At 44.9% G+C, this 72,089-nt stretch overlaps 2 protein-coding genes and 1 pseudogene across 3 annotated transcripts; 2 read left to right on the top strand and 1 right to left on the bottom strand.

Moving 5' to 3' along the window:
* Positions 1 to 26,536: 26,536 nt before the first annotated feature.
* LOC123099675 (histone deacetylase 2) lies at positions 26,537 to 28,383 on the top strand. Its single transcript, XM_044521787.1, has 2 exons — positions 26,537 to 27,605; positions 27,731 to 28,383. Exons 1-2 carry the CDS (start codon positions 26,589 to 26,591, stop codon positions 28,127 to 28,129), a joined length of 1,416 nt encoding a protein of 471 aa, XP_044377722.1. The 5' UTR covers positions 26,537 to 26,588; the 3' UTR covers positions 28,130 to 28,383.
* Positions 28,384 to 30,015: 1,632 nt separating this feature from the next.
* LOC123096321 (MEIOTIC F-BOX protein MOF) lies at positions 30,016 to 32,994 on the top strand. Of its 2 annotated transcripts, XM_044518021.1 has the most exons (5): positions 30,016 to 30,172; positions 30,249 to 31,218; positions 31,334 to 31,489; positions 31,581 to 31,763; positions 32,477 to 32,994. In XM_044518021.1, exons 2-4 carry the CDS (start codon positions 30,307 to 30,309, stop codon positions 31,758 to 31,760), a joined length of 1,248 nt encoding a protein of 415 aa, XP_044373956.1. In that variant the 5' UTR covers positions 30,016 to 30,172; positions 30,249 to 30,306; the 3' UTR covers positions 31,761 to 31,763; positions 32,477 to 32,994. The 2 variants fall into 2 exon arrangements, with proteins under 2 accessions (XP_044373956.1, XP_044373955.1); XM_044518020.1 differs by having other exon boundaries at positions 30,019 to 31,218.
* Positions 32,995 to 33,114: 120 nt separating this feature from the next.
* Positions 33,115 to 35,815, bottom strand: LOC123099676 (aspartic proteinase Asp1-like; annotated as a pseudogene).
* Positions 35,816 to 72,089: the final 36,274 nt, after the last annotated feature.

A 72,089-nucleotide genomic window follows, 5' to 3' on the forward strand; every position in this document is an offset into this window, starting at 1 on the left:
CCTCCGGTGGCCTCATAGAACATTGAACTTCCCCAACGTGCCGACGCGGGAGCGGGCGCAGGAGCTCGCGCCTCTGCCGCGGCTTAGGGCGCTATGGCGCCAACACTTCCCGCGGGACATCATCAACGAGCGCGAGTTCTATGCGCAAAGGAGGGTGAAGAGGGATAAGAGGAGGGCGGAGCGAGCCGCCTATCGCGAGGACAAGCGTAGGCGAAAAGCGGACGCTCAATTCAACATGAGGCTAGGAGCAGCGTCGCCCTGGGAATCCGACGATGATCGGTATCTTCACGCCTACAGTCAGACGTCGGAGGATGACATCACCGAGGAGGAGTCGGACGACGAGGAGTAGTTGAATTATCTTTTTTTTATCTATCTATGCTGAGAACTATCCTCTACTCTCTAGTATCTACTTCTCGATCTCAGCACTGTAAACGCTTTTTTAAAGCGCCGCGCGTTGCGATTCTGTTGGAGATGCTCTAACATGGCAGACGAGTGCTTTAATGTTGCCCACAAGATGCGCGAGTATTACTAGTAGTATATTTTTCTTGCCATGTTGAGATTTTAAAACCACGAGTGTGAACATGCAGAGGAGCAATGAAGACCAAACACGGGATATTCGGGACATCTTCAAGGAGCGTGGCAAGTTAAAGAGGAGCTGCACCGAACCTGTAAAACGAGCTTTGGTAAGTAACACCCTTTCAATTACTTTCGTGTAGCCTCGTGTTCTTCGATGTGTATATGTTGTAGTTTCTGTTTCTCTTAAGCGTGGTGTTCTTCGATGTGTAATAAGAAGAGTCTTAATCGTCCTAATGCTTTCGTTTTTAGCTTGATGTAGGAAGTGGGTGTGCTCAGCTTGTAGTCTGTTTTTATTTATTTTCCTTTTGAATTCACTTCTCCGAGTTTTGTTTATCTGGCTTCTACTAAATGGATCTAGGTTGCTCTGAGTATTGATCTAAAAAAGAAGTAACTTCATGTCAGGATGCAGTTCCTGCGAGGAGGGAAGTATGGTCAACCTCGAGATCATGTTTCCAAAATGAGGCTGGATTACACACAAGGTGCCAGTTCCCTAATGATGCTGGATTAGACACAAGGTGCAAATTCCCAGATGATGCTGGATTACACACAAGCCAGGTGGAGTCGTCAGCTGTTCGTGTCCTCATGGCATTCGTAAAGGCTGAAAGAAAGTGTGCAGCAGCCCTTGAGAATGTAGCTGAGTTCCTGAAGAATCGAAAAGAGCAATCACATGCTCTCTTCACCCAAGCCAAAGAAGAGATGGAAGAAGCCAGAAATAAGCTAGCAGAGTAGGCTAGGCGTCTCCTGCTATCTAAAACTGTTGTCAATACAAAATTTCCTTCATAATAGCTAGGTTCAAATGTTTATCCAGTTAGCATGCCTGTTGTGATGTCCGTGTATCTACTGATGTGGCACAAAATGTTTTTTTTGGGGTCATGTAATAACAGCAATTACTTTCCAAACAATAACAGACGAAGCATTGGACATGGTATAGTTCACGCGCAAGCCCGACATTCCAAGTTCAACTTCCACATCAAACTCATGTTCAGAGATATCTGCACATTCATACATAATGTCCACAACCATGATTCACCTCAAAGCCAAAAAAATGTGAGGAGGGTTATAAATAAAGAAAATCCTCTACTAGTTCCTGCTACCAGTGCGAGCACAACAAGTCAAGACCATGCGTAAATTAATTATATTTTAGTCATTTTTTGTGTTCAAAAATGCCTGTCGGCTCGCAGAAGGACGTGTTGCCGGCACACGCGCGGATTCAATGAAGGCAGGCGGGGCAATCTTAAGCTGGTTGCACGCGGCGAGGAGGCGTGCTCAGCCGGGCCTGCAGCGAGTGCGGCCCTCTTGGCCGGCGCGCCGGTTCAATGCCTGCGCTATGAGAGGTCGCGTCCGTGTCAGAGCAATCACTCCCTCCAATCCTTTTTTGTTTGGGTATAACAAAATCTCGTTTTCCATTCACATTTTACAAGTAAAATTCGTGGACAAACTTTGACCCAACGTACGATGGGGAGTAGTAAATCAGAATGGAGGTAGTAGTTTTTTAATCAAAGAAGGGTTTCCCCTTCTGATTTTCATTACTGAAAACCAGCATCTAAATCTAAACCATAGTATTTTCCCTAGAACTACCAGGTTCAACATCTCGCAACATAAACCCATACAACCTCCATCGCAAAAAAACCATACAACCATATGCCAAGGAGGTACGTAGTACTATGAATTCCATTTTCGCTCCATACCAATCGTTCTAAAAACTACTTACTACTTATAACGCACCATTGAAAATTGGAACTCTTAACCCCGCTAAAAAAACGATATTTTAAACGTGGCTACTCGATCTGTGGCAACTGGCGAGCCACCGCGCTCCAAGTCGTTCACCTGTGGTCCCGACCATCAACTCCTACGGATCAAATTATCACGCGAGCTGACTATTCCTACAAAGGTGCTCCACCACGTACCCGGTACCCGCGAATGTAGCAATCGTGCACCTAGGGTTTAGGGTTTATTTGTTAACGTCGCCTTTACGTAACACTCATGTGTGCGAGACAGCGAGAGGCCGACTGCGTGCGTGCGCCTCTTCTCTTCGTATATGTACTCCACCGTTTGTCTGGTGTCCAAAAAATTATAATAACTACTAGCAATGTGCCAATGCGTTGCCACATGATCAAAGTAGATTAATACATATTCACCGATTTGATAGAAAAAAGTCTAGTTTTGAAATACGTATATCACTAAAAATATGTTATGTTTCACTCAAAATATATTCCTTTGGCGGTTTTGATGAGATAAGGGAGGAATGTTGTTGGTTTCAAGATTCGAGAAGTGGTATATGTCTAATTTCTACTCTTACTAGCAAGATGCCCGTGCGTTGCACGGAACATCAAGATCTTGTGGGAGAAAAGGATGAACGAGGGAAGGCTTTATCTGCAAATGTGGTGAAGAGTGCGGGTAAATTGCCATATTTTCCTTCCTATCCGTCAGATATAGATCGGACGACCTACATTGCAGGATGGCAGGCCCATCATCATCACCAACTCTATTTTTTATCCCTACTCTTATAAAAAGCATTGTCGGTGATGATCATGTGCCTGCCATCCTGTAATATAGGCCGTCTGATCTATATGTGACGGATAGGAAGGAAACTATGGCAATTTTGCAAAAAGATACCCACACCCCTCTCCACATTTGCAAATAAGGCCTTCCCTCGTTCATCTTTTTCCCCCACAAGATAAACTACTCATACAAATGCATCTTGATGTTCCGTGCAACGCATGGGCATCTTGCTAGTTGTTGCAAAAAGCCCATGTGTGTGTGAGAGAGAGGGAGAGTGGAGGAGGATGGAGTGCATGTGTGACAAAGACACAAGGAGTGTGTGTGCGATAGGTATCAGCTTAAAATGAGGCGATAGTGTGTGTGTGCACGACCGAGAGGGCGTGTCTCAAGAAGGGAAGAAAAATCTACATAGATACAAGGAGCGGGAGAGAGACATGTATGCGATGGTGGAAGCACGAGTGTGTGGGTGTATAAACCTATCTAGAGGCTAGCTAGTCGATCAATGTTTGTGAGAGAAATGCGAGTCGGGGTGCGAAAGCGAGAGTTTTGTGTGTGTGAGAGAGAGACGGTAGTCGGGAAGGGGAGTGGAAGCAGGAGTTGTGTGTGTGTGTCTGTGAGAGAGAGAGAGAGAGGAGACGCTAGTCGGGGTTGTCTGATCGGTAAACAAATGAATAATGTCAGTCTGGGATGGAGACGAAAAGGAGACCACAACCAATATTGTGTCTACATGAGAGAGAGAGAGTAATTTTAGTGGTATGAGTCATATGTAGAGACATATAGGGTGTGTGAGAGAATCCCATAGAAAGAAAGACAAAGTGAAAGACGAGTGGAGACTGTGTGTGTGGCGGTGAAAAAGAAAGCTTAGGTACCGAGTGATACCAGAGAACAATAAAGATGTGAGAGATAATGAAAACCATGTAATGTATAATGATAGGGAGAGTGTGACACTTCTCAAGGGAGACGTCGAGAGACCATGTTTGCGAGGATAGGAGAAACATGAAGTGAGCGTGCGGGTGAGCTGGAGAAAAGAGAGTGATAGCTACCTGAAGGAGCATGCATGCGAGAGAGATGGGCGTGAAAGGAGTGAACAAAAAAGGGATTCAAATATTTGAATTCGAGATGATGATACATGTAATCCATACTCGAACCAAAATTGATCTATCAAACATGCATACTCATATGAATTCACGCACATCTATGTTATTTAATATGTAGATATTACTGATCCATACATTTTAGTAGATCATAATTTGGTTAAATTTTTTCGAATTCAACCTTAAGATTTCGAGATCGTTGTATTTGTAAATCATATTATACATATAAAGGAGCAGAATTCTTTGTTGTGCTTTTGAAAGTATATATAAAAAAATGATGTATATAGAATGTAATTCCAATTGAAAATGGATCCCGCCCGAAAAAAATAGAATACAAACGGGATTCGAATTGAGTTGGCACGGTAAACGTGCACTCTGCAAAATTTGAACGAAGCGGGGAAAGTCGCAGTAACCGCCCGAAACCAAAATCTGCGAGATGGAAATCACTACTGCCTATCCCTGCCATGCAAAGCCTATCTGCTGGATTTCTATAGGTTTCGATAGGGGTAGGTTTGTAATTTCACCCAAACGTGACATAACCGCCTCTCACCCGGATTCATACACGGTGGGCGCCAAAACACAGTGTGTCCTCGGTTGAAATCGACTCCCTCCCCGATTCATATTCATACACGGTGGGCGCCAAAAACAAACTCTCGTCGGCAAATATTTGGTGTATGCGAGATTACCGTCCTATCCCCAACCGACTAATGTTGCTGTGATGTAGTAGAAATTTGAAACGGGGGCTAAGTTTGTAAATTTCCTCGCATTTCAGATAAGCGCGCCCTGAATACATGGTTCCTCCTTCCTCTCTACCTCCCTTTTCCCAATTCGTACTCCGTGGGCACCAAAACACCCTCTCCACCCCACCCTCCTCCGTCCGCCGCCGTCCGCCACCCCATCCACCGCCGTCCTCCTCCACCATGCCGGAGCTGATACCCCGACGCCGCCGTCCATTACAAGAGTTGACCTCTCTCATCCACGGCTTCGGACCGGGATCCTTGCATCCCGTCCTCTCGCTTCATCCCCGCCGTCGTCCACCTTGCCATCGCCGCTCCTACGACCGTCTCGTCCACCGCGCCCCGCCGCCACCGTCTACCCTCCTAGATCTGCTTCCATGCCGCCGATGGCCATCGCTACCGCAGCACCGTCAAATTCTCAGCAGATGCGTACACGGCGCCGCACCAGAGGCGGTACTCTTTCGTATCTTCTCAACTTAGTTATCGCAGCAAGAAAATAGATCGCCACTGCTTTACTCTGATTTCTTGTCTTGGTTGCGAAGTTGCCTTTGTCCGGTTTGCACCTTCAGATCCGCCATGGCACGCTCAACACTATACTCCCAATGCTCATGGTTTTCCCCTTTTATATTCCACACTAGTTAAATCACAGTAGACTAAATTTCAAAATTGGGTCAGTCGATTTTTCAGAGCTCGTCGGAGTTCGCCGGTGCGATCGAAGGGGCTCGGGTGGTTGTGGGGCCTCGCCGAACGAAGAAAACTCGACGCGGGTGGGGGTTGGGGCGGGGGTGGGGGTGGGGGGTGGGGTGGCGGAGGAACACAGGCGGTGGGGGCCGGTGGTCCGGCCGGCGGCCCGTGCGGTGTTCTGTATGGGAAGAATCAGAGACGAGGAAGAAGAAGGGTTAGGAGACGTAGGATCTTCATCCAACCGCCTGAAATGGTCGAGAGACAGTTGGGAGTTGCATTCATAATGCGCTCTGGTTCATCATGTGTGTGTTGGAAATATGCCCTAGAGGCAATAATAAAATGGTTATTATTGTATTTCCTTGTTCATGATAATTGTCTGTTGTTCATGCTATAATTGTATTAAATGGAAACCGTAATACACGTCTGAATACATAGACCACAACATATCCCTAGTGAGCCTCTAGTTGACTAGCTCGTTGATCAATAGATAGTCATGGTTTCCTGACTATGGACATTGGATGTCATTGATAACGGGATCACATCATTAGGAGAATGATGTGATGGACAAGACCCAATCCTAAGCATAACACAAGATCGTGTAGTTCGTTTGCTAGAGCTTTTCTAATGTCAAGTATCATTTCCTTAGACCATGAGATTGTGCAACTCCCGGATACCGTAGGAATGCTTTGGGTGTACCAAACGTCACAACGTAACTGGGTGGCTATAAAGGTGCACTACAGGTATCTCCGAAAGTGTCTGTTGGGTTGGCACGAATCGAGACTGGGATTTGTCACTCCGTATGACGGAGAGGTATCTCTGGGCCCACTCGGTAATGCATCATCATAATGAGCTCAATGTGACTAAGGAGTTAGCCATGGGATCTTGCGTTACGGTACGAGTAAAGTGACTTGCCGGTAACGAGATTGAACAAGGTATTGGGATACCGACGATCGAATCTCGGGCAAGTAACGTACCGATTGACAAAGGGAATTGTATACAGGATTGATTGAATCCTCGACATCGTGGTTCATCCGATGAGATCTTCGTGGAACATGTGGGAGCCAACATGGGTATCCAGATCCCGCTGTTGGTTATTGATCGGAGAGTCGTCTCGGTCATGTCTGCATGTCTCCCGAACACGTAGGGTCTACACACTTAAGGTTCGGTGACGCTAGAGTTGTAGAGATATTAGTATGCGGTTAACTGAAAGTTGTTCGGAGTCCCGGATGAGATCCCGGATGTCACGAGGAGTTCCGGAATGGTCCGGAGGTAAAGATTTATATATGGGAAGTCCTATTTTGGCCACCGGAAAATGTTCGGGATTTTTCGGTATTGTACCGGGAAGGTTCTAGAAGGTTCCGAAGTGGGGCCCACCTGCATGGGGGGACCCTCATGAACGTGGGTAGTGGGGGCAAGGCCCCACACCCCTGGTCAAGGCGCACCAAGATCCCACCTTAGAAGGAATAAGATCATATCCCGAAGGGATAAGATCAAGATCCCTAAAAAAGGGGGATAACAATCGGTGGGGAAGGGAAATGATGGGATTTCTTTCCCCCACCTTTGCCAATGCCCCAATGGACTTGGAGGGCAAGAAACCAGCCCCCTCCACCCCTATATATAGTGGGGAGGCGCATGGGAGCAGCACCCCAAGCCCTGGCGCCTCCCTCCCTCCCGTGACACCTCTTCCTCCCCGCTTGCGCTTGGCGACGCCCTGCCGGTATCCCGCTACTTCCACCACCACGCCGTCGTGCTGCTGGATCTCCATCAACTTCTCCTCCCCCTTGCTGGATCAAGAAGGAGGAGACGTCCCCGCTCCGTATGTGTGTTGAACGGGGAGGTGCCGTCTGTTCGGCGCTAGGATCATCGGTGATTTGGATCACGACGAGTACGACTCCATCAACCCCGTTCTCTTGAACGCTTCCGCGCGCGATCTACAAGGGTATGTAGATGCACTCCCCTCTCTCTCGTTGCTAGATGACTCCATAGATTGATCTTGGTGATACGTAGAAAATTTTAAATTTCTGCTACGTTCCCCAACAGTGGCATCATGAGCCAGGTCTATGCGTAGATTCTATGCACGAGTAGAACACAAAGTAGTTGTGGGCGATGATTTGTTCAATTTGCTTGCCGTTACTAGTCTTATCTTGATTCGGCGGCATTGTGGGATGAAGCGGCCCGGACCGACCTTACACGTACTCTTACGTGAGACAGGTTCCACCGACTGACATGCACTTGATGCATAAGGTGGCTAGCGGGTGTCTGTCTCTCCCACTTTAGTCGGATCGGATTCGATGAAGAGGGTCCTTATGAAGGGTAAATAGCAATTGGCATATCACCGTTGTGGCTTTTGCGTAGGTAAGAAACGTTCTTGCTAGAAACCCATAGCAGCCACGTAAAACATGCAACAACAATTAGAGGACGTCTAACTTGTTTTTGCAGGGTATGCTATGTGATGTGATATGGCCAAAAGGATGTGATGAATTATATATGTGATGTATGAGATTGATCATGTTCTTGTAATAGGAATCATGACTTGCATGTCGATGAGTATGACAACCGGCAGGAGCCATAGGAGTTGTCTTAATTTATTGTATGACCTGCGTGTCAATGAAAATTGCCATGTAATTACTTTACTTTATTGCTAACCGTTAGCCATAGTAGTAGAAGTAATAGTTGGCGAGACAACTTCATGAAGACACGATGATGGAGATCATGATGATGGAGATCATGGTGTCATGCCGGTGACGAAGGTGATCATGCCGCGCCTCGAAGATGGAGATCAAAAGGCGCAAGATGATATTGGCCATATCATGTCACTTTATGGTTTGCATGTGATGTTTGTCATGTTTACATCTTATTTGCTTAGAACGACGGTAGCATAAATAAGATGATCCCTCACTAAAATTTCAAGAGATGTGTTCCCCCTAACTGTGCACCGTTGCGAAGGTTCGTTGTTTCGAAGCACCACGTGATGATCGGGTGTGATAGATTCTAACGTTCGCATACAACGGGTGTTGACGAGCCTAGCATGTACAGACATGGCCTCGGAACACAAGCAAAACACTTAGGTTGACTTGACGAGCCTAGCATGTACAGACATGGCCTCGGAACACAAGAGACCGAAAGGTCGAACATGAGTCGTATAGTAGATACGATCAACATGGAGATGTTCACCGATGATGACTAGTCCGTCTCACGTGATGATCGGACACGGCCTAGTCGATTCGGATCATGTATCACTTAGATGACTAGAGGGATGTCTATCTAAGTGGGAGTTCATTAAATAATCAGATGAACTTAATTATCATGAACATAGTCAAAAGGTCTTTGCAAATAATGTCGTAGCTTACGCTTTAGTTCTACTAAGATATGTTCCTAGAGAAAATTTAGTTGAAAGTTGATAGTAGCAATTATGCGGACTGGGTCCGTAAACTGAGGATTGTCCTCATTGCTGCACAGAAGGCTTATGTCCTTAATACACCGCTCGGTGTGCTGAACCTCGAGCGTCATCTGTAGATGTTACGAAACATCTGACATACACGTTTTGATGACTACGTGATAGTTCAGTGTGTGATGCTAACGGTTTAAAATTGTGGCACCAAAGACGGTTTTGAAACGTCGCAGAACATATGAGATGTTCCAAAGACTGAAATTGGGATTTCAGACTAATGACCACGTCAAGAGGTATGAGACCTCTGACAAGTTTCTTAAGCCTGCAAACTAAGGGAGAAAAGCTCAATCGTTGAGCATGTGCTCAGATTGTCTGAGTACTACAATCACTTGAATCGAGTGGGAGTTAATCTTCCAGATGAGATAGTGATGGTTCTCCATAGTCACTGCCACCAAGCTATTAGAGCTTCGTGATGAACTATAACATATCAGGGATAGACATGATGATCCTTGAGCAACTCGCGATGTTTGACACCGCGAAAGTAGAAATCAAGAAGGAGCATCAATTGTTGATGGTTAGTAAAACCACTAGTTTCTGGAAGGGCAAGGGCAAGAAGGGATACTTCATGAAACGGCAAATCAGTTGCTGCTCTAGTGAAGAAACCCAAGGTTGAACCCAAACCCGAGACTAAGTGCTTCTGAGATGAGGGGAACGGTCACTGAAGCAGAACTACCCTAGATACTTCGTAGATGAGAAGGCTGGCAAGGTCGACAGAAGTATATTGGATATACATTATATTAATGTGTACTTTACTAGTACTCCTAGTAGCACCAGGGTACTAGATACCGGTTCGGTTGCTAAGTGTTAGTAACTCAAAATAAAAACTGCGGAATAAACGGAGACTAGCTAAAGGTGAGATGACGATATGTGTTGGAAGTGTTTCCAAGGTTGATGTGATCAAGCATCGCATGCTCCCTCTACCATCGAGATTGGGGTTAAACCTAAATAATAATTATTTGGTGTTTGCGTTGAGCATAGACATGATTGGATTATGTTTATCGCAATACGGTTATTCATTAAAGGAGAATAATGGTTACTCTGTCTATTTGAATAATACCTTCAATGGTCTTGCACCTAAAATGAATGGTTTATTGAATCTCGATCGTAGTGATACACATGTTCATGCCAAAAGATATAAGATAGTAATGATAGTACCACATACTTGTGGCACTGCCACTTGAGTCATATTGGTATAAAATGCATGAAGAAGCTCCATGTTGATGGATCTTTGGACTCACTCATTTTTGAAAAGATTGAGACATGCGAACCATGTCTATTAGTATATATGCATGAAGAAAGTCCATACAGATGGATCATTTGGACTCACTTGATTTTGAATCACTTGAGACATGCAAAACATACCACATGGGCAAGATGACTGAAAGGCCTCGTTTTCAGTAAGATGGAACAAGAGAGCAACTTGTTGGAAGTAATACATTTGATGTGTGTAGTCCAATGAGTGCTGAGGCACGCAGTGGATATCCTTATGTTCTTACTTCACAGATGATTTGAGTAGATGCTGAGAATATTTACTTGATGAAACACAAGTCTGAATTATTGAAAGGTTCAAGTAATTTCAGAGTGAAGTTGAAGATCGTCGTGACAAGAGGATAAAATGTCTGTGATATGATCATAGAGATGAATATCTGAGTTACGAGTTTGGCACACAATTAAGAAATTGTGGAAATTGTTTCACGACTAATACCGCCTGGAACACCATATTGCGATGGTGTGTCCGAACATCATAACTGCACCCTATTGGATATGGTGCATACCATGATGTCTCTTATCGAATTACAACTATCGTTTATGGGTTAGGCATTAGAGACAACCGCATTCACTTTAAATAGGGCACCACACAATTCCGTTGAGACGACACCATATGAACTATGGTTTAGAGAAACCTAAGCTGTCGTTTCTTAAAAGTTTGGGGCTGCGATGCTTATGTGAAAAAGTTTCAGGCTGATAAGCTCGAACCCAAAGCGGATAAATGCATCTTCATAGAATACCCAAAAGAGTTGGGTATACCTCCTATTTCAGATCTGGAAGCAAAAGTGATTGTTTCTAGAAACGGGTCCTTTCTCGAGGAATAGTTCCTCTCGAAAGAATTGAGTGGGAGGATGGTGGAGACTTGATGAGGTCATTGAACCGTCACTTCAACTAATGTGTAGCAGGGCACAGGAAGTTGTTCCTGTGGCACCTGCACCAATTGAAGTGGAAGCTTATGATAGTGATCATGAAACTTTAGATCAAGTCACTACCAAACCTCATAGGACGACAAGGATGCGTACTACTTCAGAGTGGTACGTAATCCTGTCTTGGAAGTCATGTTTCTAGACAACAATGAACCTACGAGCTATGGAGAAGCGATGGTGGGCCCGGATTCCGACGAATGGCTCGAGGCCATAAAATCCGAGAGGATCCATGTATGAAAACAAAGTATAGACTTTGAAAGAACTACTTGATGGTCGTAAGGCTATTAGGTACAGATGGATTTTAAAGGGAAGACAGACAATGATGGTAAGTGTCACCATTAAGAAAGCTCGACTTGTCGTTAAGATGTTTTCCGGCAAGTTCAAGGAGTTGACTGCGATGAGACTTTCTCACTCGTAGCGATGCTAAGAGTCTGTTAGAATTATATTAGCAGTTACTGCATTATTTATGAAATCTTGCAGATAGGATGTCAAAACATTGTTTCCTCGACGATTTTCTTGAGGAAAGGTTGTATGTGATACAACCAGAAGGTTTTGTCAATCCTGAAAGATGCTAACAAGTATGCAAAGCTCCAGCAATCCTTCTAAGGATTGGAGTAAGCATCTCGGAGTTGGAATGAACGCTTTGATGAGATGATCAAAGATTTTGGGTTTATACAAAGTTCATGAGAAACTTGTATTTCCAAAGAAGTGAGTGGGAGCACTATAGAATTTTCGATGAGTATATGTTCTTAACATATTGTTGATCAGAAATGATGTAGAATTTCTGGAAAGCATCCAGGGTTATTTGAAAAGTGTTTTTAATGGAAAACCTGGATTAAGCTACTTGAACATTGAGCATCAAGATTTATAAGGATAGATCAAAAAAGCTTAATAGTAATTTCAAATGAATACATACCGTGACAAGATTTTGAAGGAGTTCAAAATAGATCAGCAAAGAAGGAGTTCTTGGCTGTGTTACAAGGTGTGAGTATTGAGTAAGACTCAAGACCTGACCACGGCAGAAGAAAGAGAAAGGACGAAGGTCGTCCCCTATGCTTTAGACGTAGGCTCTACAATATGATATGTTGTGTACCGCACCTGAAGTGTGCCTTGCCATGAGTTAGTCAAGGGGTAAAATAGTGATCCAGAAGGGTTCACATGACAACGGTCGAACTTATCCTTAGTATCTAGTGGACTAAGGAATTTTCTCGATTATGGAGGTGGAAAGGGGGTTCGTCGTAAAGGGTTACGTCGATGCAAACTTTGACACTAATCCGGATGACTCTGAGTAGTGAACCGGATTCGTATAGTAGAGCAGTTATTTGGAATAGCTCCAAGTAGCGCGTGGTAGCTGCATCTACAAGATGACATAGAGATTTGTAAAGCACACACGGATCTGAATGTTGCAGACCCGTTGACTAAAACCTCTCTCGTAAGCATAACATGATCAAACCCTAGAACTCATTGAGTGTTAATCACATGGTGATGTAAACTAGATTATTGACTCTAGTGAACTCTTGGGTATTAGTCACATGGCGATGTGAACTTTGAGTGTTAATCACATCGTGATGTGAACTAGATTATTGACTCTAGTGCAAGTGGGATACTGTTGGAAATATGCCCTAGAGACAATAATAAAATGGTTATTATTGTATTTCCTTGTTCATGATAATTGTCTGTTGTTCATGCTATAATTGTATTAACTGGAAACCGTAATACATGTGTGAATACATAGACCACAACATATCCCTAGTGAGCCTCTAGTTGACTAGCTCGTTGATCAACAGATAGTCATGGTTTCCTGACTATGGACATTGGATGTCATTGATAACGGGATCACATCATTAGGAGAATGATGTGATGGACAAGACCCAATCCTAAGCATAGCACAAGATCGTGTAGTTCGTCTGCTAGAGCTTTTCTAATGTCAAGTATCATTTCCTTAGACCATGAGATTGTGCAACTCCCGGATACCGTAGGAATGCTTTGGGTGTACCAAACGTCACAACGTAACTGGGTGGCTATAAAGGTGCACTACAGGTATCTCCGAAAGTGTTTGTTGGGTTGGCACGAATCGAGACTGGGATTTGTCACTCCGTATGACGGAGAGGTATCTCTGGGCCCACTCGGTAATGCATCATCATAATGAGCTCAATGTGACTAAGGAGTTAGCCATGGGATCATGTGTTACGGTACGAGTAAAGTGACTTGCCGGTAACGAGATTGAACAAGGTATTGGGATACCGACGATCGAATCTCGGGCAAGTAACGTACCGATTGACAAAGGGAATTGTATACGGGATTGATTGAATCCTCGACATCGTGGTTCATCCGATGAGATCATCGTGGAACATGTGGGAGCCAACATGGGTATCCATATCCCGCTGTTGGTTATTGACCGGAGAGTCGTCTCGGTCATGTCTGCATGTCTCCCGAACCCGTAGGGTCTACACGCTTAAGGTTCGGTGACGCTAGAGTTGTAGAGATATTAGTATGCGGTTAACCAAAAGTTGTTCGGAGTCCCGGATGAGATCCCGGACGTCACGAGGAGTTCCGGAATGGTCCGGAGGTAAAGATTTATATATGGGAAGTCCTATTTTGGCCACCGGAAAATGTTCGGGATTTTTCGGTATTGTACCGGGAAGGTTCTAGAAGGTTCCGAAGTGGGGCCCACCTGCATGGGGGGACCCACATGAACGTGGGTAGTGGGGGCAAGGCCCCACACCCCTGGTCAAGGCGCACCAAGATCCCACCTTAGAAGGAATAAGACCATATCCCGAAGGGATAAGATCAAGATCCCTAAAAAGGGGGATAACAATCGGTGGGGAAGGGAAATGATGGGATTTCTTTCCCCCACCTTTGCCAACTCCCCAATGGACTTGGAGGGCAAGAAACCAGCCCCCTCCACCCCTATATATAGTGGGAGGCGCATGGGAGCAGCACCCCAAGCCCTGGCGCCTCCCTCCCTCCCGTGACACCTCTTCCTCCCCGCTTGCGCTTGGCGAAGCCCTGCCGGGATCCCGCTACTTCCACCACCACGTCGTCGTGCTGCTGGATCTCCATCAACTTCTTCTCCCCCTTGCTGGATCAAGAAGGAGGAGACGTCCCCGCTCCGTACGTGTGTTGAACGTGGAGGTGCCGTCCGTTCGGCGCTAGGATCATCGGTGATTTGGATCACGACGAGTACGACTCCATCAACCCCGTTCTCTTGAACGCTTCCGCGCGCGATCTACAATGGTATGTAGATGCACTCCCCTCTCTCTCGTTGCTAGATGACTCCATAGATTGATCTTGGTGATACGTAGAAAATTTTAAATTTCTGCTACGTTCCCCAACAGTGTGGGCATTGCGCAACCAACATTTTATTATCCAAAATCTGCTTGCTCTTCTTTACCATGTTCCTCTTCCGTTCTTCTTTAATATGTACTCTCTCCGTTCCCAAATACAAGTCTTTGTATAGATTCCACCATGGACTACATATGGAGCAAAATGAGTGAATCTACACTCTAAAATGTACCTGGATACATCTATATGTGATCCATAGTGGAAATCTCTACCAAGACTTATATTTTGGAACGGAGGGAGTATGATAGTAGTACAGTATGTTCCTTGTACTGAAGATGAGCAGGGACATTTGCAGTGTAGAGGTCTATACGGTCGGTTATGATGGACACTTTGAGCCTCTTTGATTCGTAGGATCTTGTAAACATAGGAATAGGATTTGTAGTGGCCTGCCCACTTGAATCCTATAAGAATAGCAAGGGAATGCGGGGAGCTGTGTCGCCTTTGAGAGTTACACTGATATTAACAGTACTGCACCTTCACTTGAAGAGAGCTGGTATCCGAAGCCTTTCTAGCCGTACCGGCAATACTAGCACATATATTCCAGCAAGTTCCACTTTTGCTGATTTTACTCTGATGCTTAAGGTTTTCCCGTTATATCTACACTATGATCTGTGTAGCTGCTTTGTGTCACACTAGCAGCAGTCCACTCTTGAAGCTAAACACTGCAATGACTGACAAAATTGGCACCAATGCATTGAGTGCCATTCTGGATGCAATGAAACTCATACGCTCCCCACCTGTTGATTCTTGTACAGAATATGATCCTAATGACTATTCTAACCTCGAGGAGTCAAAGGCAGATGGCCTGTCCTGTTCACCCATCAAGGTGCCTGTTCTAATTTGGCAATGTTTTATTGATTGCGGGTATCTTGCATATGTTGTCTTGCATTTCTTCTACTTTGTTGCACCGCCATCTGCTTAGTTTACTCATCATATATGTCGAGATGCCATGCCCATCCATTATCAATACATATTCCATCTGTCATCATACCATGTTTTTCCACTCAAATACTATTCTTGTGCATCAGACATCAAAAAGGAAGAGGGTGATTGCCGAACCTGAAGGAGCACCAACAAAGTCCTTGAAAAACGTGGTGGTGCCGGAGAAATCAGACAGCACCCCACTTATATTGGCTGTACAACTAGTGACACTAAACGTAGGACCGACTCCAGCAGACTGTACCCATACTTCACTGGCCACACCACTAGCCCCACCACACAGGACCTGCACTCCAGCAAAAGGTATACCGATTTCATTTGCCATAGCACCAGCTGTACCACAGAAAAATCCCGCTCCAGCAAAAAGTACAGCAAGTCCACCGGCCGAAGACCTATCCCAACTGCAGAGACGGCCAATTCCTGCAGATTGGAACCCCATTCCATTTATTCCCAGTTTAAAAGACAGTGCTTTCAATGTTGTTAGGGACTATGTGCATATATTCCCATCATGGGAAGATTATTGTGAAGACAAACACCATTTTCACATCTTCCTGTCCAACTTACGTGTAAGTGCTATTATTCATGGTTATTATTTTCCTGTTTTCTGCTGATTGAACACATCAATGATTTACATTACATTGTTGTAACTAGGCGAGGGTCAATCTGGATAGTCATGACGAGCAAAGCTTGCTTGTGCTTTTCAAGGAAGCATTGCAGCAGTATCGGTGTTACCTGAGGAAATCACACTTTGATGGCAAGTCTATAAACGAATTTCCGGTGAAGTCTCCTGTGCTAAATTTAGAAGACATTGAATGGAAAAACCTTGTTATGCACTGGTCTCGTTCCCAGGATGAGGTACTGTCTATGAAATCACATGACAATTTGAACTTCTACTTTTCCGCATGTGCCTTACGGATCTTTTTTGCAGGAAATCTGCTCAAAGAGGAATTCTGGTTTGACAAGAACGACATGATATCGCAAATATGCTGCCCGCTGCTTTGCTCTTGTTAGTACCTATTGTCCTGTATCACTGTACTTGCATACATACCTGGTTCATTATGTGACAGCAGTATGGATGATAGCTTGCTTATCAATTGTTCGCTCCAAATTATCTGATCTGTATGAATGATTACATTAGTGTAGAATATATCCAATGCCAATGTTTTTTTAGCTCTGCATTGTTCTTGTAAGTACATGCTGTCCTTTATCAGTGTACTTATAATGACAGGTAGTTGTTCATGTACCATCACTCTGCAACTTATTTTCCTTTGCCCTCCATTTTCTACACATCAGATCTATATTTACTCTTACCATAAGGTTGGTACTGAAGAAGTTTAGCTGTGCATTGCTCTTGGCTGTACCTTTTGCCTGTATCGCTGCACTTACATTTATAGCTACTTGGTTATGTAGCATCACTCTTCATCTTATCTTAAATATTCTCCATTTTTTCGTATATTATCACATCTATATTTACTCTTAACAAAATGTAGAATAAAGGCAATGCTTTTGAAGAAGATTCTGTGGTAAACTTCTTGAATTGCCCCCCCCATCAGCATGGACAAGGCCTTTATAGAGCCTGTCTTCACCAATAATGTAAGTTTGTCCATCTCAAGCCTTTAAACTTTGTTGTATATATTTGGTTAGGCATGACTGCAACAACTGTTTATTTTTGGTGTTTGCATCAAATTGCTTGTTTAAAGTTTATTATGTAGTTCATAAATAAAAGTTTGTCCTTTCTCAATTTAAGTTTTCAGTTGTACAACCAAGTTCCTTCTTCATACCATGTAAATTAAACTATACAGAGCAAGTGATCTTCTTTTGCACTGCATGTATGCTTCTGTTCTTCATCGGTAATCCAGTGGTGTGGTGAACCTACCCACTACAGCACAATGTCATATTCTGCAATGGCTTAACTATGAACAATGTCATATCATTCTACTATTATTTAAACCGTCTCTTTATTAGCCAATCTGAAATGGTATAAATTGACAGCACACTAACCATTGATACTTATGAGTTCTTGATCTGTAATCTAGTGGTGTCGTGAAGCTGCTAACTGCTTCACAATGTCATTTCCTGCCATGTCTTGACCTGAACAATACCATATTGTGTTAATGCAATTTGAAACTGTGTCACTTTATTCGTCAGTAAGAAATGTGATGAATTGTCAGCACTGATACTTTTATGTGCAAAACCTATCATCTGTCTGCTTGTTTATCTTTCAGAGTGAGGAAGATATAAGTGTTGAACAAGCGCAGTCTCATCATCTTGCTCAGCTGCTTGCACTGCAGCTCCCCAGCATGGCTAACCTTTCTTGAACTCTATTGAAGTGCTGTCGGTTTTGTATATTATTTTGTCGGCGTGTTTATTTGCACTGGTGGCGATCTTTGATGCCCAGTGCATGTAATCTGTTGTCTGCTTGTGCTTTATTATCATAGTGGAGAACTTTGATGCCCAGTGGATGTAATATGCCCTAATTTCTTTATTGTATAGTCTAGGTTTTTTCTTATTCACGATACTGCAGTTATTTTACTGTATATATATCCTGTCTTCGCAGTAAACCGGCCAAACCGTAAAATTACGGTACATAATCGGGCCGTCATGCAATCACGATGTAGGTTGGGCCTGAAACGTGCCGAACAGCTCACGGGCCGGCAGCAGCCCGAAATGAACCCCGGACCATGATTGTGCGAATCAAATCACGGGCTTTTAACAGGCCAAAATTGTCTCGGTCCTTGTTTGGCCTAATCAGATATCGGCTGCGAGCAGGGCAGATGCAAACCGGGCCGTAGTTAGGCCCAACTATATGACGGGCTTTTAACAGGCCGAAATTAATATAAGTCCGAAATGTTAAACGGGCCCTTAACAGGCCAAAACTAATATCAGGCCGAATTACTAAGTGGGCCTTTAGCAAGTGGGCCTTTAGCAAGTGGGCCCAAAAGCATAGTGTCCAGTTGACGGGCCGAATCTGATATGGGCCATAATTGAGCCCAAAGCCTCTTAAAGGGTCGGACCTGATCTGGGCCGTAATTTGGCCCAGAACATGGTAGGCTTTTAACGGGGCGGATCTCATATGGGCCACTATTAGGCCCGGAGCGTGGCAGGCCATTAATGGACCGGATCAAATATGGGCCAGCATTTGGCCCAAAACATGGCAGCCAGTTAATGGGCCGGCCTACTAGGGTCCTCAAAATCTTGTGGGCCTACAGCTGGGCCGGCCCATTAATGTCGGCGAAATCTCATGGGCCTTTAGCTGGGCCGGCCCATTATGATCCACAAGAATCTTGTGGGCCTTTACCTGGGCCGGCCCATTATGGCACACAAAAATCTTGTGGGCCTTTACCTGGGCCGGCCCATTATGGCCCGCAAAATCTTGTGGGCCTTTAGCTGGGCCGGCCCATTATGGTCCGCAGAAACTTGTGGGCCTTCAGTTGGGCCGGCCCATTTAAACTTGATGGGCCGGTCCACGTGTCAACATATTATAGGCGCATCTCGCCCATTGGATGAGTGACACCTGTGCCAACGCGGACCTGACACATGTCTCCTCCAACCAATGATGATTTTACACGTGGAAAATCCCCATTACTCGGGGCTGTTAACGGGTTATCGGATCCAAAACCCGACCCGATAGCTTAACGGCGTTCTGTTACGGTGGATGCCACGTGTCGGTCACCCTTGAGAAAGCACTTCTGTGATGCACGATTTATCGTCATGGAAGTGGACACTTCCGTGATGATAATTTTGGTAATGTCATGGAACACTTCTACGACAGCACAGGTATGACTATCTTGATTCTGTCATAAATTTGTCATGGATGTACATGCATGACAAAAAACGCGACCTACTGTGACAAACACGTATCATCACGGAAGTGTATTTTTTTGTAGTGCACTTTCATCCATGGGCATAGACCAACTTAGGCCAAAAGCCTAAGCTTGGGGGAGTACGTATTTCTCACCGACATTACATTCATGTTCACACACTCATTCTAGTTGACGTTGCTCATACTTTTCATTGTACTATCCATGCTAGTTTATTTTCCTTTTTCTTGTTTTCTTCTTGTGTGTTTGAAAAACCTTAAGAAAAACCAAAAAAAATTTAGTTGTAGCTTTTAGCTAGTTTACTTTCCATGCTTGTAGTAGTAATAATTAAAAGAAAATCCAAAAAGATTTCTCGTTCTTCTTTTGCTTGTTGGGAGCTTTTCCGTGTAAATAGTTCTATTTCTTTTCTTGTTCTTTGGGGGTCGAGAGGAGAAGACCATAATGAAAATGTTGAAGTGGCTCTTATATGCATTACTGTTAATTTAACCAAGAGCCCATATTACCTTGTCTTCTCCTTGTATTAGATGCTTGCAGATTCCAGCTTAGTCCAATTGCACATGCACCATTATTATTATCCACACCATTCGGTCGTTCAAGTGAAAGGCAATAACGACGATATATGATGGACTGATTGAGATGAGAGAAGCTAGTATGAACTCGACCTCTCTTGTTTTTGTAAATATGATTAGTTCATCGTTCCTGATTCAGCCTATTATGAATGAAACATGTTGGCAATGACAATTAGAGAATATAGTTGCTTATGCCATGCTTAATTAGCTAGGAGTTTATAATGGTTCACCTTGCGTGTCAACATGCTATTAAAATGGTTGTGATGTGGTATGATAGGGTGGTATCCTCCTTTGAATGATTCGAGTGGCTTGACTTGGCACAAGTTCACACATGTAGTTGAACAAAATCAACATAGCCTCCACGATATTTATGTTCATGGTGGATTATATCCTACTCATGCTTGCACTCAATGTTTATTAATTTTAATGCATGTTCATGACTGTTGTCACTCTCTAGTTGGTCGCTTCCCAGTCTTTTTCTAGCCTTCACTTGTACTAAGCGGGAATACTGCTTGTGCATCCACTTCCATAAACCCCAAAGTAATTCCACATGAGTCCACTATACCTTCCTATATGCGGTATCTACCTGCCGTTCCAAGTAAATTTGTATGTGCCAAACTCTAAACCTTCAAATGAAATTCTGTTTTGTATGCTCGAATAGCTCATGTATCAACTAGGGTTGTCTGTATCTTCCATGCTAGGCGGGTTATTCTCAAGAGGAGTGGACTCCGCTCCTCACTCACGAGAAAATGGCTGGTCACCGGGATGCCCAGTCCCATGCTCAAATCAAATCAAAATAATTGCAAACAAAACTCCCCGGGATTGTTGTTAGTTGGAGGCACCCATTGTTTCGGACAAGCCATGGATTGATGTTTGTTGGTGGTAGGGGGAGTATAAACTTTACCATTCTGTTTGGGAACCGCCTATAATGTGTGTAGCATGGAAGATATCGAGATCTCTCGGTTGTTAGGTTGACAATGAAAATATGCCACTCAAAATATTATTTATCTCTATTTCAAAAACCGAGCTCTGGCACCTCTACAAATCCCTGCTTTCCTCCGCGAAGGGCCTATCTATTCAATTTTATGTTGAGTCATCATCCTCTTATTAAAAAGCACCAGTTGGAGAGCACTGCTATCATTTGCATCCATTATTATTAATTTATATTGAGTATGACTATGACTGGATCTCTTTTACCATGAATTACAATGTTTAGTCAGTCCTTGATCTTCAGAGGTGCTCTGCATTTATGTTTTGCGGTCTCAGAAAGGGCTAGCGAGATAACATCTTATTATATCATATTATGATTGTTTTGAGAAAGTGTTGTCATCCGAGATTTATTATTATTGCTCGCTAGTTGATTATGCCATTGATATGAGTAAACATGAGACCTAAATGTTATTGTGAATATGGTTAATTCATAATCTTTGCTGAAAACTTGAATGCTGGCTTTACATATTTACAACAACAAGAGCAAACAGAGTTTGTCAAACTTTTTCTTTATCACTTTCAGTTTGTCAACTGAATTGCTTGAGGACAAGCAAAGGTTTAAGCTTGGGGGAGTTGATACGTCTCCATCGTATCTACTTTTCCAAACACTTTTGCCCTTGTTTTGGACTCTAACTTGCATGATTTGAATGGAACTAACCCGGACTGACGCTGTTTTCAGCAGAATTGCCATGGTGTTATTTTTGTGCAGAAATAAAAGTTCTCAGAATGACCTGAAACTTCACGGAGAATATTTTTGGAATTAATAAAAAATACTGGCGAAAGAATCAAGACCAGGGGGCCCACACCATGTCCACGAGGGTGGGGGGCGCGCCTGCCCCCTGGGCACGCCCCCCTGCCTCGCGGGCCCCCTGGTGCTCCACCGACCTCAACTCCAACTCTATATATTCATGTTCGGGGAGAAAAAAATCAAAGAGAAGGATTCATCGCGTTTTACGATACGGAGCCGCCGCCAAGCCCTAATCTCTCTCGGGAGGGCTGATCTGGAGTCCATTCGGGGCTCCGGAGAGGGGAATCCGTCGCCATCGTCGTCATCACCCATCCTCCATCACCAATTTCATGATGCTCACCGCCGTGCGTGAGTAATTCCATCGTAGGCTTGCTGGACGGTGATGGGTCGCTGGATGAGATTTATCATGTAATCGAGTTAGTTTTGTTAGGGTTTGATCCCTAGTATCCATTATGTTATGAGATTGATGTTGCTATGACTTTGCTATGCTTAATGCTTGTTACTAGGGCCCGAGTGCCATGATTTCAGATCTAAACCTATTATGTTTTCATGAATATATATGAGTTCTTGATCCTATCTTGCAAGTCTATAGTCACCTATTATGTGTTATGATCCGGCAACCCCGAAGTGACAATAATCGGGACCACTCCCGGTGATGACCGTAGTTTGAGCAGTTCATGTATTCACTAAGTGTTAATGCTTTGGTCCGGTACTCTATTAAAAGGAAGCCTTAATATCCCTTAGTTTTCAATAGGACCCCGCTGCCACGGGAGGGTAGGACAAAAGATGTCATGCAAGTTCTTTTCCATAAGCACGTATGACTATATTCGGAATACATGCCTATATTACATTGATGAACTGGAGCTAGTTCTGTGTCACCCTATGTTATAACTATTGCATGAGGAATCGCATCCGACAAAATTATTCATCATTGATCCAATGCCTACGAGCTTTTCATATATTGATCTTTGCTTAGTTACTTTTCCGTTGCCACTATTACAATTACTACAAAGCTGCTACTGTTATTTTTGCCACTGTTACCGTTACTTCTATACTACTTTGCTACTAAATACTTTGCTGCAGATATTAAGTTATCCAGGTGTGGTTGAATTGACAACTCAACTGGTAATACTTGAGAATATTCTTTGGCTCCTCTTGTGTCGAATCAATAAATTTGGGTTGAATACTCTACCGTCGAAAACTGTTGCGATCCCCTATACTTGTGGGTTATCACTCGCCAGCAGGCCGGCGAGGGCGGCGAGGACCATGACATGTTCCTCTTCCTGGACGTCGGCCTCGGCTTCCTCCTCCAGCAACGCGGCGAGCGCTTCCTCGTCGTCTGAGTCCATTGCCGAGGCAAGCAAATCGCCGAACACCTTGCGGGCGCGGTGGGCGCGTACCCGCCGCTACACTACCCATCCACGGCGAAAACACCGGAAAAATCGCCCAGCTGGTGGTGGAGGGGCTGCCTCGGCGAAACCTCTGCTCTTTTTTCGGCGGGGATGGGCTATCTAGCGGTGGCGGGCGGTGGGCGGCGCCGGGATCAGCCGGTTGGCGGCCGAGCGCGCGGGGCGTGTGAGGCGAATCTGGAAGAAAGACTTGACTTTTCGCCTGACGGTGTGGGCCAAACGTGCTTTTCCCTTGCGCCGAAGCCCCCGAGCGCCCCCCAGTGCACCGGGTTCGGCCTGCGATCGCCGGGCCCAAAAACGGGCCGAGTCGGCGGATTTCGGCGTCCTGGGGCCGCGACTGGGGCGTTTTTTCGGCGCTAGCGCCGAAAATCGCCTGGGGGGCCTGTTGGGGACGCGGCTGGAGATGCTCTAAGTCATACAATCGTCAAAGATAGCAGATGTCGCGCCTGGGCAATCGACCTCCTTCTTTCATTGTTGAGATCGCCTCAGCATTGTCGGGGCTATGCTAAGGAGAGGACAAATAGAAGGCCAATGGCTTGAGCCGATATAACGTCAGGGCACCATTCAGATTCTATGTGTGGGCCTCATTCTAGTTTCTATCTACTTGTTCCCCACGGCGATCATCTCTCTATTGTTGCCATGTATCACAATTCTGACTGATGCATGTGATCGGTCTGCATCAAAGGTATCATCGACATTTAGCTTTACCTGGCACAAACATAGTCGATGCGAACTTCCGAATTTAGAAATAAGACAAGGGGAGAAAGAGGAGGTAATCTGTTGTCGTTAGAGCACGACTGAATACACAACTCTTTCAGTGTTCTAGGTTGGTTCACCATGAGTAAGTTTTCTTCTCTCCCACCAAATATACAAAGAACAAGATTGCGACGGTCTCATGGAAATGTCTGAGGCCAACAATGGAAACCTCCTGTTCCGGAATGTTCAGAAGAAGATGATCAAGAACTACTTCACCTTCCTCCAGTTCCGGAATGTATGGCATGATCTCTTTCGACTTTTTACAGTGTGGACGGTCGTGCGCTTCACAGCCTCCTCTCCTGGATCGCAGTTCGGACATGGAGGCGTCACTTTAATGTGTCTATTTGATTGAGAGAACAACATGGAAGTGTACGCCAGAGAAGAAAAAAAGGACAACGCTAACGCCCACACGTGCAGTGGGAGCTAAACCCGCCCACACGCCTTATAGCACACAGACTACGCCATGTCACCGCATGCATGCATGTGGAAATCTTTTTGGATTTTTTGTTTTTAAAATGTTTTATCTCTTAAATGAAAAATCCGATTGAAGATCCGTTTTCACCATTAAATCCCTCGCGACGAGATCTTCGAAACTAGATCTCATATCAATATATTTCGACGATTTTTTTTGTTAAAAGTTGCCGTGTCTATTGCACATGAATTGCCATGATGTTTACACTGAAATTGCCATAATATGTTTCAGCTATTTTCTTCTATATTTAAAAGTTATTTTTGACATATTATAAAAAGGGGGAATTAAGAAACTAGACTTGCCATGCATCATAAATTAAAATTGCCATGATACATGCACTTAAAATTGTCATGGTTCATAAAAAAATATATTTTCATGGTCAAAGTACTGAAATTGCCATCATCGAAGAACTAAAATTGCCATGATCTACAAACTAAAATTGCCACATGGCAACTTGAGTTTAAGCACTATGGCAAATATTTTCATGGCAACTTTTGGGGAAAAAATTTGTCGAAACATATCAACATGGGGTCTAGTTTTGAAGATCTCGTCGAGACGGATTTAATGGTGAAAACGGATTTTTAATTCGCTTTTTTAATTAGGAGATAAAACATTTTTAAGACGAAAACCAAAAGATTTCTGCTGATGTCATCTGTTCATACATGGCAAAATGAGTGGTGATGGAGGCGTGTGGGCGATGTATAAACGCCCACACGTGTGGGCGTTAGCTTTTTTAAAAAAAAGATTTTTTTTTTGAGGGTACGGAAATTGCGTACCATAGCTTTATAGAAGGAGAGAAAATTAGTACATAACCTCTACCACTCACTGCGAACAACGAGCGTAGCACCACACCACATCCGACTATCTCAGGACAGCCACACACGACAACACAACTAGAACACGGAAAAACCTGCCCAAAAACCGAAACACCTCGCCGCGTCTTGATCGACACCGAACACCTCCGAAGAACAGCAACTCCAGCTTCCTTTGGATTCATCCGCGACGACCATACATAGCGCCGGAGGAGAGCGGTCAGGGCCACGACGAGCACCAGAGTAGCGACAACAGGAAACTCAGTCTCCTCGCACGATGCTCCCAACAGAGAAACGACGTCGCAGACGCCGACATCATGCCGCTCCAGAGGACCAAGGCTTTCGCCCGGAGACAACTGCCAACACCAAGCACGAGGGAGATGGCGACACACTCGACGTCGCCTCCAGAGAGGGGAATGACACCCGTGGGTGCCATCGACGCCGGCCGGCCAAAACCGGACAGGATTTTCATCCGTAATGTGCACATCTCCACTCCGACGAGGTACCGGCAGCACTGTTCCTGAAGCCTCGCACTGCCGTCACTGCAGCAAATCCATCGAAGCCGCGCAGCCGTGGTCCAACACCACCCGCCCTCGCTGTGCCCTCCGCTGTGCCTCCAACCACACCGCGAGTACCCGCGCCGTCCGTGAGAAGAAAGTCGTGGTCTTTCCACTGCCGCGCGGCGGAACCAACCCCACAGGCCCAGATCGAAACGGATCTGGACCTGACCGCACCTCCATCCACTGCTTCAGCGCCAACGCTTCCGGGGGCATCACCTCACGCCCACCGCATGGAGACGGCCGACCGCCCGCTGCCCGCCAGGATCTCCTTCCTGGCAGGGCCTCCTCAGCGCCGCCACCTCCATGGCAGAGTGCTCGCGCCGCCGCCGCCTACCAGCGCCAGCGCACCGCCTTCCTCCTCCTCCTCCGCACAACAGCCTCCTGACCTGGTTCCTTCGCACCACCGTGCTCTCCGCCGTGCTCCGGTGACCAGCAACAAGATCATGCCACTGGCCACCCCACCTCCAAGGCTGGCCCCGGGGAAGACCCGCTCCGCGCGAAGGGGCCTGTCATGGGGGCGTCACCAGCACCCTCCGCCTTTGGCGGCCGGGCGCGGCCGCCACTGCCGGCAGCGACAGCTGCCGGGGGAGGAGATCCGGCGGCTTCTGGTTTAGGGATTTGGGGGCCTCCGGAGCCGCACGCGCGTGCGACCCGGGAGGCAGTCTCGATGGTGGTCTTCGGTTCTGGCCAAAGGTCCGAAAAAAAAAGGTTGTTCCGTTCGCATCGACCAAGTTGTTCCGTTGCTTGGAAGTTACTAACAGGTTCCGACTCGTCTTCGAGACCGCGACCGACTCCAGCTCAGACTATGTGTAGCTGGCTCCACATATATGCGAACGCGCGTGCTACGTTCTTTCTCCACGCATTTCGTTCGTCGCGATTGATTGAAAAATCACGGATCTCTCTCTCGTTCTGGAATCAAGAACCAGCCATGGATATGGGCGCCAACTCGCTGCCGTCGCCGTCGTGCCCCGACGGCAGGAAGCGGCGCGTGTGCTACTACTACGACCCGGGCATCTCCAACGTCGACTACGGCGAGGGACACTCGATGGTGCCCCGCCGCGTCGCGATGGCCCACTCCCTCGTCGCCTCCTACGGCCTCCTCAACGACATGACTCGCCTCCGCACCAGGCCGGCCAGCCCGGAGGAGCTCCTGGCGTTCCACGACCAGAAATACGTCGACCTCCTCGGCAGGCTCACCCCCGCCGCGTACATGAGCGACGGCAATCTCCGGCGGACGGCCGAGGAGCATGGCATCGGCCCCATGCGCCGCCTGGACGGCGCCTGCACGAACGACAACCCCGTCATCGACGGCCTCATGGGGTACTGCCTGAGCTACGCCGGCGGGTCGCTGGCCGCGGCGCGCGCGCTATGCGGGGGCGACCACGACGTCGCCATCAACTGGTCCGGCGGCATGCACCACGCGTGCCGGGGCCACGCCAACGGCTTCTGCTACGTCAACGACATCGTGCTCGCCATCAAGCAGCTGCTCGGCCGCTTCCGGCGCGTGCTGTACGTGGACATCGACGGGCACCACGGGGACGGCGTGGAGAAGGCCTTCGCGGACTCCAACCAGGTGATGACGCTGTCCTTCCACCAGTACGAAAGCCAGTTCTTCCCCGGCACCGGGAGCATCGACGACGTCGGCGAGGGGGCCGGCAGGTACCACGCCCTCAACGTGCCGCTCAAGAAGGGCATGGACGACCAGGGGTACCATGAGCTGTTCAAGCCGATCGTGGGCAAGGCCATGCAGGTGTTCCAGCCGGACGCCGTGGTGCTGCAGTGCGGCGCCGACTCGCTCTCCGGCGACCGGCTCGCTGGCCTCGAGCTGTCGGTGGGCGGCCACGCGGAGTGCGTCAGGTACCTGCGGGGATTCAACGCGCCGCTGCTCCTCCTCGGCGGCGGCGGCTACACCATTAACCACGTCGCCTCCTGCTGGTGCTACGAGGTACGTACGCACATGCATGAACTCACTCGTGATTGAGCAAAGTAACACTAGCTAGCTCTATCTAATGGCAAACGACCACTCTGTAATTTAATTAATTTGTTGCGTTGTATCCACATTCCATACAGACGGCGGTGGCCGTGGGCAAGGAAGACGAGATCGCCCACGAGATACCACACCATCCGTATGATCACTACTACAGGAGCCAGGGTTACAGGCTGCAGTATCGCACGGAGGCGCCCGGCAGCCGCAGCAGCGGGGAGAATAAGGACGCGGCCGTCATTAGGGTGAAAGCCCTGGAGCACCTCTCGGCGATCAACTGCGCGCCGAGCATACAGTTCCACGAGCCATGCGGCGCGGCGGCCCAAGGCATGGACGTCGACGACCTGTGCCACCACGACGACGACGATGATGATGAAGAAGAAGCAGACCCTATGGAGAGGCTGCACCTGCTGTGCGACAACGCGGACCTCCGCGGGATTTTCATAGAATTGGGGCGGAAGAGACTATCGTCGCAAAAATGCTAGACGTACAAACAAATACCGGTTTTGCTATATCTCAGCTAGCTTAGAAATACTTCCTCCATAAATAAATATTATTTAGTGATCTAAACGCTTTTATATTTCTTTACAGAGGGAGTACTTTGATTTCATTCAATTCCTAGACTGTTCGATCAGAAAACTCTTCACCATTCATGAAGCAGCGCCGCGCTCAGCTTCTGTAGCGATGGCTAGTCCGGCTCGTTTCTCATTTTGTTTTTCTCGGTTGTCTAAAGGCCTGTGTCACGTGTTATGTTTTTTTGTTATCCAAACCCACTTATATTAGGCAAATCCTATTTGGTCCCTAAAAAAAGGCAAATCCTATTTGGCGCTGTAGGCGCCCGTTACTTTGTATTTTGCAAACGGGCGCCTGCAGCGCCCCAAGCTGGGCCGGCAGATATATTTTCCGCAAACTCGCAAAAAAAAAGTTCTGCGATCGGCTTTCCAACCCGCGACCTCGTGTTTGAAGTGAACGGCACTAGCCATTCGGCCATCCCAACCGGTTGTGAAAAATATCCATTTTGCTGTTTTTATTTCCTTCTGCAATCGTGGTTTTTCTCATTCGTTTTTTCATTTCTTCCTTGGTTTTTCTTCAAAATCGATGAACCTTTTTCCAAAACTCATGAACTTTCGTTCAAATTCATGAACAATTTTTTAAAATTGATGAAATTTCAAAAAATGGATGAACTATTTTGCAATTTTGATGAATTTTTTCAAATTCAATAAACTTATTTAAAATTTAATGATTTTTTTAAATTGATGACCCTTTTCAAATTCAATGAACTATTTTCAAATTGATCAATTTTTTTTTTAAATTTTGATGAACTTTTTCCAAAATAGATGAATTGTCCTAAATTTTTTGTGAACTTCCTTAAAATGGATGAGCTTATTTCAAATTTTTTGTGAACATTTCTTAACAATTGATGAGCTTTTTTCAAAACCGATGAACTTTTCAAGTGATTTTTAAATTTAAGTTAACGTTTTATTAAAAGCAATAACTAGAACTGTTTTCTGTTAACAGACACCCAATACGTGCTTGGTCTAGTGCTTTGCTTTGTTAGTCTGTGGACGTGAGGTGGGGAGTTCGAACACCACGTTTTCCTTTTGTCAGCAGGTAATGAGCCAGATTTGAAACCGGCCCAATCAAGAACATGCAGGCGCCAAGTTGTTTAACCTGCGCTGAAGGCGCCGGCTAGGGGCTCCCTTCCCCACCCCCTCTTTGGACGGTTTTGTTTCCCCGTTGAAAAACTAAGCCCAAAACTAGACAAAAAAGAAACCTCTCAAGTGCAGCCCATAGCGCATATTTGGCCAACACAAGAGAAAAGAAACAACAAAAGAAAAGGAATTTGGCCCATCGCGCACCTAAGCAATCGATTTGAATATAAGACAAACATAACAACATAGATCTTGAAGCAACAATGATCTAACGGCCAGGGAGTCGAGTGAGTTTGAACAGTCCTGTATGAACCTAAACAGAGAAAAAATAAAATGAAAAATAAATAAATAATAAAAATAATGATAGAAAAAATAAAAAAGTCGAGGCCTATGAACTGCTACTAACTGAAGAACAAAAAGACACACATAAGTCACTTCACTCTACCTGTTCGTTCCCATCCTGTAGAAAACAATCAATCCCTCAAAAAAATCAAAAAGAAAAAAGGAACGGACCTAAACCTTGTATAACAACCGGCAAAATAAAGTCTAACACACAAAGAAAAAGGACCTCCGCCCAGCCCACCACCTGAAGCCTGCCCCGACGAAAAAAACAAAGACAAAAAAACAGGCCTACCCCAGTTCGTTCCCTATCTGGGCTGATATACAAGAAACAACAGGGTTGCACAGATCCTAAAGCAACACAGAGATCTAAGGGTCAACAAATCGACGGAGACTTCACTAAAAATCAGTCGAGAACCCAAAGAAGGCAAAGGAGAGAGCCAGAGAGGCACACGGGTGAGCGGAGGAAGCTGTCGTCTTCTTCCTCCGATTACTCTTTGCCGCCGACGTGCGGGGAAGCTGCGGCGGGCCAGTAAGGTGAAGTCGTCTTGGAGCGAGAAGCTCCCCCTTCTGTTCCCGCTTTTCTTTAACGAGCCGTCCCGCTTCGTTCCAGTTGCCGCACCCGTAGGTCGTTGCTCCGCAGAACCTACGCCCGCCACCTGTTCGGCCAAATGTCTCACCGGCTCAAGACCACAAAAGCGTCGCCGTCGAGCACTGGAGACCACCTCAGCGCCCTCCCGGACTCCGTGCTGCAGCACGCGCTTGGCTTCCTTGAGGCACAGGAAGCCGTGCGGACGTGCGTGCTCGCCCGGCGCTGGCGCCACATCTGGAGGCTCATCCCTCGCCTGCGCATCACCGACGTCGACGCGTTTCGGAGTGTCGAGAAGCTGAACGAGTTTGTCGACCAGCTGACTCTGCCCCGAGACCGCGGCTCCACTATCGACGAGTGCGAGTTCGATCTCCGTGGGTTATTGCAACTTGAGGACGCACATGTTGACCTCTGGATTCGGCGTGTTTTGAAGTGCCATACCGGGCTGCTACAAGTCCATCTCTACGCTAATCTACCAGCCACTCAGGGACCATTAATCGTCAGACTGGACAATCGACCTCTCTTCTCCCCGCACCTGTGGCGATTAGAGCTCAATGGTGTCTTCTTGGAAGATAGCTTGCTTGATTTTTCAAGCTGCTCGGTGTTGAACGATCTAGAGATCACTAATTGTGTCATCGATACTGATCATATCTTGTCCCAATCCTTGAAAAAACTTAGCATCATGGGCTGTGAGCTTTGTTGGCGACTTCACCCAACTCTCATATCTGCTCCAAGTCTTATTTCACTGCAGCTAAATGATTATATTGGTGTGACTCCAGTCCTTGAAAGCATGCCGTTACTAGAAACAGCAACTGTGAATCTTGGCCACCAGAATGAGCAATACTGTGATTTCTGTGATAAAGGTGGCTTTGGAGATTGTGAATGTGGGATGTGTTATATGTATCCAGACAATGATTATACACCCGATGTCTCTGTGCATCTTGTGGGTCTGTCCAGCGTTACATGTTTGGAATTGATAGCTTCCTCTAAAATGGTATGCTTGCAGTTCATTCGAGCTTACATGTTCAAATTTCATATCCACTGCATTATCATTCCATCTTGTATGAACATTACATATTATTGTTCTTACTTCTTTGTGCTTTCCACAGGTTACATTCAAAAGGGATCTTCAATACTGCCCTGCATTCAGTAAGCTAAAATCTTTGTTACTCAGTGACTGGTGTTTAGTTGCTGACTTACAAACACTACTACACTTTCTCCATTACGCACCAGTTCTAGAGAAACTCACTCTTCAAGTCTGTAAGGTATATATATCTTCTAAGTAAGTATGATGTGTATTGCCTTTATGGAACTATGATCCATGATTGATCTTTAAATGTACTTTATTTCCTATAGAAACCCAAATCAGATATGGAATTGGAAGGCAATGACTTTTTGGAACAATCCCTTGTGCTGAAGTACCTTAAGATAGTGGAAGTTAAATGTCAAATGATTGACGAGCAGATTCATAATCTTTTGAAGACCTTGAGCTTCAGCAGCAAATCCCTGGAGAAAATTAATGTCCAAAAGCTGTAGCAAGTATGATTTTACTGTAAATAACTTCACTCTTCATTCTGTTTAAGTTATACAAAAGCAAACAATGAAAACCTGTCTTGATAGTTTGATAAGTGTTAGTTACAGACATCCCAATTTTGTTCCATGGTAGAACCCCAGCACTTTGTGATAAACTTATTTGTGGGCCGGTATTGTCATGCAACAAAAATATGATCGGTAAGATGATGTACAGCTGTTTGATTTGCATTATGACATGCATTATTTATTTATTCTCATGGGATGCAACAGGCAAATTTGGTAGATGTGTCATCATATTTATTTCTGTGTTTTGAGTCATAGCATTATTTTGTACCAGTTAGTACTATATAAGCTAGTAGTACCGTAGTCAATAGTACTGCATGTTGTGTTGTGTAGAACATACTGGAGGATCTCTAGAAGCTCCATATTAGTAATAAGAGAAAAAAAAATCAGTTCAGCATAAGAGGCAGGATTGCTTTACTAGGGACATTTTTTTTATAACTAAAGACCAGTTTAATACATGTCCAAGTCCAACTGTGCAATACAAGTTCAAGTTGATTGTTTGTTAGTCCGGTTGAAGTTCCATTTCACTTGCCTTAACACGCTACATTCATTTGTCCTGGTTTTGATACCAGCCGAATGAAATTTCACATTTTTCACAATGCTATTCCTTTTGAACACTGAACTTATACAGTATAATATTTGTAATTTTTTGGCAGGTTTCAGTTTTGAGAGACGAGGTTAACAAGATCAGGGCTGCTGATGGACCAACTACTTCTTGATCGCCGAGAAATCTTCCACTTGGACTTGAGTTTGTAGCAGTGTTTGCCTTCTATGTGTTTGGATATTACTACCTAGATGTAGCTGGATCGCATAATTATTCCTGTGTAGTTTGCAGGATGACTTATGTTGTGTTAACTGATAACCTAAGATGTTATCTTGGGGGGAAGCCCAAGTAAGTCTCTCTATTCTCCTTCGACTATTCGGGGATATAGCAGGACTCATTCCTTGAGTTAAGACTGATTTTTAGGAAGAAATATGGCTTTTTCAGCTGCCGCTGCCAGCTGCTCCCTTGCATCATATGTGTGCACATGAGGCCTAAGTCAGAGTGCGGCGAGGCCTCGAGCCAGATGTAGGGAAGTTGTTTGTAATCTGAATTTGAATACATGGGACGCATGTGTAGTCTATATGTTCAGTTTTGTTGGAAGGGTCTATATGTTAAATCATTGTTTGTAGACGATTGGTATCATCACAAGATCATGCCGCGATTGCTTTATGTTGCAAAATTTGCAAGTTATGGGGTAATCTCACCATCACAATAAAAAAGGTTCACCACGACTCCTTTTTTCGCCACTCATCCCTCAAACCTAAAAATAAAGGCCATCTCTAACCACTTGACATCTCTCCCAACCAAACAGAAAATGTCAGTATCCTTAGCCAGATGGTTGAGGATACCTACTACAACTTAAACTTGTCCTGCAAACCAAACACACCCTTTAGAGACGCGAAGCGATGATAGGTGCAGACCCCGGCATTATATCGCACGATGCACGAACCCATCCGATTCGCGCTCTCTCATTGTCATATACCACGAGATGATTCTGCATTGTAATGTCTGCAAAACAGAATATCAATGGGAAAACCATTACAAACTGATGAATGCTATCCTAGTTTCGGAAAGAAGAATTGCTTGATAGAACTTCAAACCTCCAATTATGTTCAATTCCCCCATCCCGTGTTCTGAACCATTGTGGATGCCCAAGCACACATTTCCTCTTTCCTGCGATCGATAAAAAAGAGTAATAAACATATTAGCTAAAGATCTTCTGATATTCATTTCTCGTAGTCGCTAGAGTCACCGAGCCAAGCCAAGGTTTACCGTGACAACAATATAATTTTCAGGAGGGATGTCCAGAGTGACCTGGCTAGCGCCATGGGTAAAGGTCAATTCGAGTGGTTCGAATTCATGCTTGACATCGTCGACAGATTGGATTGGTTGGTTGTATCTCCAGCATTGAGTCAGTTCAGGATCGTCAGGCACCTTCTGAAGTGTTGAATCCTGGAGAGTGACATCCACCTGCAAGACCCAAAATTGGTGACATGTCTAGTTAGGTAGTGACTGTGTTCAAACTGATGTATGCATGGGAGTCGACATGCGCTGTGATGTGAAACCTACCGCCTGAATAAGCAGCTCGTATGTGTCCTTATGCACATATGAGTAGGCGCTACCACTGTCAAAGACAGCAACCCTCGGCGTTTTGCTTAACTCGTATTTCAGTAGTACGTCGAGGTTCCATGTTACTTTGCCAGGTGAGTAGTAAATCCTGAAAGACAAAAAAAACAAGGACAACATTGTCATCATGTCATGTGATGTGTGCAACCAAATGAGAAGGAAAGAAACATCCCAACTCTAAGTTCACATGCACGTTGTACATACATTGATATGTACTCCCTCCGTTCCTAAATATAAGTTTTTTTAGAGATTTCACTACGGACGGCATATGGATGTATATAGACATGTTTTAGAGTGTACACTCATTTTACTTCGTATGTAGTCCGTAGTGGAATCTCTAAAAAGACTTATATTTAGGAACGGGGATAGTATGATGCTATCTTACGTGTACTCTTGAACCATGGGAAGCCAGGTTACACCAGTAGAGGGCACGTCGCCCCCAAAGAAGAGGTAGCCCCCTCCATGGCTGCTGAGGCAATGGCCAACCACATTCTCGGTGATCAACCCTTGTTGCTTGAGCTGCGAGACGAGGTCTCCCGTTCCCCTACCGATCCCGAGGATGCCGTCCACCTCCAGCTCTTCTTTTTCACCTTGCTGGTCATATCCGCAGCTGCATGCATGCGCACGCAAATGAACAACGAACTGCATCGGTTCCATGCAATGCAATGCAATGTGTTTGGGCGAGTTTGTATGTACCCGAAGGCAAGGTTGGGGCGGTCGTTGCGCATGGGGAGGGAGAACTTGTCGGTTAAGAGCACGCCCATGGATGAGTAGCCGTCCTTGTAATTTATGTCGTAGTCGCATTGGTCTGGATGCTCGGTGCAGTCGTGCACGGTGCCCAGGTCCTTGTGCATCACGGCACAACGTCGTCCTCGCATGGCACCCTGTTGCTCGATCGTGGTCTGTACACCTCATGTGGCACCTGTAACAAGAATTACCCACCATCGAGTCGATTTCATGACTCAATTCATCGCCACGCATTTGATACAATAGTAATAACCGCATGAAACTACCACTTGGGAGTTGGGACACACGAAAGATATGCAAGAGCCACATGCATGCATAACAGATGATAAGCCCTCATAGCTAAGACTCTAAAGCAAAAATGAAGTAGCCGTGGGTGTACCTTGTGGAAGCTCTGGCGAGGGGCGTCGCACTCCAGCCACGTGAGGCCGCTACCGGTGTCAACATGGAGGAATTAGGGCTTTACTGGCTCCCCGATTCTCATGGTAACGAAGAACTGGCTGTAGTTACACAGGCAGAAAAGGCGTGTCAAATGTAGCACTAATACAAGTTGATGCACACAGATTGCCCTGCGTTTGCATGTTTAGTGATCTAAACGCTCTTATATTCCTTTACGGAGGGAGTACTACCGAACTCCAGTGTAATGAACAAATAATCAGAGGAACAGAGAACAGCAGGATCGAGTTACAGGACAAGACACTTACATACGAATTCAGTTAGGAAATTAATTTGAAAGATGCAATGAAATTCAGTGCAGCTTCCTACCTGAAAGAAAAATCATGCAAGTTATCTACAAGGATAAAATCACAGCATTTTCCGCACATCAATACATTAGAGACCAACAGTTTCTTCCATTATGTAGAGAAAAGATACAAGAGTAGCTTCCATCATAAAAAAGAGTTGGAATCTGTACCCAATAGGATAGACGTTGCCCCGGAGCTCGAACACCATGGAACTGGAGGAGGACAACCGTGCGAGCCGGAGAAATAGAAGAAGGATGGCGATGACCTTTGCGCACATGGCAGCCATGTGGGAAGAAGAAGACAGAGAGCCCTGGAGGAAGCAGGTAGTGTCAACTCTCGGGTTTCCCTTCTGAGTTCACCTATTTCTGTGGTGTGTTGGTAGGGCGCCGAGGTACTTATAGCACTCTCGTCTCCGGGAGCCTTATTCTCTTCACGTTTTGCATAATTCTGGTTCCAACTTAATTATCTTGCCAACGGATGTACAGAATATACTGTATCTCCAATATTTATCTCTATACCAAAAACAGACACATTATATTAACGACACGCCTTCAATATGTACATTACATTTTTCTATTAAGAATTATATGTCCATGCCATTTTTAATAAACGAGGACTAGAGGATTCATGGAATTAAGCCTGGTGGGATGAGTAAGAGCGAATAGATTTTTTCGCGAATACACAAAGTTTGTGTATGTTTCATTGATAGGTACGAGAGAACAACAATAATATAGATTTTTTGGGGGGGGGGGGGGGGGGGGGGGGTTGGGAGGGATACAACACACCATAAACTCCTAGACCGTGTCATAACCAATGCGAGGCACCTTCGTCGTGCGGCCATAACTCCATGACAAACCAAATAAACGTGTCCCTCACCTTAAACGCCTAGAGGAGTCGGCAAGTGGGTTGCAAGATCCGGCTGGGCGGGAGGAAGAAGGCATGGAGGAAACACTCAGAAGGTCGTACATTGTGTCCTGAATGACCACTCCCTGAGAAGCAGCCAAAAACCAAGCATGGCATCCAACATCGTCAATTCCAACACTAGAGACACCATGAGCAACCAAGACCACACCTTCATGAAGGGTACGATGTCAGGATGCCGCCGCCGTCTGATCCGGTGAACCGGACCTAGGGTTTCCCCTAGTGCTCGAAGAGAGACACGAACAAAAGGCCATGGTAGTGCCTCCAAGAAGGAGACGACACACGCAGGTGTCGCCACTACCAGTATTGGCAAAGTTGAGGAGGGATTTTGCGTTGGCCTTTGGCCGAACGATCCCGAATGCTGCCGGATCAGGATTTGAAGACGAGGAAACCACATCGCTTGGGCAAAACCTCCACCGTAGGAAGGAGATTTTTGAAAATTTCGGCCGAAATTTGGCCATCTCGGCCTGGGACGAAAAAAATCTCAAACCGAAAATCAAAGTGTATGTCGTAGGTGGTGGTGATTCCGGCGGCGCCAAGCGACCGAACGATCCCGAATGTTGCAGGCACCCGAGCCGCCACCATCTGCCACAGGCTAGGGGAGGCCCAGAACCGCCGCCACCAGCAACAGCAACAGGCCAACTCGATAGGAGACGAAGCATGGAGGAGCCACTTGGAGGAGCAACTGTTGAGTCTATATTTTGTGTTGCATGTATTATGTGTTGTGGCCCACCTTCTAGTCATGTATAGTTGAGGTTGTGGCCTACCCTGTACTTATATATACGTGCACCAGCACCCCATCAATACAACATCTATTGTATTGCAAACTCTCCATCTATATGGTATCATCTTGTTCGGTCCTCCCCTAGGGCTTGCCGCCGCCGCCGCCGCACCCCCACCGCTGCACTGCGCCGTCGCCGCGCCGCCGCCGCCGCACCCCCACCGCTGCACTGCGCCGCCGCCGCGCCCCTCCTTCTCCTACCCCACGCCGCTGCCGCCCGTGCACACGCTTCCGCCCGCCCCCTCGGGCGCCCCTCGCAGTAGCCGCCGCGCCTCTCCATTCGCGTTGCCGCCACTGCCCCGCGCCACTCCCTGCCGCGTCGCGCTGCTGCTTCTCCCCGACCCGCAGCTGCGCCCTCCTCCCGCTACAGCCGCCGCCGCACCCCCTGCTGCCGCGGTTCCCCTCCTCCTCTCTACACAAAAAAACCCTAACCCTAGCTGCGTCGCCATGTCTTCCCCCGGCTCCTCCACGACCCGCTCGTCGAATCCCTTCGCCGGCCCCGAGCCCTCCGCCGCCGCCATCCATGACCTCAACATAGAGGTCCGGGTCCCTATCCGCCTCATCAGCTCCAGTACGTCCTACTACGCTAGGAAGACCTACTTCAACCTCATCTTCCGCGAGTACTACCTCACCGAGCACATCGATGTTCTGTGGATAGCGAGTACATGTGGGGCGATCCGAAGTGGTCCGCCATTGAGGCCACGATCATCCGTTGGTTCTACCAGACGGTCTCGAAGGACATCTTCCACACCGTTGTCGCCGAGGACGATGACGCCTGTGTCGTGTGAGCCAAGATCAACGCGCTCTTCACCGACAACAAACATCAGCGCCTTGTTTTCTTGCAGCAGGAGTTCTTCGGCTGTCACCAGGACAACTCCACCATCAATGAGTACTGCATGAGGCTCAAGATGCTCGCCGACGAGCTTCGCGACATCGGCGCTAAGGTCTCTGACGATCTCATGCTGAGCACCCTCACCGCCGGCCTTAACGAGGACTTCGGCAACGCGGCGTCCAACCTCACCCTGCTGCCGCAGCCCACTTTCCAGTGCGTCATCGCGTACCTCAAACTTGAGGAGCGCCGGATGACGAAGCTGAAGCAGCGGGTTCAGCACACCGCCCTCGCTGCCGGCACCACTCGCGGTGGCCCTGCTCCTCCGACCACACCCCGTCCGCTCGCGCCAGCCGGCTACTACACCCTGCCGCCCGCTCCGCCGGCGCCCCCCCACGCGCCTCCCCAGCAGCCGCAAGGTGGCGGGGGCCTGCGCAACAGGCGGGGCGGCGGGGGCTGCCGCCAGCAGCAGGCGCAGGGTGCGGGTGAAGGAAATATGCCCTAGAGGCAATAATAAAGTTGTTATTTATATTTCCTTATATCATGATAAATGTTTATTATTCATGCTAGAATTGTATTAACCGGAAACTTAGTACATGTGTGAATACATAGACAAACAGAGTGTCACTAGTATGCCTCTACTTGACTAGCTCGTTGAATCAAAGATGGTTAAGTTTCCAAGCCATAGACATGAGTTGTCATTTGATTAACGGGATCACATCATTAGAGAATGATGCGATTGACTTGACCCATTCTGTTAGCTTAGCACTTGATCGTTTAGTATATTGCTATTGCTTTCTTCATGACTTATACATGTTCCTATGACTATGAGATTATGCAACTCCCGAATACCGGAGGAACACTTTGTGTGCTACCAAACGTCACAACGTAACTGGGTGATTATAAAGGTGCTCTACAGGTGTCTCCGATGGTACTTGTTGAGTTGGCATAGATCGAGATTAGGATTTGTCACTCCGATTGTCGGAGAGGTATCTCTGGGCCCTCTCGGTAATGCACATCACTATAAGCCTTGCAAGCAATGTGAGTAATGAGTTAGTTGCGGGATGATGCATTACGGTGTTGGAAATATGCCCTAGAGGCAATAATAAAATGGTTATTATTTTATTTCCTTGTTCATGATAATTGTCTGTTGTTCATGCTATAATTGTATTAACTGGAAACCGTAATACATGTGTGAATACATAGACCACAACATGTCCCTAGTAAGCCTCTAGTTGACTAGCTCGTTGATCAATAGATGGTCATGGTTTCCTGACTATGGACATTGGATGTCATTGATAACGGGATCACATCATTAGGAGAATGATGTGATGGACAAGACCCAATCCTAAGCATAGCACAAGATCGTGTAGTTCGTTTGCTAGAGCTTTTCTAATGTCAAGTATCATTTCCTTAGACCATGAGATTGTGCAACTCCCGGATACCGTAGGAATGCTTTGGGTGTACCAAACGTCACAACGTAACTGGGTGGCTATAAAGGTGCACTACAGGTATCTCCGAAAGTGTCTGTTGGGTTGGCACGAATCGAGACTGGGATTTGTCACTCCGTATGACGGAGAGGTATCTCTGGGCCCACTCGGTAATGCATCATCATAATGAGCTCAATGTGACTAAGGAGTTAGCCACGGGATCATGCGTTACGGTACGAGTAAAGTGACTTGCCGGTAACGAGATTGAACAAGGTATTGGGATACCGACGATCGAATCTCGGGCAAGTAACGTACCGATTGACAAAGGGAATTGTATACGGGATGGATTGAATCCTCGACATCGTGGTTCATCCGATGAGATCATCGTGGAACATGTGGGAGCCAACATGGGTATCCATATCCCGCTGTTGGTTATTGACCGGAGAGTTGTCTCGGTCATGTCTGCATGTCTCCCGAACCCGTAGGGTCTACACACTTAAGGTTCGGTGACGCTAGGGTTGTAGAGATATTAGTATGTGGAAATCCAAAAGTCGTTCGGAGTCCCGGATGAGATCCCGGACGTCACGAGGAGTTCCGGAATGGTCCGGAGGTAAAGATTTATATATGGGAAGTCCTATTTTGGCCACCGGAAAATGTTCGGGATTTTTTGGTATTGTACCGGGAAGGTTCTAGAAGGTTCCGAAGTGGGGCCCACCTGCATGGGGGGACCCACATGAACGTGGGTAGTGGGGGAAAGGCCCCACACCCCTGGTCAAGGCGCACCAAGATCCCACCTTAGAAGGAATAAGATCATATCCCGAAGGGATAAGATCAAGATCCCTAAAAAAGGGGGTTAACAATCGGTGGGGAAGGGAAATGATGGGATTTCTTTCCCCCACCTTTGCCAACGCCCCAATGGACTTGGAGGGCAAGAAACCAGCCCCCTCCACCCCTATATATAGTGGGGAGGCGCATGGGAGCAGCACCCCAAGCCCTGGCGCCTCCCTCCCTCCCGTGACACCTCTTCCTCCCCGCTTGCGCTTGGCGAAGCCCTGCCGGGATCCCGCTACTTCCACCACCACGCCGTCGTGCTGCTGGATCTCCATCAAATTCTCCTCCCCCTTGCTGGATCAAGAAGGAGGAGACGTCCCCGCTCCGTACGTGTGTTGAACGCGGAGGTGCCGTTCGTTCGGCGCTAGGATCATCGGTGATTTGGATCACGACGAATACGACTCCATCAACCCCGTTCTCTTGAACGCTTCCGCTCGCGATCTACAAGGGTATGTAGATGCACTCCTCCCCTCTCGTTGCTAGCATCTCCTAGATTGATCTTGGTGACACGTAGGAAAATTTTGAATTTCTGCTACGTTCCCCAACATACGGAACGAGTAAAGAGACTTGTCGGTAACGAGATTGAACTAGGTATTGAGATACCGACGATCGAATCTCGGGCAAGTAACATACCGATGACAAAGGGAACAACGTATGTTGTTATGCGGTTTGACCGATAAAGATCTTCGTAGAATATGTGGGAGCCAATATGAACATCCAGGTTCCGCTATTCGTTATTGACCGGAGACGTGTCTCGGTCATGTCTACATAGTTCTCGAACCCGTAGGGTCCGCACGCTTAACGTTCGTTGACGATCGGTATTATGAGTTTATGTGTTTTGATGTACCGAAGATAGTTCGGAGTCCCGGATGTGATCACGGACATGACGAGAAGTCTCGAAATGGTCGAGACATAAAGATTGATATATTGGATGACTATATTCGGACACCGGATGAGTCCCGGGGGTCACCGGATAATTATCGGAGTGCCGGGGGGTTATCGGAACCCCCGGGGGAACTAATGGGCCAACATGGGCCTTGTGAGAGAGAGGAGGGGCCATAGGGTCGCCCCCCCCTTGGGAGTCCGAATTGGACAAGGAGGGGGGGGGGTCGGCGCCCCCTCTTTCCCTCCCTCTCTCTCTCTCCTTCCTTCCCCCTTCCTCCTCCTAGTTGGACTAGGAAAGGGGGAGTCCTACTCCTACTAGGAGGAGGACTCCTCCCCTCCTTGGCGTGCCCCAAGGGCCGACCGGCCTCTCCCTTGCTCCTTTATATGCGGGGGCAGGGGCACCCTAGAACACACAAGTTGATCATTGATCTCTTAGGCGTGTGCGGTGCCCCCTCCACCATAATCCACCTCGGTCATATCGTTGCAGTGCTTAGGCGAAGCCCCGCGCCGGTAGCATCATCATCACCGTCATCATGCTGTCGTGCTGACGAAGCTCTCCCTCGACACTCTGCTGGATCATGAGTTCGTGGGACGTCACCGAGCTAAACGTGTGCAGACCACGGAGGTGCCGTACTTTCGGTACTAGGATCGGTCGATCGTGAAGACGTACGACTACATCAACCGCGTTGTCATAACGTGCTACCTCTTAAGCATGCGTTGGTTTTCCCTTGAAGATGAAAGGGTGATGCAGCAAAGTAGCGTAAGTATTTCCCTCAGTTTTTGAGAACCAAGGTATCAATCCAGTAGGAGATAATACAGAAGTCCCTAGTACCTGCACAAACAATCAAGAACCTTGCAACCAACGCGATAAAGGGGTTGTCAATCCCTTGATGGCCACTTGCAAAAGTGAGATCTGATAGAGATAATAAGATAAATATTTTTGGTATTTTTGTTGTATAGATTGGAAAGTAAAGATTGCAAAAATAAACGGCGACAGAAATAACTAGTTGACGGGAGATTAATATGATGGAAAATAGACCCGGGGTCATAGGTTTCACTAGTGGCTTCTCTCAAGATAGCAAATTCTACGGTGGGTGAACAAATTACTGTCGAGCAATTTATAGAAAAGCGCATAGTTATGAGAATATCTAGGCATGATCATGTATATAGGCATCACGTCCGTGACAAGTAGACCGAAATGATTCTGCATCTACTACTATTACTCCACACATCGACCGCTATCCAGCATGCATCTAGAGTATTAAGTTCATAAGAACAGAGTAACGCATTAAGCAAGATGACATGATGTAGAGGGATAAACTCAAGCAATATGATATAAACCCCGTCTGTTTATCCTCGATGGCAACAATACAATACGTGCCTTGTTGCCCCTGCTGTCACTGGGAAAGGACACCGCAAGATTGAACCCAAAGCTAAGCACTTCTCCCATTGCAAGAAAGATCAATCTAGTAGGCCAAACCAAACTTATAATTCGAAGAGACTTGCAAAGATATTAAATCATGCATAAAAGAATTCAGAGAAGAATCAAATATTGTTCATAGATAATCTTGATCATAAACCCACAATTCATCGGATCTCGACAAACACACCGCAAAAAGAATTACATCGAATAGATCTCCAAGAAAATCGAGGAGAACTTTGTATTGAGATCCAAAGAGAGAGAAGAAGCCATCTAGCTAATAACTATGGACCCGAAGGTCTGTGGTAAACTACTCACACATCATCGGAGAGGCCATGGTGTTGATGTAGAAGCCCTCCGTGATCGATTCCCCCTCCGGCGGAGCGCCGGAAAAGGCCCCAAGATGGGATCTCACGGGTACAGAAGGTTGCGGCGGTGGAAATAGGGTTCCGTGGTGCTCCTGGATGTTTTCGGGGTATATGAGTATATATAGGCGAAAGAAGTAGGTCGGTGGAGCCACGAGGGGCCCACGAGGGTGGGGGGCGCACCTACCCCCCTAGGCGCGCCCTCCTACCTCGTGGCCGCCTTGTTGCTTCCTTGACGTCCACTCCAAGTCTCCTGGATTGTGTTTGTTCCAAAAACGATCCTCGCGAAGGTTTCATTCCGTTTGATATTCCTTTTGTGCGAAACACTGAAACAGGCAAAAAAACAGAAGTTTGCACTGGGCCTTTGGTTAGTAGGTTAGTCCCAAAAATAATATAAAAGTGCATAATAAAGCCCATTAAACATCCAAAATAGATAATATAATAGCATGGAAGAATCAAAAATTATAGATACGCTGGAGACGTATCAAGCATCCCCAAGCTTAATTCCTGCTCGTCCTCGAGTAGGTAAATGATAAAAACAGAATTTTTGATGTGGAATGCTACCTAACATAATTTTCTATGTAATTCTCTTTATTGTGGCATGAATGTTCAGATACGAAAGATTCAAGATAAAAGTTTAATATTGACATAAAAATAATAATACTTCAAGCATACTAACTAAGCAATCATGTCTTCTCAAAATAACATGGCCAAAGAAAGCTCATCCCTACAAAATCATATAGTTTGGTCATGCTTCATTTTCGTCATACAAAAATGCTCTCATCATGCACAACTCCGATGACAAGCCAAGCAATTGTTTCATACTTTAGTATTTCTCAAACTTTTTCAACTTTCACGCAATACATGAGCGTGAGCCATGGACATAGCACTATGGGTGGAATAGAATATAATGATGGGGGTTGTGTGGAGAAGACAAAAAAGGAGAAAGTCTCACATTGGCGTGGCTAATCAACCGGCTAGGGAGATGCCCATCAATTGATGTCAATGCAAGGAGTAGGGATTTCCATGCAACGGATGCACTAGAGCTATAAATGTATGAAAGCTCAACAAAAGAAACTAAGTGGGTGTGCATCCAACTTGCTTGCTCACGAAGACCTAGGGCATTTGAGGAAGCCCATTGTTGGAATATACAAGCCAAGTTCTATAATGAAAAATTCCCACTAGTATATGAAAGTGACAAAATAAGAGACTCTATCATAAAGATCATGGTACTACTTTGAAGCACAAGTGTGCAAAAGAAGGATAGTAGCATTGTCCCTTTTATTTCTTTATTTTTATTTTTTGGGCCTTTTTTATTTGACCTTTCTCTTTTTATATTTTTTTCATGGGACAATGCTCTATTAATGATGATCATCACACTTCTATTTATTTACAACTCAATGATTACAACTCGATACTAGAACAAAGTATGACTCTATATAGATGCCTCCGACGGTGTAGCGGGATGGGCAATGAATCAAGAGTGACATGTATGATAAATTATGCATGGTGGATTTGCCACAAATACGATGTCAATTACATGATCATGCAAGCCAATATGACAATGATGAAGTGTGTCATAATAAATGAAACAGTTGCATGGCAATATATCTCGGAATGGCTATGGAAATGCCATAATAGGTAGGTATGGTGGCCATTTTGAGGAAGATATAAGGAGGTTTATGTGTGTTAGAGCGTATCATATCACGGGGTTTGGATGCACCGGCGAAGTTTGCACCAACTCTCAAGGTGAGAAAGGGCAATGCACGGTACCAAAGAGGCTAGCAATGATGGAAAGGTGAGAGTGCGTATAATCCATGGACTTCAATATTAGTCATAAAGAACTCACATACTTATTGCAAAAATCTACAAGTCATCAAAAACCAAGCATTACGCGCATGCTCCTAGGGGGATAGATTGGTAGGAAAAGACCATCGCTCATCCCCAACCGCCACTCATAAGGAAAGCAATCAAAGAAACACCTCATGCTTCAAATTTGTCACACAACGGTTACCATACGTGCATGCTACGGGACTTGCAAACTTCAACACAAGTATTTCTCAAATTCACAATTACTCCACTAGCACAACTTTAATATTACCATCTTCATATCTCAAAACAATCATCAAGTATCAAACTTCTCATAGAATTCAATGCGCTATATATGAAAGTTTTTATTATACCCATCTTGGATGCCTATCATATTAGGACTAATTTTATAGCCAAAGCAAATTACCATGCTGTTCTAAAGGACTCTCAAAATAATATAAGTAAAGCATGAGAGATCAATAATTTCTATAAAATAAAACCACCACCGTGCTCTAAAAGATATAAGCGAAGCACTAGAGCAAAATTATCTAGCTCAAAAGATATAAGTGAAGCACATAGAGTATTCTAATAAATTCCGAATCATGTGTGTCTCTCCAAAAGGTGTGTACAGCAAGGATGATTGTGGTAAACTAAAAAGCAAAGACTCAAATCATACAAGACGCTCCAAGCAAAACACATATCATGTGGTGAATAAAAATATAGCCTCAAGTAAAGTTACTGATAGACGAAGACGAAAGAGGGGATGCCTTCCGGGGCATCCCCAAGCTTAGGCTCTTGCCACTCTTTATTCCATAATCCATCAAATCTTTACCCAAAAACTTGTAAACTTCACAACACAAAACTCAACAGAAAATCTCATGAGCTCCGTTAGTATAAGAAAACAAACCACCACCTTAAGGTACTGTAATGAAATCATTCTTTATTTATATTTGTGTTAAACCTACTGTATTCCAACTTCTCTATGGTTCATACCCCCCGATACTAGTCATAGATTCATCAAAATAAGCAAACAACGCACGAAAAACAGAATCTGTCAAAAACAGAATAGTCTGTAGTAATCTGTATCAAACGCAAACTTCTGGAACTCCAAAAATTCTGCCAAAATAGGGAGACTTAGATAATTTTATTATTGATCTTCTGCAATTGGAATCAGTATTTTATCACTTTCTGGTGATTTTTAACAATTGTTTTCGTGGGAAGAAAGTTTCTGTTTTTTTCAGCAAGATCAAATAATTATCACCCAAGAAGATCCTATAGGCTTTACTTGGTACAAACACTAAAAAAAAAGATAAAACCACATCTAACCAGAGGCTAGATGAATTATTTATTACTAAACAGGAACAAAAAGAAAAAAAAATGGGTTGCCTCCCAACAAGCGCTATCGTTTAACGCCCCTAGCTAGGCATAAAAACAAGGATAGATCTAGGTATTATCATCTTTGGTATGCAAATCATAAGTGGCCCTCATAATAGATTCATAAGGTAATTTAATTTTCTTCTTAGGAAAGTGTTCCATACCTTTCCTTAATGGAAATTGGAATCTAATATTTCCTTCCTTCATATCAATAATTGCACCAATTGTTCTAAGGAAAGGTCTACCAAGAATAATAGGACATGTAGGATTGCAATCTATATCAAGAATAATGAAATCTATGGGAACATAATTCCTATTTGCAATAATAAGAACATCATTAATCCTTCCCATAGGTTTCTTAATGGTGGAATCCGCAAGATGCAAGTTTAAAGAACAATCACCAAATTCACGGAAACCTAACACATCACACAAAGTTTTTGGAATCGTGGAAACACTAGCACCCAAATCACATAAAGCATAGCATTCATGATCTTTAATCTTATTTTAATAGTAGGTTCCCACTCATCATAGAGTTTTCTAGGGATAGAAACTTATAATTCAAGCTTTTCTTCATAGGATTGCATTAAAGCATCAACGATATGTTTGGTAAAGGCTTTATTTTGACTATAAGCATGAGGAGAATTTAACACGGATTGCAACAAGGAAATACAATCTATTAAAGAATAATTATCATAATTAAATTCCTTGAAATCCAAATAGTGGGTTCATTGCTATGTAAAGTTTTTACCTCTTCAATCCCACTTTTACCAATTTTTGCATCAAGATCTAAAAACTCCGAATCATTGGGACGCCTTTTAACTAAAGTTGACTCATCTCCAGTCCCATCATTATCAAGATTCATATTAGAAAACAAAGATTTAATAGGGGACACATCAATCACTTTTAGATCTTCATCTTTATTATCATGAAAACTAGAAGAACACGCTTTCACAAAGCAATCTTTTTTAGCACGCATCCTAGCGGTTCTTTCTTTGCACTCATCAATGGAAATTCTCATGGCTTTGAGAGACTCATTGATATCATGCTTAGGTGGAATAGATCTAAGTTTCAAGGAATCAACATCAAGAGAATTCTATCCATGTTCCTAGCCAACTCATCCATCTTAGGCAATTTTTCTTCAAGCAAAGCATTGAAATTCTTTTGCGAAATCATAAATTCTTTAACACTAGTCTCAAAATAAAAGGGAATCTTATTAAAATTTCCATAAGAGTTGTTGTAGGAATTACCATAATTATTAGAGGAATTACTAGGGAACGGCCTAGAATTAAAGTTTCCTCTATATGCGTTGTTACCAAAATTGTTCCTACCAACAAAATTCACATCCATAGATTCATTATTATTCTCAATCAAAGTGGACAAAGGCATATCATTAGGATCAGAAGAAATACTCTTATTAGCAAACAATTTCATAAGTTCATCCATCTTTCCACTCAAAACATTAATCTCTTCAATCGCATGAACCTTTTTACCAGTGGATCTTTCAGTGTGCCATTGAGAATAATTAACCATAATATTATCTAGGAGTTTAGTAGCTTCTCCTAAAGTGATTTCCATAAAAGTGCCTCCCGCGGCCGAATCTAAAAGATTTCTAGAAGCAAAATTCAATCCAGCATAATTTTTTTGTATAATTATCCATAAATTCAAACCATGTGTAGGGCAATTACGTATCATTAATTTCATCCTCTCCCAAGCTTGTGCAACATGCTCATGATCAAGTTGCTTAAAATTCATGATATCGTTTCTAAGAGACATGATCTTAGCGGGAGGAAAATACTTAGAGATAAAAGCATCTTTGCACTTATTCCATGAATCAATACTATTTTTAGGCAAAGAAGAAAACCAAGTTTTAGCACGATCTCTAAGCGAAAACGGAAATAGCTTCAATTTAACAATATCATTATCCACGTCTTTCTTCTTTTGCATATCGCACAAATCAACGAAGTTGTTTAGATGAGTAGCGGCATCTTCACTAGGAAGGCCAGAGAATTGATCTTTCATGACAAGGTTCAACAAAGCAGCATTTTCACAAGATTCAACATCTGTAATAGGAGCAATCGGAGTGCTAATAAAATCATTGTTGTTGGTATTGGGAAAATCACACAATTTAGTATTGTCTTGAGCCATTGTGACAAACAATCCAACACACAAGCACACAAGAAGCAAGCGAAAAGAGGCGAACGGAAAAGGGGCGAATAAAACGGCAAAGATGAAGTGGGGGAGAGGAAAACGAGAGGCAAATGGCAAATAATGTAATGCGAGGGATAAGAGTTTGTGATGGGTACTTGGTATGTCTTGACTTGTGCGTAGATCTCCCCGACAACGGCGCCAGAAATTGGCTAGTTGCTGGGAGATCAACTCTTGACTTGACTTGGTGCAAATCTCCCCGGCAACGGCGCCAAAAATTGGCTAGTTGCTAGGAGATGAACTCTTGACTTGACTTGGTGCAAATCTCCCCGGCAACGGCGCCAAAAATCCTTCTTGCTACCTCTTGAGCATGCGTTGGTTCTCCCTTGAAGAGGAAAGGGTGATGCAGCAAAGTAGCGTAAGTATTTCCCTCAGTTTTTGAGAACCAAGGTATCAATCCAGTAGGAGATAACATGCAAGTCCCTAGTACCTGCACAAACAATCAAGAACCTTGCAACCAACGTGATAAAGGGGTTGTCAATCCCTTCACAGCCACTTGCAAAAGTGAGATCTCATAGAGATAATAAGATAAATATTTTTGGTATCTTTGTTGTATATATTGGAAAGTAAAGATTGCAAAATAAACGACGACAGAAATAACTAGTTGACGGGAGATTAATATGATGGAAAATAGACCCGTGGCCATAGGTTTCACTAGTGGCTTCTCTCAAGATAGCAAATTCTACGGTGGGTGAACAAATTACTGTCGAGCAATTGATAGAAAAGCGCATACTTATGAGAATATCTAGGCATGATCATGTATATAAGCATCACGTCTGTGACAAGTAGACCGAAACGATTCTGCATCTACTACTATTACTCCACACATCGACTGCTATCCAGCATGCATCTAGAGTATTAAGTGAATAAGAACGGAGTAACGCATTAAGCAAGATGCCATGATGTAGAGGGATAAACTCAAGCAATATGAGATAAACCCCATCTTTTTATCCTCGATGGAAACAATACAAGACGTGCCTTGCTGCCCCTACTATCACTGGGAAAGGACACCGCAATATTGAACCCAAAGCTAAGCTCTTCTCCCATTGCAAGAAAGATCAATCTAGTAGGCCAAACCAAACTGATAATTCGAAGAGACTTGCAAAGATATTAAATCATGCATAAAAGAATTCAGAGAAGAATCAAATATTGTTCATAGATAATCTTGATCATAAACCCACAATTCATCGGATCTCGACAAACACACCGCAAAAAGAATTACATCGAATAGATCTCCAAGAGAATCGAGGAGAACTTTGTATTGAGATCCAAAGAGAGAGAAGAAGCCATCTAGCTAATAACTATGGGCCCGAAGGTCTGTGGTAAACTACTCACACATCATTGGAGAGGCCATGGTGTTGATGTAGAAGCCCTCCGTGATCGATTCCCCCTCCGGCGGAGCACCGGAAAAGGCCCCAAGATGGGATCTCACGGGTACAGAAGGTTGCGGCGGTGGAAATAGGGTTTCGTGGTACTCCTGGATGTTTTCGGGGTATATGAGCATATATAGGCGAACTAAGTAGGTCGCTGGAGCCACGAGGGGCCCACGAGGGTGGGGGGCGCGCCCTCCTACCTCGTGGCCGCCTCGTTGCTTCCTTGACATCCACTCCAAGTCTCCTGGATTGCGTTTGTTCCAAAAACGATCCTCGCGAAGGTTTTATTCCGCTTGGATTCCGTTTGATATTTCTTTTCTGCGAAACACTGAAATAGGAAAAAAAACATCAATTTGCACTGGGCCTTTGGTTAGTAGGTTAGTCCCAAAAATAATATAAAAGTGCATAATAAAGCCCATTAAACATCCAGAACAGATATATAATAGCATGGAATAATAAAAAATTATAGATACGTTGGAGACGTATCATAACGCTTCCGCTTACGGTCTACGAGGGTACGTCGACAACACTCTCCCCTCTCGTTGTTATGCATCACCATGATCTTGCGTGTGCGTAGGATTTTTTTTGAAATTACTACGTTCCCCAACAGCAGGGTGGGCGGGGGGCGCTATGATGACCCACAAGTATAGGGGATCTATTGTAGTCCTTTCGATAAGTAAGAGTGTCGAACCCAACGAGGAGCAGAAGGAAATGATAAGCGGTTTTCAGCAAGGTATTCTCTGCAAGCACTGAAATTATAGGTAACAGATAGTTTTGTGATAAGAAAATTTGTAACGAGCAACAAGTAACAAAAGTAAATAAAGTGCAGCAAGGTGGCCCAATCCTTTTTGTAGCAAAGGACAAGCCTGGACAAACTCTTATATAGAGAAAAGCGCTCCCGAGGACACATGGGAATTATCGTCAAGCTAGTTTTCATCACGTTCATATGATTTGTGTTCGGTACTTTGATAATTTGATATGTGGGTTGACCGGTGCTTGGGTGCTGCCCTTACTTGGACAAGCATCCCTCTTATGATTAACCTCTATTGCAAGCATCCGCAACTACGACAAAAGTATTAAGGTAAACCTAACCATAGCATGGAACATATGGATCCAAATCAGCCCCTTACGAAGCAACGCATAAACTAGGGTTTAAGCTTCTGTCACTCTAGCAACCCATCATCTACTTATTACTTCCCAATGCCTTCCTCTAGGCGCAAATAATGGTGAAGTGTTATGTAGTCGACGTTCACATAACACCACTAGAGGATAGACAACATACATCTCATCAAAATATCGAACGAATACCAAATTCACATGACTACTAATAGCAAGACTTTTCCCATGTCCTCAGGAACAAACGTAACTACTCACAAAGCGTATTTATGTTCATAATCAGAGGAGTATTAATATGCATATAGGATCTGAACATATGATCTTCCACCAAATAAACCAACTAGCATCGACTACAAGGAGTAATCAACACTACTAGCAACCTACAGGTACCAATCCCAGACTATTGGACAAGAATTGGATACAACAGATGAACTAGGGTTTTAGAGGAGATGGTGCTGGTGAAGATGTTGATGGAGATTGCCCTCTCCCGATGAGAGGAGCGTTGGTGATGACGATGGCGATGATTTCCCCCTCCCGGAGGGAAGTGTCCCCGGCAGAACAGCTCTGCCGGAGCCCTAGATTGGTTCCGCCAAGGTTCCGCCTCGTGGCGGCGGAGTCTCGTCCCGAAAGCTTGCTTCTGATTTTTCTTCGGACGAAAGACTTCATATAGCAGAAGATGGCCACCGGAGGGCCAACAGGGGGCCCACGAGGCAGGGGGCGCGCCCCCCACCCTCGTGGCCAGGTGGAGGCCCCTCTGACGTATTTCTTCCGCTCAATATTTTTTATTATTTCCAAAAATAACTTTCGTGGAGTTTCAGGACTTTTGGAGTTGTGCAGAATAGGTCTCTAATATTTGCTCCTTTTCCAGCCCAGAATTCCAGCTGCCGGCGTTCTTCCTCCTTATGTAAACCTTGTAAAATAAGAGAGAATAGGCATAAGTATTGTGACATAATGTGTAATAACAGCCCATAATGCAATAAATATTGACATAAAAGCATGATGCAAAATGGACGTATCAACTCCCCCAAGCTTAGACCTCGCTTGTCCTCAAGCGAAAGCCGATAATGATAAATATGTCCACATGTTTAGAGGTAGAGGTGTCGATAAAATAAAATACGGACATGAGGGCATCATGATTATTCTCATAATAGCAACATATATGGATATTGTCATATGATTTCTTATGCTCAAGTAATAATCTATTCACAATGCAAAGTATGAATCAGAAACTTTATTGAGAACCAACAAACTATAATCTCAGTCATTGAAGCAATTGCAATTTATCATAACATCAGAAAGAGTCTATGTCAGAGCTTTCTAGCAAGTCCACATACTCAACTATCATTTAGTCTTTCATAATTGCTAACACTCACGCAATACTTGTGGTTACGGAGTTTTAATCGGACATAGAGAAAGATAGGGGCTTATAGCTTCGCCTCCCAACCTTTTACCTCAAGGGTAATGTCAACAATAATAATTCATGCTAACTTACATCCAGTTAGATATATCTATCAGGATCTTTCCAGCACACTGTGCTTGCCAAAGGATAAAATATAAAAAGGAAAGGTGAAGATCACCATGACTCTTGCATAAGGTAGAAGATAATAGTAAAAGATAGGCCCTTCATAGAGGGAAGCAGAGGTTGCCATGCGCTTTCAGGGTTGGATGCACAAAATCTTAATGCGAAAGAACGTCACTTTATATTGCCACTTGTGATATGGACCTTTATTATGCAGTCCGTCGCTTTTATTTCTTCCACATCACAAGATCGTACAAAGCTTATTTCCTCCACACCAATCAATCATACATATTTAAAGAGCAATTTTTATTGCTTGCACCGATGACAACTTACTTGAAGGATCTTACTCAATCCATAGGTAGATATGGTGGACTCTCATGGCAGAACTGGTTTAAAGGTATTTGGAAGCACAAGTAGTATCTCTACTTGGTGCAAAGAATTTGGCTAGCATGAGGGGGAAAGGCAAGCTCAACATGTTGGATGATCCATGACAATATACTTTATCTCAGATATAAGAAAACATAACCCATTACGTTGTCTTCCTTGTCCAACATCAACTCTTTAGCATGTCATATTTTAATGAGTGCTACCAATCATAAAAGATGTCCAAGATAGTATATTTATATGTGAAACCTCTCTTTCTTTATTACTTCCTATAAATTGCAACGATGACCAAAGCTATGTTTGTCAACTCTCAACAATTTTTAATCATCATACTCTTTCTATGTGAAGTCATTACTCTTCATAAGATCAATATGATCTCTTTTTTTATTTCTTTTAATTCTTTTCTCTATTCTTTTATTCACTCAAGATCATGGCAAAATAATCAAGCCCTTGACTCAACACTAATCTTTATTATATAGCTCACAGACTCGATTACATAGAGAGATCATAAAGCAAAACTCAAAACTAGATCATACCAAAACTTTATTCTACTAGATCAAGATACTACTAATAGGATCGAACTAAGAAAAACGGTAAAGATAGGAGATGTGGTGGTGATACGATATCGGGGCACCTCCCCCAAGCTTGGAAGTTGCCAAGGGGAGTGCCCATACCCATGTGATTATGTCTCCTTTGCTGGTGAAGAAGGTGGAGTTGTTGATGATGGGTAATCGCACATCGAGCGTAAGAGATCCTCCAACTTGCGGATAATGCCCTTGAGTGCGACAATATGCTCCTTCAATAAAATATTTTCACGGGTGAGATACTTGTTTTGTATACGAGCTAACTCAATCATCTTGAAAGCTTCGATCTTAGTTGGGGTAAGAAGATTGTGATCAGGTTGAAGGGTGTCTCCTGCAGCTGGAACTTGGTCCTCCATGGCCTTCTTGATCCGTTCATCCTTGTTGATCTCCACGGGTTCCTCCCTCTTCAGCTCTATCTTCATTAGCCAAGCATCGTTGTCACCATTGTTGGAGGAGGGAGACGACATGATGATCTAGATCTGTCAGGAAAACAACTCGAAACAAGAACAGAGGATATTTGCGTGATACAGGAGTCAAAACCTTCGGGAGAATATATAATGAATTTTTGCCGACCAAAATACGTATCGTGCAAGAAAACGGAGTCCGGCGAGCACACGAGGTGCCCACGAGGTAGGGGGGCGCGCCCAGTAGGGTAGGGCGCGCCCTCCACCCTCGTGGAGCCCTCGTGTCCTTCCCGGACTGCTTCTTATTTTTCTATTTTTCTAAATATTCCAAAACGGAGAAATATTGCCATAAAAACTGTTTTGGACTCGATTTACTTACCGTACCACATACCTATTCCTTTTCGGAGTTTGACATGTTCCGGAAAGTGTCCCTTATGTATTCCTCCGGGGTCACGGTTTCAATAACATTGGTTTCAACATTTATGGGATTACCTGAGATATAATGTTTGATTCTTTGACCGTTCACCACCTTCGGTTTTGTGCCCTCAAAGTTGTTGATTTTTATGGCACCAGAATGATAGACCTCCTCGATGACGTAAGGGCCTTCCCATTTAGAGAGAAGTTTTCCTGCGAAAAATCTTAAACGAGAGTTGTATAGCAATACATAATCACCTACATTAAACTCACGCTTTTGTATTCTTTTGTCATGCCATCTTTTAACTTTTTCTTTGAACAATTTGGCATTCTCATAAGCTTGGGTTCTCCATTCATCAAGTGAGCTAATGTCAAATAACCTCTTCTCACCGGCAAGTTTGAAATCATAGTTGAGCTCTTTAATAGCCTAATATGCCTTATGTTCAACTTCGAGAGGTAAGTGACATGCTTTTCCATAAACCATTTTATACGGAGACATACCCATAGGATTCTTATATGCAGTTCTGTAGGCCCATAATGCATCATCAAGTTTCTTGGACCAATTCTTTCTAGATCTATTAACAGTCTTTTGCAAAATTAACTTGAGCTCTCTATTACTCAATTCTACTTGACCACTAGACTGTGGGTGATAAGGAGATGCAATTCTATGATTAACATCATACTTAGCAAGCATTTTACGAAAAGCACCATGGATAAAATGTGAACTACCATCAGTCATTAAACATCTAGGGACTCCAAACCTCGGAAAAATAACTTCTTTAAGCATCTTAATAGAAGTGTTATGATTAGCACTACTAGTTGGAATAGCTTCTACCCACTTAGTAACATAATCAACAGCAACTAAAATATGTGTATATCCATTAGAGGCAGGAAAAGGTCCCATATAATCAAAGACCCAAACATCAAATGGTTCAATAACAAGTGAATAATTCATAGGAATTTCTTGACGTCTACTAATATTACCAATTCTTTGACATTCATCACAAGACAAGACAAACTTACGGGCATCCTTGAAGAGAGTAGGCCAATAAAAACCGGATTGCAATACCTTATGTGCAGTTCTATCTCCAGCGTGGTGTCCTCCATAAGCCTCGGAGTGACACTTGCGTAGGATCTGTTCCTGTTCATGCTCAGGTACACAATGTCTAATAACACCATCTACTCCTTCTTTATAAAGATGTGGGTCATCCCAAAAGTAATGTCTCAAATCATAGAAAAACTTTTTCTTTTGCTGGTATGTGAAACTAGGTGGTATGAATTTAGCAACAATGTAATTAGCATAATCAGCATACCACGGAGTACTACGAGAAGCATTTATGACATTTAGTTGTTCGTCCGGAAAGCTATCATCAATAGGTAGTGGGTCATCAAGAACATTTTCTAACCTAGACAAGTTGTCTGCAACGGGGTTCTCAGCTCCCTTTCTATCAACAATATGCAAATCAAATTCTTGTAGCAAGAGAACCCATCTAATAAGTCTAGGTTTAGCATCTTTCTTTTCCATAAGATATTTAATAGCATCATGATCAGTGTGAATAGTTACTTTAGAATCAACAATATAAGGCCAGAACTTATCACAAGCAAATACAACTGCTAAGAATTCTTTTTTGGTAGTAGCATAAATTATTTGAGCATTGTCTAGAGTTTTACTAGCATATTGGACAACATTTAATTTCTTATCAACTCTTTTCCCTAGAACAGCACCTACAGCATAATCAGTAGCATCACACATAATTTCAAAAGGTAAATTCCAATCAGGTGGCTGGACAATAGGTGCAGAGATCAATGCTTTCTTAAGTATTTCAAATGCTTCTACACAATCATCATAAAAAATAAATGGTATATCTTTTTGTAATAAATTATTCAGAGGCCGAGAAATTTTAGAGAAGTCCTTAATGAACCTCCTATAAAAACAGGCATGACCAAGGAAACTTCTTATACCTTTGATGTCCTTGGGACATGGCATCTTTTCAATAGCATCAACCTTGGCTTTATTACCTTCAATACCTCTTTCAGAAACTTTATGCCCCAAGACAATACCTTCATTAACCATAAAGTGGCACTTTTCCCAATTCAAGACAAGATTAGTTTCTTCACATCTCTGCAAAACTCGGTCAAGGTTGCTTAAGCAATCATCAAAAGAGGATCCATAGAGGAGAAGTCGTCCATGAAAACCTCACAAATCTTTTCACAAAAGTCAGAGAATATAGCCATCATGCATCTTTGAAAGGTAGCAGGTGCATTACATAAACCAAAAGGCATACGTCTATAAGCAAAAGTACCAAAAGGGCAAGTAAAAGTGGTCTTTGATTGATCATCGGCGGACACAGGTATTTGAGAGACCAGAATAACCATCTAGAAAGCAAAAATGTGTATGTTTGGATAAGCTTTCTAGCATTTGATCAATAAAAGGTAAGGGGTAATGATCCTTTTTGGTAGCCTTATTTAATTTACGGAAATCAATTACCATCCTATAACCTGTAATAATTCTTTGCGGGATCAATTCATCTTTCTCATTAGGAACGACGGTAATACCTCCCTTCTTAGGGACACAATGGACATGACTTACCCACTGACTATCAGCAACGGGATAAATTATACCTGCCTCAAGGAGCTTTAGTATTTCCTTTCTTACCACTTCTTTCATCTTAGGATTCAGCCGTCGTTGGTGATCACGAACTGGTTTGGCATCTTTCTCCAAATTTATTTTGTGTTGACATAGAGTGGGACTAATGCCCTTAAGATCATCAAGAGTATATCCAATAGCAGCACGGTGCTTCTTCAGAGTTTTCAATAATCTCTCTTCTTCACGCTCTGAAAGGTTAGCACTAATAATAACATGATATATCTTTTTCTCATCAAGATAAGCATATTTAAGAGTATCAGGCAACGGTTTAAGCTCAAACACGGGATCACCCTTGGGTGGAGGAGGATCCCCTAGGATTTCAACAGGCAAATTGTGTTTCAGGATAGGTTCCTGTTTAAAGAATACTTCATCTATTTCCCTTCTTTCATTCATAAACATATCATTTTCATGGTCTAGCAAATATTGTTCTAAAGGATCACTAGGAGGTACGGCTATAGAAGCAAGACCAATAATTTCATCCTTACTAGGTAATTCCTCTTCACGGTGTTGTCTACGAAATTTAGAAAAGTTGAACTCATGAGACATATCACCCAAACCAATAGTAACAACATCCTTTTTGCAGTCTATCTTAGCATTAACAGTGTTCAAGAAGGGTCTACCAAATATAATGGGACAAAAGCTATCTTGTGGGGAACCAAGAATAAGAAAATCAGCAGGATATTTAGTTTTCCCACACAAGACTTCAACATCTCTAACAATTCCAATGGGTGATATTGTATCTCTATTGGCAAGCTTAATGGTAACATCAATATCTTCTATCTCAGCAGGTGCAATATCATGCATAATTTCTTTGTATAAGTCATGAGGTATAGCACTAGCACTGGCACCCATATCACATAAGCCATGATAACAATGATCTCCTATTTTAACAAAAATAACAGGCATGCCTACCACAGGTCTATGTTTATCTTTAGCACAAGGTTTGGCAATTCTAGCAGTTTCATCACAGAAATGGATAACATGCCCATCGATATTATCAGACAAGAGATCTTTAACAATAGCAATATTAGGTTCAACTTTAATTTGCTCAGGAGGTGTATAAGTTCTAATATTGCTTTTATGGACCACAGTTGAAGCTTTAGCATGATCCTTTATCCTAACAGGGAAAGGTGGTTTCTCAACATAAGAAGTAGGAACAATAGGATCATTATAAGTGATAGTCTTTTCTTCAACTTTAATAGGTGCAGCTACTTTTACTTCTATGGGAGGACGATATTTAAACCACTTCTCCTTAGGGAGATCAATATGAGCAGCAAAAGATTCACAGAAAGAAGCTACTATCTCAGAGTCAAGTCCATATTTAGTGCTAAACTTACAGAAAACATCGGTATCCATAAAAGATTTAACCCAATCAAACTTAGGTGTCATACCTGACTCCTTACCTTCGTCGAGATCCCAATCTTCAGAGTTGCGTTTAATTCTATCCAATAAATCCCATTTGAATTCAATAGTCTTCATCATAAAAGAGCCAACACAAGAAGTATCGAGCATGGTGCGATTGTTATCAGAAAGCCGAGCATAAAAACTTTGAATAATTATTTCTCTTGGGAGCTCATGATTGGGGCATGAATATAACATTGATTTAAGCCTCCCCCAAGCTGGAGCGATGCTTTCTCCTTCGCGAGGCCAAAAATTATATATATAATTGCGATCACGATGAACAAGATACATAGGATAAAATTTCTGATGCAATTCCAATTCCAATCGTTTGTAGTTCCATGATCCCGTATCATCACATAGCCTATACCATGTCAATGCATCTCCCTTCAAAGATAAAGGGAAGACCTTCTTCTTAATAAAATCACCGGGTATACCTGCAAGCTTAAATAATCCACAAACTTCATCCACTTATATTAGGTGCTCATCAGGATGCTTTGTTCCATCTCCTGCAAAAGGATTAGCTAGCAGTTTTTCTAACATACCCGAAGGAATCTCAAAGTGGACATTTTCATCTTTAGTAGGTTCAGTAGGTTGAGGAGCAACTCTTTGCTCTACTGGTCGGGGTGAAGATACCCCGAACAAGCCCCTCATAGGATTACTTTCCATAGTAACAAGTGACAGTAAATTTCAGCACACTATATAAATTTTTTCCTTACAAAATTCCACCTACCAAAGGCGCTTCACTCCCCGGCAACGGCGCCAGAAAAGAGTCTTGATGACCCACAAGTATAGGGGATCTATCGTAGTCCTTTCGATAAGTAAGAGTGTCGAACCCAACGAGGAGCAGAAGGAAATGATAAGCGGTTTTCAGCAAGGTATTCTCTGCAAGCACTGAAATTATAGGTAACATATAGTTTTGTGATAAGATAATTTGTAACGAGCAACAAGTAACAAAAGTAAATAAAGTGCAGCAAGGTGGCCCAATCCTTTTTGTAGCAAAGGACAAGCCTGGAGAAACTCTTATATAGAGAAAAGCGCTCCCGAGGACACATGGGAATTATCATCAAGCTAGTTTTCATCACGTTCATATGATTCGCATTCGGTACTTTGATAATTTGATATGTGGGTGGACCGGTGCTTGGGTGCTGCCCTTACTTGGACAAGCATCCCACTTATGATTAACCTCTATTGCAAGCATCCGCAACAACAACAAAAGTATTAAGGTAAACCTAACCATAGCATGGAACATATGGATCCAAATCAGCCCCTTACGAAGCAACGCATAAACTAGGGTTTAAGCTTCTGTCACTCTAGCAACCCATCATCTACTTATTACTTCCCAATGCCTTCCTCTAGGCCCAAATAATGGTGAAGTGTTATGTAGTCGACGTTCACATAACACCACTAGAGGATAGACAACATACATCTCATCAAAATATCGAACGAATACCAAATTCACATGACTACTAATAGAAAGACTTTTCCCATGTCCTCAGGAACAAACGTAACTACACACAAAGCATATTTATGTTCATAATCAGAGGAGTATTAATATGCATATAGGATCTGAACATATGATCTTCCACCAAATAAACCAACTAGCATCAACTACAAGGAGTAATCAACACTACTAGCAACCTACAGGTACCAATCCCAGACTATTGGACAAGAATTGGATACAAGAGATGAACTAGGGTTTTAGAGGAGATGGTGCTGGTGAAGATGTTGATGGAGATTGCCCTCTCACGATGAGAGGAGCGCTGGTGATGACGATGGCGATGATTTCCCCCACTCGGAGGGAAGTGTCCCCGGCAGAACAGCTCTGCCGGAGCCCTAGATTGGTTCCGCCTCGTGGCGGCGGAGTCTCATCCCGAAAGCTTGCTTCTGATTTTTCTTCGGACGAAAGACTTCATATAGCAGAAGATGGCCACCGGAGGGCCAACAGGGGGCCCACGAGGCATGGGGCGCGCCCCCACCCTCGTGGCCAGGTGGAGGCCCCCCTGACGTATTTCTTGTGCTCAATATTTTTTATTATTTCCAAAAATAACATTCGTGGAGTTTCAGGACTTTTGGAGTTGTGCAGAATCTAATATTTGCTCCATTTCTAGCCCAGAATTATAGCTGCCGGCATTCTTCCTCCTTATGTAAACCTTGTAAAATAAGAGAGAATAGGCATAAGTATTGTGACATAATGTGTAATAACAGCCCATAATGCAATAAATATCGATATAAAAGCATGATGCAAAATGGACGTATCACGCTACCAGCGGCCGCCCCCGCCGTGGGCCGCCGGGAAGAACCCGTGGACGAGCGTCGTCCACGCCTATCACATGCCCGTCCCATGGGCTCCTACACCGGGTCTTCTTGGTCCTCGCCCCGCGGGCCACCAGGCATTCTTCGGCGCCCCCCACCAGCCGTACGGTGCTCCCCTCGCGCCGCCACCCCTTGGTGGCTATGGCGCGCACGCTCAGGCGCCACCCTACGGAGGCCAGCCGCCGCCGCCGGTACCTGCACCGTGGGACCCCGCCCTCCTGGCCGCCCTTCACTCTGCGCCATCACCGAGTAACTCTGGCGGTGGAGGCGACTGGTACATGGACTCGGGTGCTACTGCGCACATGACAGCTCATCTCGGTAACCTATCCTCTTCCACTCTCGTTAACACTCCCACTCGCATCACCGTTGGCAACGGTTCTTCCTTACCTATCACTCATGTCGGTAGTACTTTTTTCCCTCTAGTTCCACACCTATTACTATGTCTAATGTCCTTGTCTCACCTGACTTAGTCAGTAGCTTAGTTTCAGTTCGTCATCTTACTCGTGAGAATCCACTTACTGTTGAATTTGACGGCGTTGGTTTTTTTTGTGAAGAACGCCTGTACTCGGATGGTGCTTCACTGATGTGATAGCCCTGACGAGCTCTACCCCGTGCACGCCGGCGCCTCCACCTCCACACCCGTCGCCCTCGCCGCCGGCGTCGATCTTTTGCATGCTCGCTTGGGCCACTCCAACCCCGCCATTTTACGTCAGATTCTCAGGAGTTTTTCTTTCTCATGTAATAAGCTCAACGAGCATACTTGTGAGGCTTGTCGTTTGGGCAAGCACGTCTGTATTCCTTTTAGTGCGTCTACTACAGTTACCACTTTTCCATTTCAATTACGTCATAGTGATGTTTGGACGTCTCCCGTTGCGAGTAACATGGGCTATCTATACTATTTGGTGATTTTAGATGATTATTCTCATTATGTGGACTTTTCCGCTTCGTCGTGAATCCGATGCTTTAGCCACACTCACCGCCTTTTATTCCTATGTCACCACTCAGTTCGGTCACCCCATACTTGCACTCCAAACCGATAACGGAAAAGAGTTTGACAATGTCGCTCTCCGCACACTTCTCGCCTCTCACGGCACCACCTTCCATCTGACTTGCCCCTACACCTCACAGCAGAACAGTCGTGCCGAGCGTATCCTTTGCACTCTTAATGACTGCGTTCGCACGTTACTCTTTCACTCTAACGTGCCCGCTCAGTTCTGGCCCGATGCTCTCGCCACCGCCACTCTCTTAGTTAACATCCGTCCGTGTCGCCCTCGGTGGAACTACGCCCCTCACCACCTTCTCTTTGGTACACCACCATCCTATGACGGTCTCCGCATTTTTGGGTGTGTTTGTTATCCTAGCACCACGTCCACCACGCCACACAAACTCGCTCCACGTTTTGTCCCATGCGTCTTCCTTGGCTACCCTCCTAACACCAAAGGTTACCGGTGCTATGATCCTGTCACTCATTGTGTGTACACCTCGAGGCACGTGTACTTTGTCGAGACGGTGTTCCCTTTTTTCCAGGTTTCTCCGGCTTCGGCTCCTTCGACGCCGACCCCCGCACCCTCTTCCTGGAGTGATGCGTGGAGGCTCCCCCATAGGCCCCCCCGGTACGGCACCTTCTGCCGCCACCGCCCGGTTTTTCGACTCCCTCCCCTGAGGTCGAGTCCGATCGGGCCCCCGGGTCATCGTCTCCCTCCTATGAGGTTGAGCCGGCGGGCACCATGCCCGCCACCCCGGCGACAGGCTCGACTTCCTCCTCACCCGTCGCCCCCTTGGCCGCAGGCTTGGATGGCGCCGCCGCCGCCGCGGCCCCAGTCGCCGCCCCCGGTGCCTCCGCGGTGCCGGGGCTGTCGGTGTCAAAACCGGCGGATCTCGGGTAGGGGGTCCCAAACTGTGCATCTAAGGCGGATGGTAACAGGAGGCGGGGGACACGATGTTTACCCAGGTTCGGGCCCTCTCGATGGAGGTAATACCCTACTTCCTGCTTGATTGATCTTGATGATATGAGTATTACAAGAGTTGATCTACCACGAGATCGTAGAGGCTAAACCCTAGAAGCTAGCCTATGGTATGATTGTTTCTCTACGGACTAAACCCTCTGGTTTATATAGACACCGGAGGGGGCTAGGGTTACACAGAGTCAGTTACAAGGGAGGAGATCTACATATCCGTTTTGCCAAGCTTGCCTTCCACGCCAAGGAGAGTCCCATCCGGACACGGGTCGAAGTCTTCAATCTTGTATCTTCATAGTCCAACAGTCCGGCTGTCCGAGGACCCCCTAATCCAGGACTCCCTCAGTAGCCCCTGAACCAGGCTTCAATGACGATGAGTCCGGCGCGCGGATTGTCTTCGGCATTACAAGGCGGGTTCTTCCTCCGAATACTCCATAGAAGATTTTGAACACAAGGATAGTGTCCGGCTCTGCAAAACTAATTCCACATACCACCGTAGAGAGAATAATATTTCCACAAATCTAATCTGCTGACAGTTTTTCATAACGTGACGTAATGCCGTGGTCTGGTCATGACGAACGGTTTTTCCGAGCCTGCCACTGCACGTGTTGCGAGGCGGTTTTATTGGCACGTCTTGTCGAAGCGGAGATCGTGTCCCTCTTTTCACGGGATTCTCATCAAAACGGGTGTGGGTAACCCAATCGTGCATGTTGGTATGACTCCTCGATTTTAGGCAAGTTCCAAATGGCGACACGGAGGACGCTTCACCCTCTTTATAAAGGGGCCAAGGCCTGTCCTTTTCTTCTCGCACTCAATCAAATCCTTCCCCCACCTCGAGTTCCAACACCCAAGGCTCAAGCAAGGCGCTTTGGACCTTCAGTCATGTCCGGATCCAACCTTCAAGGTCGGTGGATGCCCTCCTCTGTCATAGAGGAGGACATCAAGAAGCTAAGAGAAGCCAGGTATCTGACCGCCGAAATCTCGCACAGGCTGCCTGCTCGAGGGCAGGTCATTCCCACTCCCGAACCCGGCGAGAGCGTCGTATTCGTCTCCCACTTCCTCCGAGGGCTAGGCTTTAGTCTAGATCCCTTTGTTAGAGGGCTCATGTTCTATTACGGGCTTGATTTCCATGATCTGGCCCCAGATTCCATTATTCACATCTCGTCATTCATCGACGTGTGTGAAGCCTTCCTCCGCATCACCCCACACTTCGGCTTATGGCTCAAGACCTTTAATGTGAAGCCAAAGATGATTAATGGGCGACACGCAGAATGCGGAGGTGCCGTAATCAGCAAAGGCGCCGATGTTCCATGGCCAAAGGGTTCCTTCCCGGAGGTGTCCAGCTTATGGCAACGGGAGTGGTTTTACATCACAGCTCCCCGGGGTACTAAGTGGGTAGCCGCCCCTGCATTCCGCTCGCCCCCCCGCCACAAATGACGTCATGGGTCAACAAGGGGCTGGACTGGGGGCCAGTAAATGATGTGCCAATATTGCAGAGTCGCATCCGAGACCTCCTCGAGAGAGATGTCAGCCTTGTCAAGGTAATGCAAGTCATGCTAGTTCGTCGAGTCCTGCCTTGCAAATGTCGACCTCTCCGTATGTGGGAGTTCAACCCGGAAGGACCGCGAACTATTCGGCACTTCTTCGGCGTGACGCTTGAAGAGATGTACAGATTGTTCTTCGGATCACAAATAGAGTGTCCGGACACCACCAAGGATGCGGGTCTGAACTGCAATCGTCCAGACACCCAAGTAAGTAATTCCGTGGCCGAACACGTTGTCTTTTAATTTATCACAACATCATTCTGAAAAGTCACCTTTTGACCAGGACTGGATAAAAAAGGCGAAGATGATCAGGTGTCCGGCCCCCCTTCCCGAAGGCTCACCGGATCCTGTACTAGCCAGGATGCTTGAGCTTGCACCTTATCAAGCGCCATCAGGGGAAGATAAAGGGAGGAACATGTTGGGGAACGTAGCAGAAATTCAAAATTTTCCTACGTGTCACCAAGATCAATCTAGGAGATGCTAGCAACGAGAGGGGAGGAGTGCATCTACATACCCTTGTAGATCGCAAGCGGAAGCGTTCAAGAGAACGGGGTTGATGGAGTCGTACTCGTCGTGATCCAAATCACCGATGATCCTAGCGCCGAACGGACGGAACCTCCGCGTTCAACACACGTACGGAGCGGGTACGTCTCCTCCTTCTTGATCCAGCAAGGGGGGAGGAGAAGTTGATGGAGATCCAGTAGCACGACGGCGTGGTGGTGGAAGTAGCGGGATCCCGGCAGGGCTTCGCCAAGCGCAAGCGGGGAGGAAGAGGTGTCACGGGAGGGAGGGAGGCGCCAGGGCTTGGGGTGCTGCTCCCATGCGCCTCCCCACTATATATAGGGGTGGAGGGGGCTGGTTTCTTGCCCTCCAAGTCCATTGGGGCGTTGGCAAAGGTGGGGGAAAGAAATCCCATCATTTCCCTTCCCCACCGATTGTTATCCCCCTTTTTTAGGGATCTTGATCTTATCCCTTCGGGATATGATCTTATTCCTTCTAAGGTGGGATCTTGGTGCGCCTTGACCAGGGGTGTGGGGCCTTGCCCCCACTACCCACGTTCATGTGGGTCCCCCCATGCAGGTGGGCCCCACTTCGGAACCTTCTAGAACCTTCCCGGTACAATACCGAAAAATCCCGAACATTTTCCGGTGGCCAAAATAGGACTTCCCATATATAAATCTTTACCTCCGGACCATTCCGGAACTCCTCGTGATGTCCGGGATCTCATCCGGGACTCCGAACAACTTTCGGTTAACCGCATACTAATATCTCTACAACTCTAGCGTCACCGAACCTTAAGTGTGTAGACCCTACGGGTTCGGGAGACATGCAGACATGACCGAGACGACTCTCCGGTCAATAACCAACAGCGGGATCTGGATACCCATGTTGGCTCCCACATGTTCCACGATGATCTCATCGGATGAACCACGATGTCGAGGATTCAATCAATCCCGTATACAATTCCCTTTGTCAATCGGTACGTTACTTGCCCGAGATTCGATCGTCGGTATCCCAATACCTTGTTCAATCTCGTTACCGGCAAGTCACTTTACTCGTACCGTAACGCATGATCCCGTGGCTAACTCCTTAGTCACATTGAGCTCATTATGATGATGCATTACCGAGTGGGCCCAGAGATACCTCTCCGTCATACGGAGTGACAAATCCCAGTCTCGATTCGTGCCAACCCAACAGACACTTTCGGAGATACCTGTAGTGCACCTTTATAGCCACCCAGTTACGTTGTGACGTTTGGTACACCCAAAGCATTCCTACGGTATCCGGGAGTTGCACAATCTCATGGTCTAAGGAAATGATACTTGACATTAGAAAAGCTCTAGCAAACGAACTACACGATCTTGTGCTATGCTTAGGATTGGGTCTTGTCCATCACATCATTCTCCTAATGATGTGATCCCGTTATCAATGACATCCAATGTCCATGGTCAGGAAACCATAACCATCTATTGATCAACGAGCTAGTCAACTAGAGGCTTACTAGGGACATGTTGTGGTCTATGTATTCACACATGTATTACGGTTTCCAGTTAATACAATTATAGCATGAACAACAGACAATTATCATGAACAAGGAAATACAATAATAACCATTTTATTATTGCCTCTAGGGCATATTTCCAACAGTCTCCCACTTGCACTAGAGTCAATAATCTAGTTCACATCACCATGTGATTAACACTCAAAGTTCACATCGCCATGTGACTAATACCCAAGAGTTTACTAGAGTCAATAATCTAGTTCACATCACCATGTGATTAACACTCAATGAGTTCTAGGGTTTGATCATGTTATGCTTACGAGAGAGGTTTTAGTCAACGGGTCTGCAACATTCAGATCCGTGTGTGCTTTACAAATCTCTATGTCATCTTGTAGATGCAGCTACCACGCGCTACTTGGAGCTATTCCAAATAACTGCTCTACTATACGAATCCGGTTCACTACTCAGAGTCATCCGGATTAGTGTCAAAGTTTGCATCGACGTAACCCTTTACGACGAACCCCTTTCCACCTCCATAATCGAGAAAATTCCTTAGTCCACTAGATACTAAGGATAAGTTCGACCGCTGTCATGTGATCCCTTCCTGGATCACTATTGTACCCCTTGACTAACTCATGGCAAGGCACACTTCAGGTGCGGTACACAGCATAGCATATTGTAGAGCCTACGTCTAAAGCATAGGGGACGACCTTCGTCCTTTCTCTTTCTTCTGCCGTGGTCAGGTCTTGAGTCTTACTCAATACTCACACCTTGTAACACAGCCAAGAACTCCTTCTTTGCTGATCTATTTTGAACTCCTTCAAAATCTTGTCACGGTATGTATTCATTTGAAAGTACTATTAAGCGTTTTTGATCTATCCTTATAGATCTTGATGCTCAATGTTCAAGTAGCTTAATCCAGGTTTTCCATTAAAAACACTTTTCAAATAACCCTGGATGCTTTCCAGAAATTCTACATCATTTCTGATCAACAATATGTTAACAACATATACTCATCAAAAATTCTATAGTGCTCCCACTCACTTCTTTGGAAATACAAGTTTCTCATGAACTTTGTATAAACCCAAAATCTTTGATCATCTCATCAAAGCGTTCATTCCAACTCCGAGATGCTTACTCCAATCCTTAGAAGGATTGCTGGAGCTTTGCATACTTGTTAGCATCTTTCAGGATTGACAAAACCTTCTGGTTGTATCACATACAACCTTTCCTCAAGAAAATCGTCGAGGAAACAATGTTTTGACATCCTATCTGCAAGATTTCATAAATAATGCAGTAACTGCTAATATAATTCTAACAGACTCTTAGCATCGCTACGAGTGAGAAAGTCTCATCGCAGTCAACTCCTTGAACTTGCCGGAAAACATCTTAACGACAAGTCGAGCTTTCTTAATGGTGACACTTACCATCATTGTCTGTCTTCCCTTTAAAATCCATCTGTACCCAACAGCCTTACGACCATCAAGTAGTTCTTTCAAAGTCTATACTTTGTTTTCATACATGGATCCTCTCGGATTTTATGGCCTCGAGCCATTCGTCGGAATCCGGGCCCACCATCGCTTCTCCATAGCTCGTAGGTTCATTGTTGTCTAGCAACATGACTTCCAAGACAGGATTACGTACCACTCTGAAGTAGTACGCATCCTTGTCGTCCTATGAGGTTTGGTAGTGACTTGATCTGAAGTTTCATGATCACTATCATAAGCTTCCACTTCAATTGGTGTAGGTGCCACAGGAACAACTTCCTGTGCCCTGCTACACATTAGTTGAAGTGACGGTTCAATGACCTCATCAAGTCTCCACCATCCTCCCACTCAATTCTTTCGAGAGAAACTTTTCCTCGAGAAAGGACCCGTTTCTAGAAACAATCACTTTTGCTTCCAGATCTGAAATAGGAGGTATACCCAACTGTTTTGGGTATTCTATGAAGATGCATTTATCCGCTTTGGGTTCGAGCTTATCAGCCTGAAACTTTTTCACATAAGCGTCGCAGCCCCAAACTTTTAAGAAACGACAGCTTAGGTTTCTCTAAACCATAGTTCATACGGTGTCGTCTCAACGGAATTGCGTGGTGCCCTATTTAAAGTGAATGCGGTTGTCTCTAATGCCTAACCCATAAACGATAGTTGTAATTCGATAAGAGACATCATGGTATGCACCATATCCAATAGGGTGCAGTTATGATGTTCGGACACACCATCACAATATGGTGTTCCAGGCGGTATTAGTCGTGAAACAATTTCCACAATTTCTTAATTGTGTGCCAAACTCGTAACTCAGATATTCATCTCTATGATCATATCACAGACATTTTATCCTCTTGTCACGACAATCTTCAACTTCACTCTGAAATTACTTGAACCTTTCAATAATTCAGACTTGTGTTTCATCAAGTAAATATTCTCAGCATCTACTCAAATCATCTGTGAAGTAAGAACATAACGATATCCACTGCGTGCGTCAGCACTCATTGGACTGCACACATCAAATGTATTACTTCCAACAAGTTGCTCTCTTGTTCCATCTTACTGAAAACGAGGCCTTTCAGTCATCTTGCCCATGTGGTATGATTTGCATGTCTCAAGTGATTCAAAATCAAGTGAGTCCAAATGATCCATCTGTATGGACTTTCTTCATGCATATATACTAATAGACATGGTTCGCATGTCTCAATCTTTTCAAAAATGAGTGAGTCCAAAGATCCATCAACATGGAGCTTCTTCATGCGTTTTATACCAATATGACTCAAGTGGCAGTGCCACAAGTATGTGGTACTATCATTACTATCTTATATCTTTTGGCATGAACATGTGTATCACTACGATCGAGATTCAATAAACCATTCATTTTAGGTGCAAGACCATTGAAGGTATTATTCAAATAGACAGAGTAACCATTATTCTCCTTTAATGAATAACCGTATTGCGATAAACATAATCCAATCATGTCTATGCTCAACGCAAACACCAAATAATTATTATTCAGGTTTAAACCCAATCTCGATGGTAGAGGGAGCATGCGATGCTTGATCACATCAACCTTGGAAACACTTCCAACACATATCGTCATCTCACCTTTAGCTAGTCTCCGTTTATTCCGCAGCTTTTATTTCGAGTTACTAACACTTAGCAACCGAACCGGTATCTAATACCCTGGTGCTACTAGGAGTACTAGTAAAGTACACATTAATATAATGTATATCCAATATACTTCTGTCGACCTTGCCAGCCTTCTCATCTACGAAGTATCTAGGGTAGTTCTGCTTCAGTGACCGTTCCCCTCATTTCAGAAGCACTTAGTCTCGGGTTTGGGTTCAACCTTGGGTTTCTTCACTAGAGCAGCAACTGATTTGCCGTTTCATGAAGTATCCCTTCTTGCCCTTGCCCTTCTAGAAACTAGTGGTTTTACTAACCATCAACAATTGATGCTCCTACTTGATTTCTACTTTCGCGGTGTCAAACATCGCGAGTTGCTCAAGGATCATCATGTCTATCCCTGATATGTTATAGTTCATCACGAAGCTCTAATAGCTTGGTGGCAGTGACTATGGAGAACCATCACTATCTCATCTGGAAGATTAACTCCCACTCGATTCAAGTGATTGTAGTACTCAGACAATCTGAGCACATGCTCAACGATTGAGCTTTTCTCCCTTAGTTTGCAGGCTTAAGAAACTTGTCAGAGGTCTCATACCTCTTGACGTGGGCACTAGTCTGAAATCCCAATTTCAGTCTTTGGAACATCTCATATGTTCTGCGACGTTTCAAAACCGTCTTTGGTGCCACAATTTTAAACCGTTCAACATTACGCACTGAACTATCACGTAGTCATCAAAACGTGTATGTCAGATGTTCGCAACATCCACAAACGACGCTCGAGGTTTAGCACATCGAGCGGTGCATTAAGGACATAAGCCTTCTGTGCAGCAGTGAGGACAGTCCTCAGTTTACGGACCTAGTCCGCATAATTGCTACTATCAACTTTCAACTAAATTTTCTCTAGGAACATATCTTAGTAGAACTAAAGCGTAAGCTACGACATTATTTGCAAAGACCTTTTGACTATGTTCATGATAATTAAATTCATCTGATTATTTAATGAACTCCCACTTAGATAGACATCCCTGTAGTCATCTAAGTGATACATGATCCGAATCGACTAGGCCGTGTCCGATCATCACGTGAGACGGACTAGTCATCATCGGTGAACATCTCCATGTTGATCGTATCTACTATACGACTCATGTTTGACCTTTTGGTCTCTTGTGTTCCGAGGCCATGTCTGTACATGCTAGGCTCGTCAAGTCAACCTAAGTGTTTTGCTTGTGTTCCGAGGCCATGTCTGTACATGCTAGGCTCGTCAACACCCGTTGTATGCAAACGTTAGAATCTATCACACCCGATCATCACGTGGTGCTTCGAAACAACAAACCTTCGCAACGACGCACAGTTAGGGGGAACACATCTCTTGAAATTTTAGTGAGGGATCATCTTATTTATGCTACCGTCGTTCTAAGCAAATAAGATGTAAACATGACAAACATCACATGCAAATCATAAAGTGACATGATATGGCCAATATCATCTTCCGCCTTTTGATCTCCATCTTCGAGGCACGACATGATCACCTTCGTCACCGGCATGACACCATGATCTCCATCATCGTGTCTTCATGAAGTTTTCTCGCCAACTATTACTTCTACTACTATGGCTAACGGTTAGCAATAAAGTAAAGTAATTACATGGCATTTTTCATTGACACGCAGGTCATACAATAAATTAAGACAACTCCTATGGCTCCTGCCGGTTGTCATACTCATCGACATGCAAGTCGTGATTCCTATTACAAGAACATGATCAATCTCATACATCACATCCTTTTGGCCATATCACATCACATAGCATACCCTGCAAAAACAAGTTAGACGTCTTCTAATTGTTGTTGCATGTTTTACGTGGCTGCTATGGGTTTCTAGCAAGAACGTTTCTTTCCTACGCAAAAGCCACAACGGTGATATGCCAATTGCTATTTACCCTTCATAAGGACCCTTTTCATCGAATCTGATCCAACTAAAGTGGGAGAGACAGACACCCGCTAGCCACCTTATGCATCAAGTACATGTCAGTCGGTGGAACCTGTCTCACGTAAGAGTACGTGTAAGGTCGGTCTGGGCCGCTTCATCCCACAATGCCGCCGAATCAAGATAAGACTAGTAACGGCAAGCAAATTGAACAAATCATCGCCCACAACTACTTTGTGTTCTACTCGTGCATAGAATCTACGCATAGACCTGGCTCATGATGCCACTGTTGGGGAACGTAGCAGAAATTCAAAATTTTCCTACGTGTCACCAAGATCAATCTAGGAGATGCTAGCAACGAGAGGGGAGGAGTGCATCTACATACCCTTGTAGATCGCGAGCGGAAGCGTTCAAGAGAATGGGGTTGATGGAGTCGTACTCGTCGTGATCCAAATCACCGATGATCCTAGCGTCGAACGGACGGCACCTCCGCGTTCAACACAGGTACGGAGCGGGGACGTCTCCTCCTTCTTGATCCAGCAAGGGGGGAGGAGAAGTTGATGGAGATCCAGCAGCACGACGGCGTGGTGGTGGAAGTAGCGGGATCTCGGCAGGGCTTCGCCAAGCGCAAGCGGGGAGGAAGAGGTGTCACGGGAAGGAGGGAGGCGCCAGGGCTTGGGGTGCTGCTCCCATGCGCCTCCCCACTATATATAGGGGTGGAGGGGGCTGGTTTCTTGCCCTCCAAGTCCATTGGGGCATTGGCAAAGGTGGGGGAAAGAAATCCCATCATTTCCCTTCCCCACCGATTGTTATCCCCCCTTTTTAGGATCTTGATCTTATCCCTTCGGGATATGATCTTATTCCTTCTAAGGTGGGATCTTGGTGCGCCTTGACCAGGGGTGTGGGGCATTGCCCCCACTACCCAGGTTCATGTGGGTCCCCCCATGCAGGTGGGCCCCACTTCGGAACCTTCTAGAACCTTCCCGGTACAATACCGAAAAATCCCGAACATTTTCCGGTGGCCAAAATAGGACTTCCCATATATAAATCTTTACCTCCAGA

This window comes from Triticum aestivum, chromosome 4D (genome assembly GCF_018294505.1).
Source record: "Triticum aestivum cultivar Chinese Spring chromosome 4D, IWGSC CS RefSeq v2.1, whole genome shotgun sequence".
Classification (NCBI taxonomy): Eukaryota; Viridiplantae; Streptophyta; class Magnoliopsida; order Poales; family Poaceae; genus Triticum; species Triticum aestivum.

What these genes read in the sequence shown, in the direction of transcription:
- LOC123099675 (XM_044521787.1), top strand. Translation starts at nt 26,589, where the DNA reads ATGGATATGGGCGCCAACTCGCTGCCGTCGCCGTCGTGCCCCGACGGC. An exon ending in CCTCCTGCTGGTGCTACGAG is followed by an intron (nt 27,606 to 27,730) that starts GTACGTACGCAC and finishes CATTCCATACAG; the next exon opens with ACGGCGGTGGCCGTGGGCAA.
- LOC123096321 (XM_044518021.1), top strand. Translation starts at nt 30,307, where the DNA reads ATGTCTCACCGGCTCAAGACCACAAAAGCGTCGCCGTCGAGCACTGGA. An exon ending in TGATAGCTTCCTCTAAAATG is followed by an intron (nt 31,219 to 31,333) that starts GTATGCTTGCAG and finishes TGCTTTCCACAG; the next exon opens with GTTACATTCAAAAGGGATCT. An exon ending in TCACTCTTCAAGTCTGTAAG is followed by an intron (nt 31,490 to 31,580) that starts GTATATATATCT and finishes TATTTCCTATAG; the next exon opens with AAACCCAAATCAGATATGGA.